General features: G+C 54.0%; 1 protein-coding gene across 3 annotated transcripts; it reads right to left on the bottom strand.

Annotated features, from left to right (window-relative positions):
• Positions 1-22744: 22744 nt before the first annotated feature.
• Positions 22745-54751, bottom strand: NTRK1 (neurotrophic receptor tyrosine kinase 1). 3 transcript variants are annotated; one of them, XM_077923021.1, is made up of 17 exons: positions 54431-54751; positions 40405-40479; positions 39446-39517; positions 38202-38270; positions 37063-37223; positions 36739-36890; positions 36338-36464; positions 35154-35486; positions 34811-34828; positions 34411-34478; positions 33832-33934; positions 31186-31332; positions 30647-30777; positions 30207-30379; positions 27148-27388; positions 25500-25658; positions 22745-24374 (listed from the first exon to the last, which is right to left on the bottom strand). In XM_077923021.1, the coding sequence occupies exons 1-17, from the start codon at positions 54514-54516 to the stop codon at positions 24189-24191; spliced, it is 2301 nt and encodes a 766-aa protein (XP_077779147.1). In that variant the 5' UTR covers positions 54517-54751; the 3' UTR covers positions 22745-24188. The 3 variants fall into 3 exon arrangements, with proteins under 3 accessions (XP_077779147.1, XP_028566168.2, XP_028566170.2); XM_028710335.2 differs by lacking the exon at positions 54431-54751 and adding an exon at positions 47899-48237; XM_028710337.2 differs by lacking the exons at positions 34811-34828; positions 54431-54751 and adding an exon at positions 47899-48236.
• Between the last annotated feature and the right edge of the window lie 15024 nt (positions 54752-69775).

Below are 69775 nucleotides of genomic sequence, written 5' to 3'. Positions count from 1 at the left end.
GTGTGATGAATAATTATAAGAGAATATAATATTGATGAAAATTAACAAAAGAAAATGAAAATGAACAGTGTGCTAGATAGACTAAGTGGTAGATACATGATGGGGTGACGGGAAGTTGCTAGAAACTCAAGAAGAATGTTGTCAGGGGCTCAGGAGCAGAGACACAGGGGAGAGAGGGGATGGAGAGCGAAGGGGAAGAATCTGAGGGCAGCATAGGGGAGTATGAAAGCGGCCCAAGAGATTCCATGAGTCTCTCCAGCGAATCAGAAGATTCCCAGAGGGGGGCGCCGATGGCCAGGGCAAGGGGGTCCCAGGGGGGACACACCAGAAGCAAGGGGCCAGCGGGGACTCCCAAAGCAGCAGCGGGAGAGCAGGACCAGCTCCTCCACCAGAGCGTAGTGAGGGGGAAGAGTCACATGTATCAGGGCCAGCTTCTCCTCCAGCAGGGAGAGAGGATGAGTCCGAGGTGGCCACGCCTCCATCGCAGAGTGGGGGAACGGAGGGAGAGTCAGGTGCAGCTAGCCTCCCCGAAGGGGGAAGCAGTGACAGGAGCAGTGTAACGGTCAGGAGGAAGGTGGCCGGCTGGGCGCGCGCGCCAGGTTCGAATGTACAGGCGCGCGGCACAGCAGAAAACCCGGATGGGGAACCAGGTCCTAAAGCCCGCCGGAGGGAGGGGGAAGACTCAGGGGACTCAGCGTCAGAAGAGTCTAGGAAGGGCAAAACCCCAGCGGACAGGTGGGCCCAGAGGAGAAGAGAGCAGAGGAAGAGGTGGAGCAAGGCTAGAGTCTTAAACTGGTGTCTGGGGGGAGGAGATTCAGACGGAGCTTCGGCGGTCTAGAGTTTGAGACGTAGAGCTGCGCGTCGCGGCTGTGAAAAAGAAACTGAGCTTCAATAAAGACTGTTTTATATAACAACGAACTGGCGTTGGTCCTTTGTGAGCTGGGACCTAGGGCAGCTCTGACAAATGTGATGTGATGTAACAAATATTACCATTTTCATTTCTCTCTTCTGGATAACCCCTTTGTTTGTTACTTCTTTTTAATCTCAATAAAGCATTAAAGAAAAGCTTTGCTGGTACGCCTCCCCCCCCCCCCCCGCCAAAGCCAAACTTCAAAGGCCCCAAGCAAGGCTACCCTGCAGGGCTGCTGGGAGTAATTTTCTGTTTCTCAAAGGGTGAGACACGTGCGCTTCTCTCTTTTCTGGGGACGGGGCTCCTTGCTGACAGGCAGGGGAGAATTGCAAAGAAACTGAAACAAATGCCTAGGGAGGCTTGTGCTGGAAGGAAATGAGGGAGAAAGAGGCGCGGGGGCGGGCGGGAGAGAGAGAACCTTGTTTTTTAAATGCACCAACTGTTTAATTGAGGGACATTTTTTAAAAGAAAGAAAGAAAGTTCTTTAAACACTAAGGAATGGGATGATAAGCTCTGGGGTTTGCGCCTCTATATGGATTCCAAAATACTGTATCCGATTGTTGGAGTTCAGAGGAATCCCTTATCCAGATCTTGTGAAGAAATGAATTTTCTCCACCAGAAGAACGAGTTTCAAAGTTTTACTGCAGAACCGTCTTAAATACTGGTTGCAACAAGACAAATGCTACGAAATACCAAAATAAGACAATGCAAACAGTTATAGCCGAGTCCGCCATGGGGACAATGGACCCTTCGAGGCTTCTTCCCACCCCACCCCACCCCGCCACTCCCACTTCTCCCTTGAAAACCAGGGACTCTGCTGAATGCAGGCACGTCTGAGTCCCTCGCTCCGTCTAACACGGGACCGGCATCCGGAAAGCGACGGGAGCGGAGCCCCTGCTTGGCCACCAGGTGGCGCGCTCAAGCCGCCATAAGCAGAAGGGAAACGCCGCGCCTCCAACTGGGATGGCTTTGGAAGAGAATGGGACCAACCCATGGAGAAGGAGAGATGGCTGTGGTCTGTCTCCACAGTCGGGGTCGAATGCCAGTTGCTGGAAACCACAGGAGAGGAGACTTGGGGCTCTCAGATTTCAGCGGCGCCCCCGCCTGCCTCTGCCGCTTCTCCGCTGTAAAGCATTGCTGTGGCGCCCCCTGCAGGGCGCTCCGTGTGGCCGCGCCGGTCGCGACCCTGAAACCGCCTTTGGGGGAGAGGGCTGCTCTCGTGCTCGGATCCTGCTTGCGGGTTTCCCATAATGGGCATCTGGCCGGCCAGCGTGAGAAGAGAAGGCTGGACCAGATGGGCGCCCCGTGGCCTGATCCGGCAGACTCTTTCGAAGTTCTTATGAGCGCAGCCCCGAGGCTGATCGTGCCTTGTTGACCCTTGGGACGGGAAGCATCCACGGCAAAACTGCCGGGACGAGTGGAGCTCAAGATTACTGGCCGAAGAAGTGCCAACGCCCCTTCCCCAACCACTTGGGGTCCCCAAACTCTCCCCCGCCTGCTGAGCAGAAACACTCACCTCTGCCTTCCTCCAGATATCCCACTTCCAGCCCTGCCAGGTGGGCCACTCACACTCCTTGTTGTCTTCTCCCTTAGCTTTGGGGAGGCAGTCCTAGGACCCACCCCCTCGCCTCCTCTTGCAGTGCAGAGACCGACCTGCTCTCCTATCTCCCTCCCCCACTGGGAAACCACGGACAGCCTGTGGGCTGGAGGGGAGAAGGAGCTGTCTGGCCGGGATGCAGGTCAGAATCTGCCCCCACCCCTTGACTGCAACTGCCACGATCATTTACAATTACCTAGGAGGAAGCGGGGAGCCTGTGGTGGATGAGGGATGTCTTCTTGTACTTGTGGCGCCGGCAGCTGAGCTTTGCAGAGGCTTCTCAAGGCGGGGAGGGCTCGACGAGCGTTTCAGGAGGGCCCCCAACACACACACATGCTTTGAATGCCTTTGCAGACTGCCCCCCAGGCAGGGCCTGATCCACAGGGCGCCCCCAGTGGGTTTGTTGGGGGTGCAGATGGGTGAAGGCTGGGATCTGTGTTTGGAAGGCGCAACAGGACTTTTAAAAGGTGGTGCTAGCATGGAAAGGTGTGCTTGGGCTTTCCAGCAAAGAGAAACGGAGTGGTAAAACACGTACAGCTTGGAGTTGGACTTGGAAGAGAGCAGGATTCGAATCCTACTACTTGGCCATGAAGCTTACAGGGTGTGACCAGTCACTGCCTCTCTTAGCCTCTCCTACCTCCCAGGGGATTAAAAGGGGAGCGGGGAGAGAGACACACACAGATACCACCTTGAGCTCCTTGGACGGAAAGGGGGGGGGATGTTGTTGTTGTTTAGTCGTTTAGTCGTGTCCGACTCTTCGTGACCCCCTGGACCAGAGCACGTCAGGCACTCCTGTCTTCCACCGCCTCCCGCAGTTTGGTCAGGCTCATGTTTGTAGTTTCGAGAACACTATCCAACCATCCCATCCTCTGTCGTCCCCTTCTCCTTGTGCCCTCCATCTTTCCCAACATCAGGGTCTTTTCCAGGGAGTCTTCTCTTCTCATGAGGTGGCCAAAGTACTGGAGCCTCAACTTCACGATCTGTCCTTCCAGTGAGCACTCAGGTCTGATTTCCTTAAGAATGGATGCGTTTGATCTTCTTGCAGTCCATGGGACTCTCCAGAGTCTCCTCCAGCACCATAATTCAAAAGCATCAATTCTTCGGCGATCAGCCTTCTTTATGGTCCAGCTCTCACTTCCATACATCACTACTGGGAAAACCATGGCTTTAACTATACAGACCTTTGTTGGTAAGGTGATGTCTCTACTTTTTAAGATGTTGTCTAGATTTGCCATCGCCTTTCTCCCAAGGAGCAGGCGTCTTTTAATTTCGTGACTGCTGTCACCATCTGCAGTGATCATGGAGCCCAAGAAAGTAAAATCGCTCACTGCCTCCATTTCTTCCCCTTCTATTTGCCAGGAGGTGATGGGACCAGTGGCCATGATCTTTGGGGGGGGGGGGGATAGAAATGCCATAAGTAAATGCAATGAAATGTTTTGGGCCAAGTCATGGATTTTAACTGCCTGTGGTCTCTGTGGCCTCTCTGAGCCATTTTGGCCCCAAACTGGGTGGCCACCACAGATAGGACCCTGCTCCTCCTCCTGCCCCCTGCTTCCATGTTGCTCAAAGTTCACACCTGGGACAGGAGTTGGGGGCCTATTGTTGCAGGAATTGATGTATGGGGGGGTATCTGCCCCTCCAGCAGATATCATGCACATGCAGCCCACTACCAAAATCAGCACAATCACTTTTGTGATTTGTCCCCACACAACACTTCATCACAGTTTCTTCCTATCTATTCAAAGGACCTCTGCTACACAATACCAAATGTGATAATTCGCTGATAAATGTATCTGTGTACTGACTCACTGGGAAAACTTCAGAAATTCCTATAGACATGTGAGCTCAGCTACTCAGCAGCCCCTCTGCCTGAGGGATAATCCCTGGCATCCTGATACCTGAGTGCCAGACAGGTAGCCGTTCCAGAAATAACAAACCCAGATGAAGACAAAAGGGTGTGATTAACTTGGCTGAGAAACAGAGAAATGTAAATATCTCATTTGTTTCACTTGATGGGTGTTTGGTGGAGGGCAAGGAGAACCATGGGGCAGGGTCCAGGATGCTCAGATTACGGCCACCAGACCTCCCCTTTCATGATGTAACCATGATGTATGAGTGATGTAGTTGGGGGGGTGTAACTTGGGGATTAGCAGCTGTCAGAGACTGCCTGCAGGTCCCAGCTCACAGAAGACCAACGCTAGCCAGCAGAACTGTACAAAGTCTTTATTGAAGTTTAGTTCCCATTTTCAAACCCTAGCGTGCGTCTCTACGTCTAGACCCTAGACCAGCGAAGCCTCGTCTGAGTCTCCGCCCCCTGTACACCAGTTTAAGACTCTAGCCTTACTCCACCTTCTACGTTTCTCCTTCCTCCTCTGGGTCCTACTACCCCCCTGGGTGCCTTCCTTCCTGGACGCCTCGGAAGCGGACCCTTCGGACTCCTCCCCCTCTCTTCGGCGGGCTTTGGGACCCGGCTCCCTCTCCGGGCTGCTCATTGCGCCCCCCTCTTGTACATTTGAACTTGGCGCGCGCGCGCTGCCCCTGACCTTCCTTTTGACCGTTTCCTCGCTCTCTGATGCAGGCGTGGCTAACCCTGACTCATGTCCTTCCGCTGACGGAAAGCTGCCTGCTGCCGATGCTTGGGACTCCTCCCCCTTACTGCTCTCCGGTGGGGAAGCTGGTCCCGATTTCCAGCTGCTGCTCTCTGAGTCCCCTCTGGCCCCTCCTTCCTGGGGTGTTCCCTCTGGCAACCCCCTAGCTCTGACCACGGGAGCCCCTTTCTGTGAATCCTCTGATTCGCTGGAGAGACTTAGAGACCTTGGATGGCTATCATCGCTGACCTCTCCCTCGGATTCCTCTCCCTCGGTCTCTAATTCCTCCCTTTCCTGTCCCTCTGCTCCTGAACCCCTGACATCCATCCCCCCCTCGAAGCCCCCCCTTCCCCCCTCCCCTCCTTCCGGTGTGGGTACTGGGTGCTCCGTCGTAGCGGGGGTGCGTGCAGGATACAGTTCGTCCCCCATGTACTCGTCGACCTCGCTCTCCTCTGCCTCCATCTCTCTGTCTCCGTGCTCGAACCCCACGTTTTCCCCCAACACGTCCATGTCCGTCTCGCCCCCTCCCCCTCTTCGGGTGGTCCCAGCCAAGGACCCCGCAGCCACTTCCTGCGCCACTGCTCCTCTGGTTGATCGTCCCACCAATACGAGTGGTCTGAGGCAGACCCCGGTGGCGAACCCACCTGGGAGCTCGGGACTGGTGCCTGTTCCTCGTCCGAGGCGAACCCCTGGAATGTGCTGGCTGAAAGAGTGGGTGTGAAGAGCCAGTCGTCGAAATACTCTGCTGGCATGGGCCTGTGCGGGAAGATGGCATGAAACTCCTCTTTGAGCAGAGGCTCCTCCAAGGCATAGTCCGGTACCCAGCTGTTGGCACTGGCCGGGGTACCCTCTCTGGCTAGGAGATATTCTACTCCCTCTTCCCCCCATCTCGAGTCTAAAATCTCTGTGACCTCGTTGATGTGCCCCCTCCTAGGCGACCCCCCCTTTCTGGGCCCTTCTCTGAGCGGGTCTGGTGCTGTGTCTGGCTCCTGAAATCTATGAGGTGCTTTGTAGGGCGTGAGCACCGATCTATGGAACACCGGATGCATTCTGGAACCTTCCGGAAGAGCCAACCGGAAGGCCACTGGATTGACCTGTGCCTGGACTTGGTAAGGTCCTAGCTGCTTATGCCCTAGCTTCTTCTTCGCTAACGATCTGGTCGGCACTGCTTGCGCTGCTAACCAGACCCAGTCTCCCACCTGTATGTCTTCCCCAACTCTTCTGTGTCTGTCAGCCTGCACCTTGTATGCGTGCTTTGCTAGTTCTAACTGCCTCCTGAGTTGTTCGTGGACTTCCTGCAACTCCGACGCTAAGGCTTCCGCTGCCTGTGGCTCCCCCTCCCCCACTCTCTCTAAACCCGGGAAGGTTCTGGGATGCCTCCCGTTGTTGGCGAAGAACGGCGTCACCCCCGTCGACACGTGCTTCGTATTGTTGTAAGCGAACTCGGCGAGTGGCAGGTAGTCCACCCATGTCGTGGGCTGCTGATTGGCGTAGCATCTCAGGTACTGCTGCATGATGGCGTTGACCCTCTCCGCTTGCCCGTTGGTCTGTGGGTGTCTCGCCGACGCCAAATTGACTTTGACGTTCAGAATGCCCATCAGCTTCTGCCAGAAGTTCGAGATGAACTGTCGCCCCTGGTCGGAGAGAATAGACCGTGGCAGACCGTGGACTTTGAACACGTGGTCTATGAACAGTTTGGCGGTCTGCTCTGCCGTGGCTACCTTCGCACACGGAATGAAGTGCGCCATTTTAGTAAACATGTCCACCACCACTAGCACTGCTGTCTTTCCCCTCGAGCTGGGCAGATCCGTGACGAAGTCCAGGGCCACCCTCTCCCACGGTTCAGACGGTGTCTGCAGCGGTTCCAGCAGTCCCGCCGGCGGTTTGTGAACTGACTTGGCCCTTTGGCAGGTGTCACATCTCGAGACGTAATCCGCTACTTCCCCCCGCATCTTGGGCCACCAAAAGTCTCTGGCTACGAGTTCGACAGTCTTTTCTTTGCCAAAGTGCCCGGCGGTGGGAGCGTCGTGTAGCTGCTGCAGGACCCTTGCGCGGAGGTCGTCTCCCGGCACGTAGAGTGCTCCCTTGTGGAGGAGCAACCCATCGCGTATCTGGAACTCGTCGGCCCTCGCTGTGCCCCTGTGCACCTCCTCCATCTTGGCCTGTGCGAAGGGGTCTTCCCGCAGCGCGCGACGTACGGCGTCCAGGTCCACGGTTGCCGACGCGCATGCCCACGCTTCCGGTGCGAAAATGTGCTTGGCCGCCGACGGTGCCGCCTCCTCAAGGTATTGCGGCTTTCTGGACAATGCATCCGCCATCACGTTGTTGTCGCCTGGGATGTACTCTATCTTGAAGTCGAAGTCCGCGAAGAACTCTGCCCATCTAATGTGTCTCTGGTTGAGGAACCTAGCCGTGCGCCAGTACTCCAGATTCTTGTGGTCCGTGTGGACCTGCACTGTATGTCTGGCTCCGATGAGGAAGTGCCGCCATGCCTTGAATGCTGCATGTATGGCTAGCAACTCCCTGTCCCAGATAGTGTAATTCTGCTCCGACTTGCTGAGCTTCCTCGAGTAGAAGGCGCACGGCCTCCAGTCCCCCTGCTGGTCTTGTTGCAACAGGACAGCTCCCACGGCTCTGTCTGAGGCGTCTGTCTCCACCCTCATGGGTCTGCTGGGATTCACATGCAGCAGCTGCTCTTCGGACGCGAAGAGACGCTTGAGTTTCTGAAAGGACTGCTCCGCTTGCTCCGTCCAGATGAATTTCTTCTTCTTGGAGCTGAGCGTGTCGGTGATGGCCGCTGTCTGCATGGCAAATCCCTTGATGAACTTGCGGTAAAAGTTGGCAAAGCCGACAAACCGCTGGACTTCCTTCCGATTGCGTGGGCTTTTCCAGTCCAAAACTGCGCAAACCTTGGCGCTGTCCATGGCGAGCCCCTTGTCCGACAACTTGTAGCCCAGGAAATCCACCTCCGTCACGTCGAACTGGCACTTCTCCAGCTTGGCGTACAGCCTGTGCTCCTTCAGTCTCTGCAGAACTTCCCTGACATCCCTCTCGTGCGCCTCTCGCGATTCTGAAAAAATCAGGATGTCGTCCAGGAAGCATACGCACTTCTTGTAAAGGAGCCCCGCCAGCACATGATGCATAAAGGCTTGGAAAGTGTGAGAGCCATTTTGTAATCCGAAGGGCATAACTCTGTATTCGTAGGTGCCCAGTGGCGTGAACATGGCCGTCTTCCACTCGTCGCCGTCGCGCATGCGAATCAGGTTGTACGCCCCACGTAGATCCAACTTGGTGAAAACGCGTCCTTTCCGCACCGTCGCGAGCAGGTCGTCTATCTTGGGCATGGGGAAAGCTGAGGGCTTGGTTTTCGAGTTTAAAATTCTAAAGTCCACCACCAGCCTCCGTTGGGGCGTGTCCCGCTTCTTCACAAAGAATACTGGGCTGCCTCCCACCGCTTTTGACTCCCGGATGAACCCACGCTTCAAATTGTGATCTATGAACTCCCTGAGTTCCTGCAGTTCATCCTCAGACATGGAGTACAGTTTCCCAGTTGGCAGCGTCGCCCCCGGCAGGAGGTCAATCTTGCAATCATAGGGTCTGTGAGGAGGTAGCTTGTCCGCCTCCTTCTCGCAGAATACCTCCAAAAACTCCGCATACTTGAGGGGTACTGCTTGCAGCGTGCCCAACTGTAACTGCGGGTCCTCCTCTTCCCCTTCTGGGCTGGGTATAATGCAGTGTTCTGCACAGTAGGAGGATCCAAAAGTCAGTTGGCGCTGGTACCAAGCCAATGCTGGGCTGTGCCTGTGCAGCCAACTCATGCCTAATACTACAGGCGTGTCCGACAGTTGGGTGACATTGAAGCTGATGACCTCCCGGTGATTCCCAATTTGCATCACCATCGGCGGCGTCTGCTGCACCACCTGCCCCCCTAGCAGTTCCCTGCCATCCACCGTGACAACCTTCAGGGGCAGCGTGGCTGGCAGTAACGCTACGTTGTGTTGTTGAATGAACTCCAGTCCTATAAAGTCTGCATTACTGCCAGAGTCAATTGTAATAGGCACTTCTAAGGTGAGTCCATTGGGCAGCTGGAGCGATGCGGTGAGCTGCACCACTGGTTTGGGCGGGAGGGGGTCTGTGGGCTGTAAAATCTCTGGGGACTTCTTCACTGACTCGTCTGGCTGGGCCCCAGTGCCTCCGTTTCCAGCCAGACTTCGTCGTTTCCCTGCTGTGGTTCTCTCTGCTGAGTTGTTTCCAATACTGTCACTGAAGCTGCAGTGTGCTTGTGGATCCTCTGGGGACACTCTTTCGCCATGTGCTCTTCACTCTCACATATATAGCACTTCCTGTTCCTTCTAGGCAGCTTCGGTTTTACTGCTCCCGGTGTTAAGGCTCTGGTAGCTGAGTGAGCCCTAGCACCGCCAATCTCCATCTGTTCGTCGCCCCCTCCCTGTGGAGGCGTGGACTGCGCACGCGCTGCCTCTCTAGGCAAGAGGGAGGGCACTCTCGCTGGTGTGCGTCCCCAACGCCCTTCTTCTTTGCTCCATGGGTGTTCCTCCTGCCTCACCCCAATCGACAGCGCTCTTTCAACCACTTGCTGAGTGGTTGTGGGTCTCTCTCCCCGTGCCATCTCATCCTTGATCTGTGGGCTCAATCCCTCCAAAAAAAGGTCTCTAACTGGCGGAGAATCCTTATCCCAATTCAGCGCGTTGACCAATGCAAAAAACCGGGAATGATACTGCCTTACGCTGGCTTTCCCTTGTCTTAGCCCAAATATGTCTTTCCGGGCAATGTCAATGTCTATGTTAGATAAGAAACAGGAGTCCATTGCTTTAATGAATGCATCTGCGCTTTGGAGCGCTGGATCATTATCCCTCCACAGATTGCGCAGCCATGCTTTCGCGTCCCCATGCAGATGAGACAAAATAAACCCCACTTTCTCCCGCTCATCTCTAAAGTCTCTATCCAGCAGCTGCAGCGCAAACAGCACATCTGCTCGGAAATTGGGGTACTGCTGCAAATTCCCATCAAAATGAGATACAATGCTGCCTCCTCTCTTCCCCAGCCCAATCCCCTCGGATCTGGGTCCCGGTAGCCCCTGCTTCACAAGCCCTTCCAACCTGGCTTGAAGATCTCTGCAGGCAGCTGCCGCTTCTTCCTCTCTCTTCCTGGATGCGATTATTTCAGCGCTGAGTTGTGTCACCGCTTCTTGCAGGGAAGCTATTTTCTGTTCTGTAGTCATCTCGCCTGACTTTTGTGAGCTCGCAAGGCACCAGTCTTCTGCCCTCCCTGCCTCGCTCCCGCAGCGATGCTTGAGGCGAAGAAAACCGATGAAACTGTGAGACGAGGCTTACTGTCAGAGACTGCCTGCAGGTCCCAGCTCACAGAAGACCAACGCTAGCCAGCAGAACTGTACAAAGTCTTTATTGAAGTTTAGTTCCCATTTTCAAACCCTAGCGTGCGTCTCTACGTCTAGACCCTAGACCAGCGAAGCCTCGTCTGAGTCTCCGCCCCCTGTACACCAGTTTAAGACTCTAGCCTTACTCCACCTTCTACGTTTCTCCTTCCTCCTCTGGGTCCTACTACCCCCCCTGGGTGCCTTCCTTCCTGGACGCCTCGGAAGCGGACCCTTCGGACTCCTCCCCCTCTCTTCGGCGGGCTTTGGGACCCGGCTCCCTCTCCGGGCTGCTCATTGCGCCCCCCTCTTGTACATTTGAACTTGGCGCGCACGCGCTGCCCCTGACCTTCCTTTTGACCGTTTCCTCGCTCTCTGATGCAGGCGTGGCTAACCCTGACTCATGTCCTTCCGCTGACGGAAAGCTGCCTGCTGCTGATGCTTGGGACTCCTCCCCCTTACTGCTCTCCGGTGGGGAAGCTGGTCCCGATTTCCAGCTGCTGCTCTCTGAGTCCCCTCTGGCCCCTCCTTCCTGGGGTGTTCCCTCTGGCAACCCCCTAGCTCTGACCACGGGAGCCCCTTTCTGTGAATCCTCTGATTCGCTGGAGAGACTTAGAGACCTCGGATGGCTATCATCGCTGACCTCTCCCTCGGATTCCTCTCCCTCGGTCTCTAATTCCTCCCTTTCCTGTCCCTCTGCTCCTGAACCCCTGACAGCAGCTAATAAAAGTTTGGGGGCTCTTTTGTTCGGGGCTTCCATCTTGTTCCACCTGGTGGCAGGTGGGAGTCCTGTCGCGACAGTCTTCAATCAAGACCAAGCCTACTGGCTGCTGTTTTGCTCTGGGATTCCTGGCTGGTGTCCTTGTTTTCTGTCCAAGGGAGCCCTCAGATTTCTCCGTTTATGAAGCTGTCTCTGCAATGTGGGGTGAAACTCCTCCCCTCCCTGCAGAACCACTTGCGGAACAGAGGCAGCCTCTGGGTCAGAGAAGCCTCCGCCCCGCCCCACACAGCTTGGCTTGCCAAGTGCCAACTGCAACTGAAAGCAAACAATCACCCCTCACAAAGCCATTTTCCAGCCCTCTTGCCAATTAGTGCATTAGCAGTACTATCAACGCCCCCCCCCCCTCATTTGCCATTTCACTTCCTGGAAGAGATGACAGGAACATCCTGTGTGTTTGTGTCTATCCAGGTTTTCCAAGCCAGAAAGATGGAAAAATCTTCAGCAGAGGCTGGCTGGGGGTGGGGGTGTCTCTGGACAGGGGCAGTATCCTGCAATAGCATACTTTGCTGGCCTAGAGGCAGCCTGGAAAGGGTGGCCAGGAAAGGCAGCTCGGGTGGTGGAGGTGGTGGCTCTGAAATGGAAACAGCCATGATCCCCCCCATCCCATGGAATTTCCATCGACTCCTCTGACATGACAATCAATAACTTTCCTCTCCCCCTCCCAGGCCTCCTCATATTGGGAGACATTAATAACTTCAGCTCCTGAGCACATTAGCCTTGTCCACGGGGCATGGCCAGAGTGACCGCCAGTGCATGTTGGAGGGGGAAGAAAAGAGGACACCCCCCCCCGCACAAGAGATGGACAGGAGAGGCTGGAGATGAAGAGGAGCAACCCCAATGCCAAAGCTTGGATGCAAAGGGCTGGGGGGGGGCAGGATCCAACCCAGTAACCTTGATTGTTGCTGCTTTGGTTCATGCCAAGGTAATGTTTGTGCCAAACACACACAAGGCAGCAGTGGGTGGGGGGGGGGAGTTAGGGAGGCACATAGAGGGGTTCAGGCAGGGTCAGGGACAAGAAAGCCCTCAGCAGCCACTAGTCAAGATGAGAGAGTTTCACCTATTTGTTCCCCTGATTCATATATTTAATGGATAAATGAGCAAATTAAGTTAATTTGGATATGCAGAAAATGTTAAAAAATAAATTTAAGGAACTGCAGAAAGAGGGGGAAGGAAGTCAAGTTTGGAAGTGTTAAAATGATTGTAAAATTATTGAAATGGATAAAATTGAAAATCATAAATAAAATAATAATGTCCACAAATCTAGCTGAGAGAGAGAGAGAGAGAGAGAGAGAGAGAGAGAGAGAGTGTTTCACCGAGAACCATAGAATTGTAGAGCTGGAATTGGACCCGAGGGTCATCTAGTCCAACCCCCTCCTGTAGCAGAGGCAGGGGCTTCCAATTGCAAGTTCACAAGTGAGTCATTGGCAACAGGGCTCTGTAAAGCAAGCAAGCAAGCAACAACATCCTGTCCAAATTTCTCCAGTAAAAATCATTCTGGCGGCAGCAGTGGTGGCAGTGAGGGAGAATACGGGCTGGGAAGTCCCCTACGATGCTTCTCCATAATGCCAGTTGCGGGTGTGCTTCTGCTGGGCTCCATCTTGCTTGAGAGGCATCTGGGTGGCCCCTGTGAGAAGGAGACCAGGCGGCTGGAGCTGGGGGCCCCTTGGGCCTGGGCCTGCTGCTCTTCTGATGCTCTTGACAGTCTCAGGAGGACAGAAGTGGAGCTGGGCCATGCTGTCATTTTCAGGCAATGGTGAAAGGAAGTGCCATATCCTGGTGCCGCCCTCAAAGGCAGAGGTGCCAGGGGAGGTTTTCTCTCTTATTTGTATATTTTTTACTAAATTTTCTGTTTTACAATTTAAAATACTCATTTTTATATCCTTAAAATATCAATGACTTCCCTTCTTCTCTTTCCATGGTTCATTTTACATATCATAAATCCCTGCATAAGAAACTATACCATTCAGTATTCCATTATTACATCCATCATAACTTATTTACACTGTTGAATTTATCTTAGTGCTGCCAGCGTTTTCAGCTGTACACAGTTATTTCCCATATATTCAATAAACATTTTCCATTCTTCTCTAAACATATGTTCTTCTTGTTCTCTTATTCTATATGTTAAGTCTGCAAGCTGCACATATTCTGTCAACTTAAGCTGCTACTCTGGTTGGGACTTTGCTCATTGTCCATTTTGGGGCTAAGAAAACACAGGCCGCAGTAGTGGCATACATAAATAACCTTTTTTTGGCACCTGGGAATTTCAGACTGAATTATCCCCAACAGAACGGACTGGTTTTTTGGGGAAAGTAGTTTTAAACATTTCTTTCTATTCATTATGGCTCATTTCCAAATACTCTTTTACCCTTTTACAAGTCCACCACATGTGAAAGAACGTTCCCCCAACCTCTTTGCATCTCCGGCATCCACTGAGCATTTTCACAGGAATGACAGCTCAGAGTCTTTCCCCCTTTCTTTCGTTGTTACATCCGAGCCCCACTGAAATTCTCTGCCCCACTTGAAACGTTTCGTGCTGCTTTGCTTCAGCTTGCATTGACCTCATTCAGGATCTGCCAAGGTAGCTCCTTTGAGCTGAGCCCACCATGGAGGCAGCTGCCAGCCCCTCCACCTGCATTGCAGCCACCTGGGTTGGGGGGACCTGGTCCCTGTTCGTCCTGCTCTCCTCCTTTGAGCTGAGCCCACCATGGAGGCAGCTGCCAGCCCCTCCACCTGCATTGCAGCCACCTGGGTTGGGGGGACCTGGCCCCTGTTCGTCCTGCTCTCCAGGCAGTGCTAAGTGCAGACAGGCAACTTTGGGCTACTTGTCCCCCTGCAGCCTCCCTTCTAAGCACCCCACACAAAAACATCTAAATCAGACTTAGGTTGGCTAGTCCTTCAATCAGGGGACTCTCCTCTACAAAATAAGACCCGTGCCCCCCCCCCCTGCTACTCACATATAGGCAGTCAAGGCCACATACGTTATATAATTGGGGTTCAACTGAGAGCAGACCCAGAGGAAATGTTTGGCTGCCCCATCGGAGGCCGCTCATCATTCCATTCCGGTCTCTGGGCCTCTTGGTACCATCCATGGCTGGGCTTGATGACCTGGGCAAGGCCTGGCACCCCAGGAGGATGGGGGGACCAGACCCACCTCCAGAGACAGACTCCCTATCCCAGGCCAGGAGGAGAGGACAGCCTCCAAAATATGGTTACCAGATGTTTTTCCAATGAATCCGGGACACTTTTTTTAAAAATAATAATTTTTATTGAAAATTTAAACAAGACGTATTATACAAAACATGTCATCCTAAATCCCCCCCCCCCCCCGTTTTTCCTCTGTACCACCGGCAGTGGTGGCGGCTGCTCACTGCTGTGTTGCCTGCCATTTTCCCTCACTGGAAGTCCCCATATGATGTGTTGCGCACAAGATACATCATATGGGGACTTCCAGCGAGGAAAAATGGCGGGCGCCATGGCAGCAAGCAGCTCCTGAAGCCAGCCAGAGCCAACTGCGCTACCAGGCTGACTCCGGGCTGCTGAGGCTGCCGCTGCCACATTTCCCGGGGACTGATTTGCAAATCGGGGGACATCTGGTAACCCTAGGGAAACACTTTAAAATAGCTGAATGTTTCAGATACTTGTTCTTAACTGTTACTACCAATAATTTTATTGTTTAATTCATTTTGTAAACCTCTTTGAGGTTGTTGTTGTTGTTTACAATCAAGCGGTGTATAAATTTTATGAAATAATAAACTAAAAAATAGAGGCTGGATGGCCAGGTGATCTTTGGCTGTGATTCCTGCATTGCAAGGGGTTAAGCTACATGACCCCTGAGGTCCCTTCCAACCCTATGATTCTATGATTCTGGAATTCTGGGACTAACCCTGGAAATTTCTGCCTGCAAGACAGGTGCTCTGCCACTGAGTCACCACCCAGTTCTAGGCTTTCGGATTTTAATAGGGACAAATGTAAGGTTCTACACTTAGGCAGAAATAACCAGCTGCACCAATTTAAGACGGGGAATATCTGGCCAGTAATACATGTGAAAAGGATCTAGGGGTCTTAGTGGACCACAAACTTAACGAGTTCACAGGGTGATGCAGCAGCAAAAAAGATGAATTCTAGGCAGCATCAACAGAAGTCTAGTGTCCAGATCTAGGAAAGTAATAGTACTGCGCCATTCTGACTTGGTCCAGTTCTGGGCACTGCAATTTAAGAAGGATGTTGACAATGTTAAAGAATGCAGGGGTGGCTGCTACAGTCCACTCCTCGCCCAAGGGACTTGTGGTTCTGCACAGTCCCCTTGTCAGTCAAAGCAAAGTAAGAAGCTGCAACCAGTTATATGAAAACAAGGTAGATCAGTACGCCTGGTCTTCATTGTTGGCAACAAGCTTTCTACTTCTAAAACAGCAAAAGACGAAGAAGCCCTGGACAAAGGATGCAGCTTCTTTTAAAAGTACAGTTTCCCCACAAGGATCCACTCCCAAAAGCATATTACAAACATCACAACATGTCACAGAAAGAGATGGTGTTTTACAGAAAGTTGAGTCCTTGATTGGTCACCTGTCAATCAAGATAACTCCCAAGGGGTTGGATGGCTGGCCATCTGCCATGGATGCTTTAGTTTAGATTCCTGCACTGTGGGGGGCTGAACTCGATGACCCTCTGGGTCCCTTCGAACTCTGCAATTCTATGATTCTAAGAAGGCCGAAAAAGGCATTTCTTTCTATTGCGGTTTCTCCAATGCTGCCGCCTTCCTCCCTTGGAGCTGATCTCTGGCTGCTCCTTCCTATCAATATCCATGAGTGTTGATATCTCCCCTGCACACCACTGCCGCCTCTCCCTCTCCCTGTGTGTTCAGGGGGGCTCCGAGAGGGCATCTCCTTTTGATTTCCACTTGATCCCATTTGGCAGAGGCTCACAGCTCCTTTGGCATCTGCAGCCGCCTCTGAGGTTTGAGTGTCATCTATCAACATCGCAAGCGTGAGGAGATGATCTCGGAAACTTGACCCCACCCTAGGCTCATCCATCTCTGACTCTTCTTTGCCGCACAGATTCAGGGGTGGGGGTGGCAGAGATGGGAGTTCCAGAGAAAAAGATTTGTTCCGGCCCTGGCTGCCCGTGGCAGGGAAGCTTCAGAGCTGCTCCCCTGGGCTGAGTCGAGTTTCCTGGGTATTTCAGTCTGGCCTGAAACAGATGCTCACAGCAGAAGGGAGGTGGAGAGAGAGTAGGGCTGACTATGGTAGGGAGCAGGGACTTTGTGGGCAATGAGTGGGTCAGAACCCTGGACCCCAAGAGGCAGATGGGGCTGGGGTGACCACAGCACGCCCCTCCCCTAAAGGCTCCCAGGGATTCAGGGTCTCTCCCCAATTCTGCCCTGCTCCCTGATGCTGCAAGATTCTGATCTCTGACTCTGTGGCTGCAGGGTGGAAGACCCCAAATTCTGCACTTGAAATAAATTGTGCACATTCCTGCCTGACATTTTCCTGGCCAACAGCAGTTTTGGCAGGAGGTCTGACGGAATGACTGTGGAGCATCTCTGGCAGGGAGAGCCCTCAGGCTCTGCTTCTGGGCATCCCGGAAGGGGCACCTGGCAGACCAAGTGAGACAACACTGTCATAGATCTGGAGTCTGTCAGTGAATGGTAGAAATTAATAAATGGTAGTATTTGGCTAATATTTGGGATATGAATGTGTCAGGGAACTGCCATCAGTGTCCGAGGGAGAGAGCAAGCTCCAAAGGGATCCCAGAGAGCGTCCCGGGAGTGGGAGAGGCAGCCCATCTTCTGGGGAAGGGAATCAGCTCAGCTCCAGTGGAGAAGGGGGGCAGATGGGGGAATCAGCGAGGCAGTCCCATGACTCCTTGCCTGGGACCAGCGGGGAGAGGAAGGGTCCTCCACTGCCTACGCCCTCCTTGCGCAGAAGGCTTCCGCGCAGGGAGAGTAGGAGGAGACTGGGCGTCAAAGAGCTTCTTTGCTGGAAGAAGTTTAAGAAACGCCCACCGACGGATTCTGCCAGCGATTGAGACAGCCACAGGTGAGTGGCTGCTCGGACAGGAAAGGTTCACTCAGGCAACCCAGCCAGGTGTTGGGACAAGCTTACGCACGAGCAACCCCTAGAACCATTACAGAATGGGAAATATAAACTGCAGAACTGTGCCAGACAAGAAATTCCAGTGTTAGTTTATGCAAACCTGCCTGGCCAATCTAGTTAGGTGCAGAGCCACTGAGAAACAATGGGGAGCCAGACACTGGGCCACTGAAGGCCATTGGCAATGCAAAATGGTATCCTTCCCCCTGCTCCAAGGAGTGGACAGAGACAGGATATTTGGGAGGTTCCCAAGGTGATGGGGGAGCATGGTGTCCCTCTTAAAAGAGAGGTTTGGAGAAGGTGCGCAGGCACTTGACAAAGGTTATTGGGAAGGAGAAAGGAGGTGCCAGGAGTGGAGGCAGAGGCCATGCTGGCCTGAGGCACAGAGGTGGCATGCAGGTTGCCTTGGACTCTAGTGCTGCGCTGCTGGGAGGAACGAGTCCCTCTTGAGATGCAATGCTGTGAACTCTCTTCCTCCACCTAGACCTGGGTGTATATAAGTGTAAAATAAACCACACATCTTAAAACACTACAGTCTTTGACGTGCCCAAATTCCCAACAGGAACATGACCCTGGGTGAGCACCTGAGACCCCCAGGAATTTTGCTTTTGCAAGATTTGGGATGGTGGGTGACCTTCATAGCAATACCTTCCTTGGGCTGACTCCATTGCAGGTTGCCAAAACCACAAAGCTGTTCTGTGACTCAAGGCTTTAGTCACCTGCCCCCACATTTGGTGCCTCAACCCAAAGGTGGAGCTGCAGGCAAGTTCCTGCCTTAGTTCCTCTGTGCCTCAGTTTCACCAGCTGCAGGGCTTTGACGGCCAGGCTCCAGCCAACCTAGGCCATCCTTTCTCCCAGGACAGGGCTGCCCCTGCCTTTGACACAAGGTCCTCCCAGGTAGGTGCTGCTTGTGGGGCCAGAGATGCTCAGGCCGGCAAGGCTTCTTCACTTTTTGCAGTGCCCACATGACATCACTGGCATCAAAATGTCAGCCTGAATCTCTCCGCTATCTCATTTCATTCAGACTTACCCTTTCTGTAGAAAATCTTATATAAAAAAACAACGGTTGCCAATTACCCATTTGTAACAGCTGGGTTGCCCATGTGGTGATATTATTTAGCCCCCAGTCTTGGAGAGTCACCCTGCTGCTCAAGCCCCTTAACTGAGCTGAGTCTGTTGAAGAGGGTTGCCCTGGCAGGGGGGAGGAAGGAGACCCCTCCTTCCAGCAGGACTAGCCACACACTTCTTCCCCAGTCTTGGCGAGTCACCCTGCTGCTCAAGCCCCTTAACTGAGCTGAGTCTGCTGAAGAGGGTTGCCCTGGCAGGGGGGAGGAAGGAGACCCCTCCTTCCAGCAGGACTAGCCACACACTTCTTTTTGCCCCTTTATCTTGGACTGCTGGAAGCAGCATTGCCACAACTCCTTCATTACCCAGATCAAATCAATCCAGTCCCATTACAGCCTAGTCCCTGGGCTACCATTAGCCCAGCCGGGCGAGAGCATCCCCCATTACCTTGCAGATGTGATTAGGGGGGATCTGATAAGGCGCTTGATTCAATGAAGGTGTGTGGTGGGGGGGTGAAGGGAGGCAGCCTTCTGCTTGCTCTCTGCTGTTGATAACTCGTCCTGTCATCCCAGATGAGCTCTTAAAGAGGGAGCAGGCTCTGAGTCGGCTCTGAAATCATGATTGAAGGACTCAAGCGATGATGAGCCACCAAACCTCTTGCACAAAGAGTTTGCAAGTAATGTGATTAGCTGGGTAGGAGGCAAAGGAGCTTTTATTGAAGAAGACAGCAGGGTGACACTGTGCCTGGCAGAGGAACAGGGAAGGCTCCCTCCCTGGTGGGGTGCTGGGAGCCCCACTTCCAGGCAGAGGCTCAGTGCAGGAGCTTGTGGTGGCTGGGTGGGAGAGGGGCTGTTGCCATCTGGGCTGCTATAAGGGGCCCTCTCCTTTATCAAGGTCTTTTTTGCCCCATCAAAATCCCCTCCTCCCCCCAGTAGCTTCTTGTGGCTGACAGAAAACATGGGGAGCCCCCCAGGATGGGACTGGGCAGGACTCCACAGTCCCAACTTGCCCAGGGTTGTTGTGGGGTCAGGGCAAGTGGCAACACCTTCTGACCTGTGGCCACATGACTGCTGGCAGGGCTTCTGTGCTCATGGGCAACTTGGCTTGCCTTGTTCCATACAAAGCAGAGGTTCTGCTCTGAGAGCCAGTGTGGTGTAGCGGTTGAAGTGTTGGATTAAGAGCTGGGAGAGATCAGGGTTCAAATCCCACCACTTGGCCATGATGAAGCCAGCTGGGTTACCTTGGGGGCTGACCAATGCCCCCAAGGAAAATAGGAACACTTGGAGGGTCTGTCACAGGGTTGTTGTAGAGATTGTGAGGAGGGGAGCCATGTGTGCCACTTTGAGCTGCTTGGAGAAAAAGATGGAATATAAATGCAATGAAATAGACAAACAAATAGATATAGATAGATAGATATAGATGATAGATAGATAGATAGATAGATAGATAGATAGATAGATGATAGATAGATAGATAGATAGATAGATAGATAGATAGATAGATATAGATAGATAGATGATAGATAGATAGATGATAGATGATAGATGATAGATAGATAGATAGATAGATAGATAGATATAGATAGATAGATAGATAGAGATAGAGATAGATGATAGATAGATAGATAGATAGATAGATAGATGATAGATAGATAGATAGATGATAGATAGATAGATATAGATAAATAGATGATAGATGATAGATAGATAGATAGATAGATAGATAGATAGATAGATAGGCCCTTGACCTCTAGCTCTCTCTCTTTCTCTCTCCTTCCTTTCCTCCCCTTCAGTTCAACTACTGCATCACACTGTTTGGAGACCCAGCTGCTCTTGGCTCAGTTTAAGCATGACCTTCCTTCCTGCAGCATCAGGCCAGGCCAGGGGCTGGAGTCCCGTGCTGTGGGATCTGAGCAGGTGGCAAAGTCTGGTACAGCCAGAGCAGGGGGTGGGGGTTGTCTAGGTATTGGCCTCTGTGGGTCCCTGGCCCCTTTGGATCCAGATCTGAATCACAGAATCATAGAACTTTAGAGTTGGAAGGGAACCTGAGGGCCATCTAGTCCAGCCCCCCTGCAATGCAGGAATCAATATGTGCAAATGAAGCCAGTCACAGGCTGGAACCCCCCCCCCCCAAATCTTAATGTGAGCCCCCACTAAGGAGGAAAAGGCCCTTCATTTCTCTGCTTGTCTGTGGCCCCTTCCTTCCCGTTGCAAATGACGCTTGAGGTGGGCAGGGTAGAGGCGCACCAGGATCACACCACAGGGGAAAATAATGAGAGAAGATCTCCATCCACCCTGATTTCTGATTTCCGAATAATATGATGTTTCTTGCAAGATGTGGTTGAGACCCAGAGACCCCATGTCTGCCATTCCCCCCCCCCCTTGGGGTATGGCATTTCCTTGGCCTTTCTGTTCATGCTCTGCACCCCCTTCAGGACCAGTAAGCCAGGGGGTTGGGGGGCGTTTGCAGGCCCCCTCCTGAGCTCTCTCCAGGTGCAACAGGGGAACTGGTTTCCCCATAAATCTCTCTCAGCAGTGCTTTGATCCATCCTGGAGGGTGAACAAGAGAAGAGGGCTCTCTATAGTGGGGTGGAGGAACACTTTGCTTGGCCCGGGAAACCCCTCCGTCTTCAGCCTGCTTGCAGTCATGGGACCCAGCACCCTTCTGGATCTTCCCAGAGCCCTTTGGGTGCTCTTGGATAATATCGGTTTTGATGAGATAGATATATATTTTAAACATTTATTTTAGATCTTATTATGACTTACATAAAGGTAAAGGTAAAGGGACCCCTGACCATTAGGTCCAGTCGTGGCCGACTCTGGGGTTGAGGCGCTCATCTCGCTTTATTGGCTTCCGGGTCATGTGGCCAACAGGACTAAGCCGCTTCTGGTGAACCAGAGCAGTGCACGGAAATGCCATTTACCTTCCCGCCGGAGCGGTACCTATTTATCTACTTGCATTTTGACGTGCTTTCCAACTGCTAGGTTGGCAGGAGCAGGAACCGAGCAACGGGAGCTCACCCCGTCACGGGGATTCGAACTGCCGACCTTCTGATCGGCAAGTCCTAGGCTCTGTGGTTTATTTTATTTTTTTTATAATAATATTTATTAAAATTTCAAACAAAATTACAATAATACAAAAAAACACACAAAAATAAAGAAAGAGAAAATAAAATACACAAAACAGAAAAAATAGAATAACAATTAAAAACAAATCAGTATTTTCATATCTTATCTTTCGTTCACTTGTTTCCCGGACCTCCTCACACCTCCCTTTTTTGCATCCCAAATCAGTTAATTAATTCAGCAAATCCTTTCCCAGTGTGGTGTAGTGGTTAAGAGCGGTAGTCTCGCAATCTGGGGAACCGGGTTCGATTCCTCCACATGCAGCTGCTGGGTGACCTTGGGCCAGTCACACTTCTTTGAAGTCTCTCAGCCCCCACTCACCTCACAGAGTGTTTGTTGTGGGGGAGGAAGGGAAAGGAGAATGTTAGCCGCTTTGAGACTCCTTAAAGGGAGTGAAAGGCGGGATATCAAATCCAAACTCTTCTTCTTTGTTCTTATCTTGATCCTTTTTCTTAGTATATTTTTACTTCAAATTCCCATCTATTAACAATCCATTTTTATTAACCCTTAATAACATTGCTGCTAAAACCACTTAACTTCATTCCAACATCATTCTAACATTCATTAATTTTGCGATATTTCTGTAAATAGTCTTTAAATTTCTTCCAATCTTCTTCCACCGACTCTTCTCCCTGGTCTCGGATTCTGCCAGTCATCTCCGCCAGTTCCATATAGTCCATCACTAGGCTCTGTGGTTTAACCCACAGCGCCACCCGTGTCCTGACTATGACTTACATATGACTTAATTTTGTTATGTACATTTTTATAAATTTTTATTTATTGCTTATGACTACTTTTGATATAATTTCATAACCTTTTTCCTTTTTCCCTCTTGCCACCTGGATAACATAAGTCCTCAACCAAAGCTACTATCTTAGGTTAACCAAAAGGTTATGTAGTGCAAGATTTATCTTTGTAAGGATGCAAGTCTTCTCATATTGCAAGCTGCCTTCAGCATGGATTCGACCAGGGAAAGGTGTCGTGCAAATGAGCGATGTGGAAGAAGATTGTGGAGAGTGCGACTGAAGGGCAAGGAGGAAGGCAAAGCGACACACACACAGCCAAGTGGGCAGCCCCCTCTTAACACCCACATATTGTGCATTGTGCAGACTCCGGCAGCCTGGAGATGCGCAGGCCAGCGGCCGAGGAAGCATAGCGAGCAACTCAGAAGAAAGACACGTCTGGCCCGAGGGATTTGAGTCAGTCAGACAGGAGACTTTATTTCATTATTTAGCACAGTATATTCTCAGCATCTGCTTCAGAATGTGACAGGCAGCCTTCCGAGAGGGAGAGGCTCCCCTGCCCACAGACGAAGGGCCACAGCCTGTGCTGGACTTGCGCAAGCCGGGCTGAGTGGGGAGGGGTCCAGTCGAGGGGAAAGGCCACTAGCACCCTAGCGGGGGCCTCAGCACATGGATGCTGCCCAGGAAACCATGAAGCAGGCTGGGTCCCAAAGTGCCAACCTCCCTGGTGCCAGGTGGGCATGGCTCTCCCAGAAGAGACCCATGGGCCAAATCAAAAGCCCTGGTACGAATCCAGACTGAAATCTGGTTAGCTGGGGAGGGGTTAGGGCAAGCCCCCCCCCCCCATTGACACAAGGAGGCAATTGTCTTGCATTGTGTCTCTGGGGAGTGAAATGGCAGGCCGGGCCTCAGGCTTGCTCCCCAGAGTCGCTCACGCCCTGGATGGATGAGGCCCTGCTCAGCTCTCCGTCTTCTGTCTCCTCCTCTGCCTGCCTCTCTTTAGCGGCTCACCTGCAGGGAGCCCCCCAACTGAGGAAGGAGGCCTGGGACCCCCAAGAGCCCCATTGAGAAGAGTCTGGCTTCAGCCCCAGATGGTTGAGAATTGAGAATCAAGGAAGAGACCAGCAGGCAGGACTTGGCCTTCCTTCCCCCTGGCTTGGTCTCTAACCCCTAACTGGGAAGCCCCTCCTCTGCCCCCCACATCTCAGGAAACACACCCCACTTCATGAAGCTTTTTAAATCCCAGGGGCCCCACTTCCCCCCTCCCCCACAAGCTATTTTTATAATGAAAAACTAACGCTTAGGACAATAAACAAGCTATTTCTTAGCAGCAGCGGCAACAGTTTCTTCCCCCTCCCAACCCCAACATGTTGTGGAATACATACAGCCCCCCCCCCCTTTTGTCATCCTGGTGTGAGTCGAGGGAGGGAAGCGGTTGGGAGGTCCAGTCCCAGGAGACACCAGGCGCTGAGCCATCCTCCTCCTTCTCCCAACACAGAGGGGGAGCTGGCGCCTCCCATGTGCCCATCCTTCAAGCTGGGCATCTTGTTGTCTGTCAGAGCAAAAGCCTGAAAGGGGCATCAGCCTCCGGAGGAAAACGCAGCTCCACCTCTTGGCTTCTGCAGGCATTTTAGGGACCCCCAAAGGAAGAGGCCCTTTTAGTGGATGGGGAACCTGCTGCCTTGCCTTTCGCTCCTCTGCCAGGTATAGAGGTGCTGGGGGGGGGGGAGACACGGGGAGAGCTTTCACCAGCACCATCCAGCAGCCGGCCATGGCAGCGGGGTCTCCAGGGTTCATGGCGTGCAACTCTTGGTGGGCGCTGGGGAGGTGCAGAGAAGCTGGCACCCGCCTGCCCACCTCTCCCTCCTTCACGCTCCTCCCGCCCCGCCCCAGCCTTAGCTGAGGACATCCAGGTAGACAGGGGGCGCCTTGACCAGGGTCTGCAGCTGGCTGTGGATGTCCTTCATGCTCTGCCGCTGCTGCGGCTCTCTCTGCCAGCAGCTCTGCATGATGTCGTAGACCTCCGAGGGGCACGTCCGGGGCCTCTCCAGCTCACGCCCCTGGGTGATGCATTCAATAGCCTGGGGTGGGGGGGGAGAAGGGGGGGAGATGGAGGGTGAAACTCAGGCATTTGCCCCTGAGAGAGACATGACTGCCTTCTCTGCTCTGGCTGGGCTCTGCCTCCATTTCTTCCTGTCCAAAATGAAAGGAACTTCTCAGCTTGCTCAGCCAATGCCCACGGATGGGCAAATTAGGACGCCCCACTGAAGGCCGTTGGAACTTCAACTGGGTGCCCAAGTGAGCCTGTTGGGGTGGGTGGGAGATGGGCTGTTAGCTCTCCTAAAAGGCTTCCAGGTTTACCAATATGCTTGAAATCCTCTGGGCCTGAATTAATCTGTGGGTCTTCCTAGCCTGACCTGTGTGCTGTCTTTTGGCTTCCTCAGATTTCAGAGGCGGCTCACAGGGCTGGCAGGGAGGAGACACACATTCCTCCCTCCCTCTTATGGGAGGGGGTGCAGCTGAAATCACAAAGGCATGATTGCTAGACAGTCACAAACAGGGCAATGGCACTACGGAGTTTCAGAACCTGTATAGAGGGGACTCTATGATGTCATGACTGCAAAGCTGTTGGTGGGGAAAAGACCATGGTTCCCTATTCTGTACACTTTTTCCTAACTGCATTTTGCTCTCCTCCAGACACCAATCTTCCTTTTGAACTGGACTATGGATTCAAGGATTATTGTCTGCCTAATTTTTATCACTGTATCTGTTGAATCCTGGCATTTGATGTGAGTAAACTTTGTATTTTTCTTGCTAAACCACCTGGGAGTGATTTCTTTGTTAAAAGGGAAACATAAAACAGAGAGAAGATAATCCAAGTCTGCCAAAAGCATGCTTGGATATCATAATTGTTCTAGAAAGTTATGCAACCTTGTCCTAATAGCTTCTAGAGGTGCTACATACAGATGGCGATTTTTAACTCTGCTGAAATAGATATTTGCATTTGCACACAAGTGAGGGAGGATAATTACTAAATAAAATATCCTCTCCTACTCATCTAAATCCATCCAACACCTCTGTCCTTGAAAAGCATCTTTGAAAAGATGAGGCTAGCTCTACACACACACACACACACACACACACACACACACACACACACAGAGCTCTCTCTGCCTGCATGACTCTTCCTCCGCCCCACCCTTTACCTCCGTGTTGGAGAGTTGGTACCAGGGCTGCTTCCCATAGGTGAAAATCTCCCAGAGGACCACCCCGAAGCTCCAGATGTCACTCTCTGTTGTGAATTTCCGGTACAGGATGCTCTCTGGGGGCATCCAGCGGATGGGCAGCATTGTCCGGCCCCCAACCTGTGCAGGAGGCAAAATGGGCAGAGGGTCAGCAGGAGGGAGAAAATGAAAGGGGGATGTTGAGGATGAAGAGGAGGAACTGGGACTGTGAGGAAGGCACAAGTGAGCCCCCCACCCCATCCAATCCGTTGTATCTTAGCAGAAGTCTGGAGCAGAAAGCAGGCAGGCCATCATCCGCCAGGTGCAGTCTGTGAGCAATGCCAACTGTCAGCTCTCTTGAAGGGCCAGGCCAAGCCACGGGGCTACCTGAGCAAAGGACAAGATGGCCACCCCCTCCCCTATTCTGCATCCAGAAACTGGCTGGACAGGCAGGTGAGCCTGAGCTCCAGGAATGGTAGCAACGTAGCATCTTCCGCTGTGCCTGAGGCAGCCGTCTAGCTTGTGGGAGATGGGGCAGGGCAGGCTGTGAGGCACACGTAGCCCCCTTCCGCAGAAGGCAATGGCTGGGGTGGGGGGCGTAAGAGGAGCAGCAGCCAAGGAGGGGTTGCCAGAGCCAGCTGCTTGAGGTAGGTAGTTGTCTCACTCTGCTGAGCCGTTGGGCTGGCTACTTCCAGGCAGGCAGCTCTCTCTGGATAGCCAAAGGAGAGAGATCCCCTCCTAGGTCCACCATGGACCTCGCCTGCGGGAAGAGCCTCCCCACTTCCTTGCAAATGGATGGTGGAGAACCCTCCCTCCCTTGCAGCCAGGAGTCCGTACTGGGCCCGGCCTTTGCGGAGAGGTCCGGTCTCAAACACTCAGTCCCGACTTGGGAGAGTTCCTGTAAGTGCACTTAAGGGGAAGCCTTGGCTACTCGGCTTCTCCAGGCATTGGGAAGCCAGGAACTTTCCAGTCTGCTTCCTGCTCAGACTTTCCCCACAACTGCTCTTCTCCCCGCACTCCACCCCGCTTTTAATTAACCATTTAATGGCAGCTCCCCTCCCTGCCTGCCAGGCCTCCCATCTTTCCACCGGCTAAGTGCTCCAAGGTTTTTTCCATTGTAGGCCCCATTAAAAATGAATAGGGGTCCAGGGCAGAAGCTAAAAGGGAAAAAGATAACTGGGAGTGGCCCCTTTGGACTCCCGGCCTGTCAGGGAGGTGAATCCCTTCAGAGCCCTTGAGGGGAAAGTGGTTAGGAGCCCCTGGGAGCCCCGCAGGAGGGGACCAACTTGAGCCAGCCAGGAAGAAAAGCGTGTGTGTGTGTTTCCTGCTGGCGAGCTCTGGCCTTCACTATCTTCGCCAGAGTGGATGAGCCATGACCCCACTGAGGCTGCTGCTGCTGCTGGGGAGACCTCAGGCAGAAAAACAGCCTCTCTGCAGTGGCCTCCTAAGAGAAGAGGGGGTGGAAGGGAGGAATTTGCAGAGTGGGAGCCGAGGATGCAAGTGAGAGGAGGAGGAAGACAAAGCGGCAGGATCTGGAACAGAAGGGCCCCTGCCTGGCAGAGGAGACTCTGGCAAAGGCTGCAGAGGGAGGGTGCCTGGCCCTCAGAGACCGTTTCCCTTCTGCACTTACCCGGTAGTAGTCGGTGCTGTAGATGTCCCTGGACATGCCAAAGTCCCCAATCTTCACCACCAGGTTGTGGCCCACCAGGCAGTTCCGCGTTGCCAGGTCCCGGTGGACAAAGTGCAGGGAGGCCAAGTAGACCATCCCGGAGGCGATCTGAGTGGCCACCTGCAGCATCTGGCCAAGGTTCAGCTGGCCAAAGGACTGTCCGTTCCCGTTGTCCAGGATCTTGGCATCAGGTCCGTGGGACCTGCAGGGAAGGAGGGTCAAATGCCAAGGCAGTGGATCACACCCACACCCACACTGGGTAGAACTTTAGTGGCTGCTTGGACATGGGGCATGCACAGAGTTCATTCCTCAATGCAGATTTGGTTGTACAGCACTAAAAGTGAACCTCAGTTTAGTTTCCTGGCTTGTGGGCTACATGTCTGAAGTGACCAAAGGCCGCCAGGTGAAGTTGCCAGCATTTCCGTTAAGCGCCTTACTCTCCAGCATGTGGCTGCACCTGCTGCCTGTGCAAATGGGCCTTTGGTGACCCTGGAGAGAATGGGAGGTGGGCAAGAGGGTGGCAAATGGGCCCCCCTGTGTGCCAGGAGGGTCACGCTCACCCTGGAGAGGAGGAGACCAGACCAAAAGGGGTCCCTCTCCCAGCTCCTTGTTTCCCAGCCACTAGCCAGCCATGAGCCCCCCCCCCCGGAAGCCCACCAGGGGGCGGGCATGAAGGTGGAGGGCAGGGCTCCCCTAAAGAGGGTTGATCCCCACGCCCCAAGGTGGTCTTGCCCTTTCCTCACTTGACGCTAAGCCTGGCAGACAATGGCAGGTGAAGTGGCTGCGGCGAGAAGCCCAGGTCTCCCGTAAAGCGCAGCCATTAATGCCAAGTCTCATAACCATAAGCGCCCCATCGGTGCGTCTCTGAGCCTGTCCTGGGGATGCTAATCGGGGCCGTTGGCAGCTCCTGTCTATTGGCAATACCTGGGGGGCCAATCGAAAGAGACTCTGCTTATTCCAGCTGATGGCCAATCCCCCTCAATTTGAGCCTCTCAGACAGCTAATCTAATCAATATTGCAAGGGAAGATTGCATTAGCTGGGGGAGGGGGACGTCTAAGCTGCTGCTGCAGTAATGGAGTGGGGGAGGGGGAGCGGGAGGCGGCATTCGGGGAGGTGGGGGTGGCTCTGAGAAGAGGATCAGGCTGGGACATTTCAGTGCAACAACAACCACAAGAAAAGGAAGAGGGAAGGAAAGTCTCTTTTGCAGGGGCGCCTGGGAGGAGAGGCACCTCTGCCCAGTCCAGCTGCACACCAAGCAGGTGCCAGTCTCTGTGCAAGGCGTACCTGAAGCAAAGGTGGCAAAGCTGGACTGTGCGTCCAGCATCCTTGGGGCAGCTGCTGCAAAGCTCAGGCAACTGTCCACATCGCGCAAGCTTCTGGCTCACCAGCTTGGGGGGGGTGTCTGTGGGTTATTTAAGCTCTTGGCTCATCCACGGACACTTGATCCTGGACTGTGAGGGAGCGTGCGCACTTGTGCAAGAGAGAGACACTGGGTTGTTGCTGCTGGGGACGGCCCAAGACATTTTGGCACCTGAGGCAAACCACCGAATGGCATCTCCCTCCATGCCAGGGAAGAAGGAGTGCGGGAATATCTACATCAGGAACAATGGGGCAATAAAGATCCACATTGGGATCTGGTGCCCCTGTGGATCCTGCTGCCCTCATCTCATGGGTGGACCAGCCCTGGTTGCCTCCAGAGTCCTACACTGAGCAAACACATTGAAATCAGTGGCTGCGGATAACTTCAGCCTGTTGATTTCTAGGCCTGCAGTGAGCAGGACTTGGCTGGATACGATCCTGTGTGCTCACATCTAATGCCCATGCCTGGGGTGTATTGCAGCCCAGGCGCCTGGCAGCTTCTCTCCCTCCCTCAGCCTAAGGCTCCTTTTGTGCTGAACCAAGAGAGAGGGGCAGAAAGAGCTGGCATGTCCAGGACACTCTGGCCTGTGTGGGCCGAAGGACTGCTACGGGATGCTGAAAAATGGCCAGGTCTCAAAAAGGGCACCAATATATCACCCTATTACACTTGTGCTTGGCCATTTGCACTGCATTCCAGCCTATTTCTGGGCCCATCTCAAAATGTTGGTGCCTCCATAGACCTGCCTGGTCCATAAGACCATCTGCAGAGACACGTCCCCCATGAGGGGAGGCAGGGGGCTCCTGTAGGGAGTGCCTACTCGGTGGTGGTGCCAGTTATCAGCTGCCCCTGCCCCACCATGAGGGGCCCACATTGTGGTCTTTCTTATGCCGGATGAAAAGCTTTCTCATTTCCCAGTCTTCCTGGTTTTAAAGACACATCCTAGTGGGACGCGGGTGGCGCTGTGGGTAAAAGCCTCAGCGCCTAGGGCTTGCTGATCGAAAGGTCGGCGGTTCGAATCCCCGCGGTGGGGTGCGCTCCCGTTGCTCGGTCCCAGTGCCTGCCAACCTAGCAGTTCGAAAGCACCTTCGGGTGCAAGTAGATAAATAGGGACCGCTTACTAGCGGGAAGGTAAACGGCGTTCCGTGTGCTGCGCTGGCTCGCCAGATGCAGCTAGTCACGCTGGCCACGTGACCCGGAAGTGTCTCCGGACAGCACTGGCCCCCGGCCTCTTGAGTAAGATGGGCGCACAACCCTAGAGTCTGGCAAGACTGGCTCGTACGGGCAGGGGGGCTACCTAGTGGCTTTTAGACATCAGGAGCTAGTGGCTTCATTTCAATGTTGTTTTAACCAGTCTTTAAGTTTGGGCTCATTTTGCCTTCTTACATTTTATGGGTTTGTTTTGTTCCTAAATTGTATGTTGCCAAAAAGAAAGAAAGAAGTATTGCTGATGGGCATTGGAAACTTGTGCTATAAGCAAAATGGCTGGGGAAACCAAGCCAGATGGATGGGGTATAAGTAATAAATTATTCTTATTCTTATTCTTATTCTTATTCTTATAAAATGAAACAAGAACACAGAAGCTGCCACCACGTCCAGCAGGGTCTGGCCCCCTCCCTCTGGCCTTGCCAGCCCAGTGCTCCCCCCCTGCAGGCAGCCAACCTGAGGAAGCGGTTGAGGTCTCCGTGCTTCATGTACTCAAAGACCATGACGAGGGGCTCCCCGTCGGTGCAGACCCCGTAGAACTTGACGATGTGCTCATGCTGCAGGACTGTCAGCAGCTCTGCTTCACGCTGGAAGTCCAGGCGGGCGTTCTCTGTGGCTTCCTTCAGGGTCTGGGGAAGGAAGGTGAGCTGGGTACATTACAGGAGCAGCAGCCAGAGGAGGCTCTGCCGCAAGGGCAGGAAGGGCACAGCGCCGGAGGGAGGGGGGGACTCAACCATCTCGCTCTCGAGGCAGAGATGCACAGGCCTGAACAATTTAGCTGGTGGGAACCCCAGCTTGAAGTTCATGGCAACTGGACAAACACTTTGGAAAACCTGCCCTGAATTTAGGGAGAACTGCCACCCTCGCCTGCCTTGACAGGGGTCCATTCGACTCACCTTGACGGCCACCAGCATCTTCTCCTGAACAGAGCTGAGGTTGTAGCACTCAGCCAGGAAGACTTTGCCAAAGGCTCCCTCTCCCAGCTCCCACTTCAGGACGATGTCCCTGCGCTTGATGTGGTGGACACCTGTGCGGAGGAGAAAGGGAGCTGAGTCCAAAGTGGGAGGCTGAGAGAAACTCTCATGGGGTATGCAGAGCTCCTGAGGATCGCACCTTGGCTAACCCGCCCCATGGCCTGGCTCTCAGATACTGGCCCAGGAGAGGATGACAGAGCAGACAGGGCTGCCTGCCATCTAAAGGGTCGGGGGGGGGCATGAGGATGCCCTGCTATTTGTTCCACCGGCTAAATCCCTTTGCAGTGGGACTTTGGGGGTACATCCGCAGCTCCCGCTGGGCTTACATTGCAGCCCCCTCCCCTATCCTAGACACGCTCCATTGCCACACTGGCCCACCCCTTTCCAGCAAAATCTGCCTATGCATTGAAATACCCACATGAAGGCCCCACCCGTGCAGAAAAATTGCTCCAGGCACTCACAGGCATTGCAGAAGTACTGGGGGTTCTCGATGAAGTTGGTCTTGAGGGCGTCCAGCTTGCTCTCCGCAGAGGAAAGGGGGCTGCTGCCCCAGTTCATGAACTGCAGGGATATGGCCAGGTCATCCTCTTGCGCCAACACAGCTGACCCTGTGAGATGGAAGCCATGAGACTCTGACACAGGCACCTTCCGCCCCAGGGCAGGCCAGATGGGGTGGGGTGTTCAAAACCCCAGCTCTCTGCCTGGAAAAACAATGAGCGTGCCTACCTGGGGAGGAAGGTCTCCTGTGCTGAAAAATGCTATGCGCACACAGAGTTTTATCCCACCATCCCAAGTGCCACAGAAGAAGCAAAATAAAAAAAGCTTTTGGCATGCCCATAAATTCCCTTGTGGAGGATGGGGGGGGGGCTCAATAAATTTTAGAGTAACAAGTGAGGTCAGGCAGGAAGTTGTCTTCCCTGTGGAATCAGTGCTGGGATAGAGCTCACCTTGCCCAGCAAATCCCCCTGGGGGAACCAGTGAGGCCTCTCCCTCTGCCCTCCAGCCCTAGGCCAGGGACCAAGGCACATGGGGGGCGCCTTCACACAGGGCCTCTTGGCCAGGGAAGCTCCCTGCCTCCTGGGCTGCTGGGCAGGTGGGCCTCCTAGATGCTTTTAGCCTGATGGTAGTCAGCTTCTTCTGCAGGCCCACGAAATGCTCAAGGCAAGGCGGCAAAAGGAGCAGGAGCCCCTCCCTTCGCTGCTCTGAGTGGGAGGCATTGGCAAGGGAGCAGTAACCGGAGCGTTTAAGCCTCCAGTAATTACCGTGAGAGGGTCCATAACCAGCAAGCCTTCCCCCCCATGCATCTTCATCAACGTCAGGGCAAGGATGCCTGGCTGCAGGAGCCTGGCAGGAGTGGGGGGAGGTGGGGAGAGAAAGTGACTCGAGATCTATAGGGCTGGTGGCTGGGGAGTTGGCAGGGATGGGGGGGGGGGGCTCCAAAGGCAGAGAAAAGCCTGGAGAGTCAACCTCAGAGTCAGCCAAATGGCATGTGCAAAGAGGCAGCCTCCTCTTCCAGGATAGGCGACCAGATCCACCCCACAGAAAGGAGCAATAGGAAGCCACTGGGCTCCATCCTGCTCTGCATTCTCGACAATGACCCACAGCAAGCAGGGAAGCCAGCAGGGATTGAGCTTGGGACCTACCATGGAGTTCCAGCCTTTCTTCCTAGAAAGACCCTGCAGGCCTCTCTGGCATCTGACTCTCTGTCAGCTCTCCCCACTTGTAAGCTGCCCCCCATGGCCAGTCTTAGAAACTGGGGTAGGAATGCTAGGATCCATGTGACCCGTGGGACCCAGGTTGTGGGCATCAAAACAAAATGTCTAGGTGCCTTTTTTCCTTTTTTTGCTGCCACACTACCAGACCAGGCAGCCCTGCAGCAAAAAATAAAGATGCTGAGGGTGAATCGGGGGGGGGGGGAGGGCACTTTCAGCCAGTGCTCACGTCACCAGCACCCAGAAACTCACACAAACCCCGATGATCTGAATGCAGCCCTCTCCCTCTGGGGGCACTGCGGTGGGGGTGGGGTCACAGTGAAGAGGCTGGTCTTGCAGCCCACCCTCAGTTCAGTAGGCACAGGCCCATCCACCCAGCCTCCGCCATCCACGGCCGGCAGGTAGCCAGTCCAACTGGGCGGGGGCTTTGAGCTCTGCCCCTGCTGCTGCTGCTGTGACATCTGGCTGCACAACAACAAGTGTCTGCTTCTCTGCCCCCCCTCTCCCCACCCCTCCCTGCTGCCATTCCTGCCCCCCTGGGGGTGATCCAGGCAGATCAAACCCATTTACAGCCTGAATCAATTCCAGCAGTGAATTAGCAGCTGATGCCTGCCTGAAGGGGGAGGGAGAGGAAGGCTAATGAAATGGGGGAGGAGATGGAGGGAACCAGCTCAGCCTCCACCACCTTCCATTCCCCAAGCGGGGTGCAGCTCCCTTGCTCCCCGCAGCACAATAATTCAGGTGGCCAAGGAAGGGTGGAGGTAGCCACTGCAGACCGTGTGGTTGGGAAAGGTCTGCAATGAAATCTCAGAGAGGCCAAAGTTGGGGGTGAAGCACAGCTTCTCATGGAAAGTGGGGGGGGGGGGGACATCCAGCCGCCCCGGGACTTGGTTGCTCCTGCTTCCTCCTGTCCTTCCAAAGAGCAGGTGTTGGTATAACAAAGGCCAGGGCTCTGATTAGTATCTATTTAGCCACAGTAGCTCAATGGAACCTCCAGCTTCAGAGATAGTCTATCTTTTGAGCTCCAGTTGCAGGACAATAAGCAGAGGGAGGGAGGGGGCTTCTGTCTCTTCAAGCCTTTCTCATGGGCTTCCCAAAAGCACCAGAGGAAAGCAGGTGCTAGCCCTGTGCTTACACTATGGCTCCCTAGAGCTTCCTCTGGGTCCCTTCCCCACCGTGAGCCCTCCTGACACCCAGCCACAGGAGCCACAGGCAGGCAGGTCACGCAGAGGAAGGAGAACCGCCCCTGTCCTGGTTCCACTGGCACAATGGAAGCCTTTTGTTTGGGTGCTGAGCAAGACCCCTGGTCCCGTTAGCAGCTGGCAAAGGGGGTGGAGAGGAGGGAGGCACCCACACCTCAGAGGCCGAGCAGGAGGAGGGCTGAGGGGGGCTTACGGTTAATTCCGAACTTGGAGTGCTGCCCACACTTGTTGAGGATGATCAGCATGATGGAGAGGAAGAGGCAGGCACAGACTGCCAGGACCACGGCCACCGAGATCTGGAGGAGGAACAAGGGAACCATCAGTACCCCAGAAAAGCCAAAGGGTCCATCCAACCACAGTGGCCAACCAGGTGCAGGAAACCGGGTGCACAAGCAGCCCTCTCCCTGCCAGTGGGTCAGATGTGAGGAGCTGCGAAAAAGCCCTTCAATGGCCGTCTGGCCTCAAGGCCCAAAGGAGCAGGCAGAGCTGACAGCACACCAGAGCCGGGCAATTTCTGTCCTGTGTCCAGGAACTCCTGCCTGTGGCCTCCTTTGTTGTCATTTTGCACATGCCTTCCTTTAACATCAGCTCAAATGTTCTCGGCTGCGCAGGTCCCCACCCGGCCTGCTTGGCTCATATGAAGCCCTGGGTGAGATCCATGTGCCCAACCGGCAAAGCTGGACGGGCCGCTCTGTAGCCATGGCTCCACCCTCACTTATGTAAGCCCAGACCTGTGCCCACTTGCCCCACATAGCTGGTCGCCAGGCCTCACCCCAATGGTGTGCTCCTCAGGAGTCTCCACTGGCCCTCCACGCTCAGTGCTGTTCATGTCACCTTTTCCTGGGGGCAAAAGAAGAAGCAGGAGAGGGAGGTTACGCCGTTCACTCAGACTTCACATGGAGGCCTCCAGGATGCAATCCAGATGGCCCCACATCTGTCAGGGGCCTCCTTGGGGTCTGCCTCTCCTGGCACAGATGTACCCTGACTAAGATGGACGAGACAAGGCACAAAGACAGTTTTGCCACTCCTGAACTCCAAAGCTGCAGCTCAGTGGCTCATTTCTCATGCTGAGGTAGGTGTCTTCCCCCCACCACCATCTAGGGTGTTCTGTGGCCCCCTTCTCCCCCCAGCCCTGTTGCAAAGGGACCTGCACATTCTTCCCAAATACTCACCCACTGGCGATAGGGAAACTAAGGCAGCAGTAAAAAGAAATAAGAGGAGGGAGACCTCAGTTAGCCTCTGGAGGCCACAGTTGCAGATACCCCACCCCTTGGTGACCCACAAGCACAGTTGAGGAGTGAGGGAGCTGGTGTGGCTGAGCCCCATGCCCGCCATGGGTGTTCCTGCCCCATTTCCCCCATCCAAACCAAAAGAGGGATCTTTTCTCCAAAGCCAGTGCAGCAGCCAGGAGCCGACTTCAACTGCACAGCAGGTCCATCCACCTCCTCCTCCTCCTCCTCCTCCTCTGGTTTTAAGGCAAGCTTTGGGGTCACCTCACAGGAGAGAGCCCCGTACCAGGAATGGGATCCTCTGGACGAATGCCCACCCCAGGGGGGTCCATGAAGTGCTGGTAGGTGGTGCAGGAGTCGTTGCCCAGCTCGTTGCGCACCAGCAGTGTGTAGTTGCCATTGGAGACATGCGTGGGGTTGTCGAAGTTCAGGCACCCATGGACCTTTGTGGTGTTCTTCTCAGGGAAGAAGTTGGTGCGCATGAAGTCATTCTCATGCAGGGCTTCGCCGTCCAGCTGCCACCAGATGTGGGGTGTGGGGTTGCCGTTCACAATGAAGGGGATGCACTCCTTGTGGAACTGTCGCAGGACGGAGCCCACCTCAACAATCACGGCAGGAACTGGGGAGACAGCGGGGGGTGGGGAGCCAAAGCCTCTGAGGTGGGAGCAGCCACTGTGCCCATCTCCTCTCCTGGGACCCGGGGGGGGGGGGGGGCTTCCAGTCAGGGGGCTTAATATTGCGTGGGGATTGGAAGCCACAGCAACAGCACATATTGGATTGAATGGGGATGGAGGGGGAGAGAACTTTGGATGCTGGCAACATTTCTGTGTCTGTATGAGCAGGATCCCTCCCACCTGGAAGCCGCTTAAACCCAGATCTAACTGCTGGATGAAGAGTTAAGCTAGAATTATGGGATCAGCCCAGTGACATTTTATGTTTTGTATTTCTGTTTCGTTCTTGATTTTTTTTTTTTTTAAAAAGGATTGTTACACTGTGTGTGTGTGTGCGCGCGCCTCCCAGACCATATCATTTATTTATTTTGACCTCTCATTTGCATGAAGCTCCCTGCAAGAGCCCCATAACATTCTTATGTCTGCTTTCTCCAATTGCAAAGAGCTTTTCATGTAGGGGAACATTTTAAAAAGTCACTCCCCTGCAAGACTTAGCCTGAAACAAGAGAGGCACCTCATTCTGCTGCATGTTTCAAGGTGGCCACACGTACCCTGCCCTAGGAGCCGATTCTCTGTCAGGCCCCTGCAGCCAGAAATAGCCCTTTGAGTTTCAAAGGGGCCCTCAGACCAGCAGGCCCTTCTCCAGGCTGGCTGGATGCACCCGAGAAATGGCCCTAGAGCCACCAGCCCCCTCCCCCGGAAGGGCAGCTGGTGCTGGACACCCACTCAGCCTGGGAGGGAGGCCCCTCCCAGAGGGAAAAGACCAAGAAGGCTGCAGGAGACAGATGAACTCTCTTACACGTCACATTCAGCTGGGCCACATCCTCTGCAAGTCCAGCTTCATTCTCTGCCTGGCAGGTGATATTCTGGAGGTTGAAGTCAGAGGAGACATTCCAGATCTGCAGCTGGAGTTCAGACTCAGACTTCTGCATGGACAGATGAGATGCTCACATTGAACATGTGGCTGAACCAACGAAGTTGGATAGAGAAAGGCTGGTCACACACTACAGCCCCCCCCCAGTACCCGCCCTCCAAGCCCTGCTATAAAGCTTGGAGTGACTGAGGGATAATCAGCTTCCTAGAGGAGGTCAGTCAGTCATGGACTGGACATTGCCTGTTTAGCCCCAATTCCTGTTCTCCTCCCTGGCACATGGTGGCCTCTGGGGACAAGGCCACTTGCCCATCCAGGTTGGTACTTGCCTGGGTGATGCGGGGAGGAAGGTCCATCCAGATGTTCGGCAGCAACCAGCGCACATCTGGCCGTGGCTCTCCAGTGAAGTTGCAGGTCAGGGTGACGCTCTCTCCCTCTCCCAAGGGCTCCTGGTTGTACTCAATCCAGACCCTCGGGAATTCTGCCCCAAGAGAAGGGACAGAGCAGAGGTGGCTGAAGGCAGGCTCTGGCCAGCAACATCCTGCCCCAGGGAGGAAGCTGCCTGGTGGCTCAGATGAGCCCCCAGATGTGGCACAAAACAGGGGCCATGGGGGATGGCAGAGAGGGCCCCACACAGCTCCTTACTCACTCACCACAGCCTGCAATGGTCATGTTAGCCACAGGGATCACCTTCTCGCCCTCTGCCACACAGTGAAGGGACTGGTTGCCCAAGGACTCGGCCTGCCTGCTCTCCTGCCACACCTGCAGCCACCGGAGGCGGCAGGTGCACTGGAGAGGGTTCCCGATCAGCACCCTGTGGGTGGGGGGGGGGAGAAAGGGGGGAGGTCACGGGCAGTTCAGACTCAGGCAGTGGCCCCAAACTCTGAATGACAAGCTCTACCAAACCCTGCAGAAAACTCTGAAGAGGAGGTGTGGCCATCCCAAGAGCATCCGTTTCCTCATTAAAAAACAAAAAGACCCCACCAGTTTCTAGCCCTTTGGGGAGGTTTAAAAACACGTCATGAGTGCCCCCTGGCCCTGTTGCAAGAGCTGTTTTATCCTAGCCAGAAATAGGAGGACAAAAAGTCAGCTTCCTCTCCCCTCTCCTCTTAACATGAAGTGAATCTTCAGAACTGCGTCTTGGGACAGGACAGAACTTGGAGTCATTATTCCAAATTAATGAAGCCAGAAGAAAGCAAGGGCACCACCAGGAGGGAGCTGGCGGATGACTTGGCCTGGGGAGATTCACAGCTGCAGCCCATGCAGAGACATGGATGGGGTGGGAGCAGCAGGAGGGAGGGCACTTCCTTCTGCAGGTGTAGGAATGATAGAATTGTAAATTTGGAAGGAACTGCCATCCCCTGCAAAAAAAGGAGTTTGTCAGGCATTTTACACCAGCTGAAATTCTCCTTTCCACCAAAGGAGTAGGAGTCCACCCAACATTGCATCTTTTCAGCTGGCCACCCAGCCACCACTGACCACAGTGACTCCCAGGGGAGGGTGCCTCAGTTTCTCTCCAGCAACATGATTCAAGTGGCCACAAGGGTGTTTAAGCCCTTGAAACCTTGAGGTCAGGATGCTTGCAAAGCACCAGAGCACAGTCTCTCGCTCCCCTTGTGATGCTTCCTATGAACAAATCAGCAGAGCTGCCCCCTCTTCCCCCTTGAAAAAGACCCCAAAACCTCAGTAGCACCAGCAGGAGGGCACTGCATGTGGGAAAGGGGTTTGGCCCTGAAGCACCACAGCTCTCCCAAATGCCCCGTCCAGAAGGGGCCAATGGGAGGAGACTTACAGCTCCTGGAGATGGAGGTGGTGGAAGAGCCTCCAGGACAGGAAGCGCAGCTGGTTGTAGGCCAGGTTCCTGCACGGGGACAGAGAGAAAGAGAAGCCTCGTTTGCCTTGGGATGGGCCTCTGCCTGTCTCTGCTAGTGTACGACAGGCAGAAGTTAAACAGGTGCAGGGGCTCCTGGCTGAAACTGCCCCAGGTACCGCCACCAGAAGAATTGTTAACTGCAGGCCAGCTCTCTCTCTGCTGCAGTGATTGTGTTGCTGAGAGAACCTGGGAAACAGGCCCAGGCTGAACCTTGGATGCCTGGGAGCAACGCCCCCCTCTCTTTAGAGCCTTGCAGGCTCCCTGCTGGATCAGGCCAAGGGAGCCCATCTAATCCAGCCTCCTGTCCTCACAGTGGCCAGCCAGAAGCCTCCAAGCAGGACCCGATTGCAACACAAATACTCCCCTCTGCGGGTTCCAGCAACTGGGATTCAGAAGCATTTGCTGCCTCTGACTGTGGAGGCAGAGCATGGCCCTTGTGACTAGTAGCCCTAGGGAGCTTTTTCTCCTCTATGAATTTGTCCAGTCCCCTGCTAAAGCCCTCCTGGCTGATGGCCATCATTTCAGCCAGGATCTTAACAAGGAAAGCCCAAAGAGCAGGAAGCCAGTTTCAGCCCCCCTCCCACCCCAGCTGATCTCCCAGGGCCAACAATGCCTGTTCCTCTGAGCCCCATATTGGATCTGAGCAGGAAGCTGGGGGGTGGGGTGGGGGGTGGGCTGCCAGCCGCTGGCCATGAGCTGCATGGGAGCAAATCAATATTCCCGTGTTGTACAGGGACATTAACACTAACTATGATAAACAGTGTCCTCCCAGCCCAAGGCCATAGCAAAGTTCATCTGCCCAGCAGTTTCCTGCTGCCTCCATCCACGTCACCACAATCCCAAAAAAGAACACCTTGCTAAGCAAGTCTCCAGTACTGAGCCTGAAGAACAGGAGCTCCCCTGGCCCCATCCCAACTGACGTTCCAAGCAAGGAAATTGGGAGTGGAAGGGGAATCACAAGGTAGGTGGCTGAAATTCCCAGAAACAACCCCAAGAGTTTGGTGGTGGCTGCTCCTTTGCAGCCTGAGGGGGAAATGGAGGCCCAGGGCAGAGGAGCCCAAGCAGTCCTATCCTCCCCACGAAGAGGCACAGTCTGCCCTGCACTGGGCAATGCAAAGGTGTGGACTTGGGAAGTGCTTGTGGCTGAGGAGCCAGGTACTTACACATGCGTCAGGTTCAGGCTGCCTCTGAAGGTGTCTGGTGCAATGAACTGCAGCTGTGTCCTTGAAATGGTTCTGCAACAAATGAGCAAAGTCAGTCGGAGCGCAGCTGGCCAGGAAGCCGCCACCCCACGAAACCCAAAGTCTCCGTTGCAGTGGCCTGTTTTTGCTGCAGCAACACTTCTGTACCTCCGTGCCTGTCTGGGCCCAGGAAGGCAGTGCCACCTCAGGAGAGGCAATGGCCAAATGTCCCTGGCCTCAGCAGGATGGAGCACAGGATGGAGGCAGGCCAGTCGCAGGCGGGTGGAGTGGAGAGTGCTCCTGACAGTGGGGCTCCTGAAGCCATAGTAGGGTCCTTGCCATGTATGTCAGGGGGGCTGGCAAGAGGGCAGATGGTGCTGTGTGGGGGTGGGGGTGGTGAGGCTCTTCCATGGGGCTCTCTGCCCTCAACTTAGAAAATGACACTGGAGGAATTTTCATCCTCAGCAATGGGAGGAAATTTCCCAAGACAGGTAGGAATATGGGGCAGAGTGAGGCTGTTCACTCTCTCCTCTCTGCAACCCGGCTCTGACATCATTCCCAAGAAACAGTGAAGCGCCACTGAAGCCCACCTGTGATTCAGAGAGACCTCATGGACCCTCAGGCTTAGGTACCTGCCCTGAATCTGGGGCACCTGCGCCAGGGCTCCTCCTGTTTGCTCAGCATTGGGGGGGGGGGGGGAGGCATTTCCTTCCCCTTCCTCCAAAGCTGCCTGAAATGGGGGAGGTGCAGAAGGAGGTGGGGTGGAAGCAGACCAGGAGCTGAAAGGGAAGCAAAAGCAAAGCTACACACTCTCTGCTGTGGCAGAAACGCCTCACTCTCTCTGCCCAAAGGAGAACCCTCCCCAACCACACACTTCCAGCCGCCTCCTCGGCCTCCTCACAGACCCCCCAACCGGAGCACCAAGCAGCCAAGGGACTCACAGGTTCTTCAGCTCTCGAGGATTCTTCATGTCATCCTGAGTCAAGTTTGTCAGACCAATCTGGTTCTCAATGACTCTGTGAAGGAGAGGAGCCTGTCAAGCCATATTCACGCTGTGTCATGATTAAATGCTTGCCTAATAAAAAGTCTGAATAAACATTCTTTCTACGGCACCCCGTGGGGCTCAGGAGCCCAGTTATGTCACCCCTTGCCTGCTCCCCCCTTGCACCAGAGCTGCTGAAACAGCTTATCCAGTGAAGGCCTGTGTACACATTCAGGCTTGTCGCCCCCCCCCCCAAAAAAAAAAGGTCTGTCACTGTGAAGTTGTCAAATTTTAGTTTATGGATTATTTTTATTTTATTTTTACTTGAAAGAAAACTAAAAAACCATTTATGTCCTAATAAGGCCATTTTACTAAGAAGAGGGGAAAGCAACCAGCAAGAAATTGAGCCTGAAGGGAAACATAGGAAGCCATTACCTTGTACAGTGGTACCTCGGGTTACAGACGCTTCAGGTTACAGACGCTTCAGGTTACAGACTCTGCTAACCCAGAAATAGTACCTTGGGTTAAGAACTTTGCTTCAGGATGAGAACAGAAATCGTGCTCTGGCGGCACAGCGGCAGCAGGAGGCCCCATTAGCTAAAGTGGTGCTTCAGGTTAAGAACAGTTTCAGGTTAAGAACGGACCTCCAGAACGAATTAAGTACTTAACCGGAGGTACCACTGTACTGAGATAGACTGAACTGGTCCATCTAACACAGCATTGCCTACACCGACTGGCAGCAGCTCTTCAGGAGTTGCTGATTCTGCTCAGAGTAAACCAATTGTAATACGGTAAATGGACAGTAGTAACTGGTGCATCCATTTCAGAGGGTCTACTCTGAGAAGAACTTTGTTGGCTACAACCTCATTTTTTGAGAAGCTGGGAAATGGTTGTGGGGCTTTCTGCTCTGGCCACTGAGCTGTGTGGATCTCCCTTCCCTGGCACTGCCTCTTCTCTCCCCCCCCCCCCCCCAGCACCCCTGCAGCCTTGCCAGCTTCTCCTTGAGCTCCCTCTGCAAGCGCAAGGCAGCCCCCCTCCGCTGCTGAACAGGCAAAGGCTGCATGAAGTGAAGGGAGGAGAGAAGAAGAGGCTTCAATTTCAAGACTGGCTGGCGGGGGGGGGGGGGCAGACACGGACCCCTTGGCTCTGTTGTGACAGACAGGCTGGGAACCGCAACAGAGCAGAGGATGCCCCTTGAGGGATTTCACTCACACCCAGGGCAACCTCCACTGCAGTCTCTCCAGAAAACCTCCCACGAGTATTGGGGGTATCAAAAGAAGCCCAGTGGGGCTTTGGCAATGCCCTGGGATGGACAGGCCTGCTGCAACAGAAGCCCACAGGATGTGGCCTGACAGTTTCCCTCGCACATTGCTGAATTGCACCCAGAATCTTACAAGCAAAGTGGATAGAGATCTGCTATGTTTGCTTATTCAGATACGTCTGTTCCACAGAGCTGCCCTTTCATCTCTCCCTGTTAGTGTGATGATCATTATTCCCATTTGGGGGTGGGAGGAGCAGTCCAAACTTTCTCCCTTGCACCTTTTCTGATCAGGCTGTGAGGCGTGAAGGCTGCTCTCTGCAAGACCCTTTCCACCTGGCCAAGGGGACGGGGCCCAGACTCACCCAGCTCTACTCAAGAGGCCCCTGGGAGACTGGAGGGACATCACTATGCCTGACAACAAATCCTAATTATTGGATTCTTTTGCCCTATCTTTTTGTGCTTGCTTAACAGCTGTGTCATGCTCATAATATTTTATTCTCTTGTTAATTATGCTGTTTTAAATGTGCATTTTATATTTGAAATGTTTCAGATTTTGTTTTTGTTTTGTGTTAAATATGTATTCTGTAGTTGACTTCCTTTGTAATGTTTTATTTTGAAATCTTTGAGATGGTATTTTAGTCTCCTGTTAATTGTGTTGCTTTGATTGTGTAATTTATATTTTACTTTCTTCAGAAATGTTTGATTCTGCATTGTTTTGTTGATGTTTAATATGCTGTAAACCGCTTTGAGATTTTCTTAAATGATGAAATAATAATAATAATAATAATAATAATAATAATAATAATAATACAGTAATAGTAACAACAACAACAAAAGCTGATTCACTGGTGACCCACCCAAAAGTGGTCCCAGTGGCTGCTTGGATGCAGTTTAGGCCACAACACACTCTTTGAGCTTCCTTGGATAGAAAGTGGTTTCTAGTCTAACTTATTCAAGCATATTAGAGAACTTGGAGTTGCTTAAGGAATAGGGGGCAGCAGAAAAATCCCAGAGCACCCTTCACAGCACCTTCAAGTGGGGAGGGATTTCTAAGAGAAAAGGCAAACTATTTCTAAGCCTCTTTAAATCATGTTCTGCTTCTGGTGCCACATGTGACTAATGGTCACTGGCATGACTAGTCGTCTCCCGCCTGTGAATGGGAGTGGCATCGCCCACATTTGCCCAACCTGCAGCTGGCGTCTGTCCCCCATAGATCTTCCAGGAATGTTTCTCCCAGCCACAGCCAGTGGGGGATAATTGATGGACCCTTGGAGAGAAGATTGTAATGGCCCATCAGCTGCCCTCCATTTATAGCACAGAAGATGGAGAAGAGCTATTAGCAAAGTCTCCGACAAGGAGGCCTCAGGGGCTGCAGCATCAGGGCAGGGGGACCTCCACACCCCTGAACAGCCAAGTCAGATGCAGATCACACACTCCCTTCCTCGCTCCTGCAAAGAAGTCTTTGTGTTGCTGCACCTAGAAAGGAGTTGGGCTGGCTGGCCACAGCCCTACAAGAGGCTGAATTTTCTAGCGTTCTTCAGGTGTGCATGTAGGTGAGCTCCCCATATGTCCATTAGGGTGGTATGCAAAATTTGCCAATTTAAGGGTGAACAGAATACCTGCACAAGTCAAACTGGACAGCTGGTATGGTTACAACCTCCAGTTCTAAAATCAGCATGATAATGATTAACTTTTCTCAGTTGGCTTTCCCTAGAAAGCACAAATATTAATGCACACAGATTTTCATTCTGCTGAAATCATACATTAAACAGTTTTCAGCTCTTTCATTATAAAGAATAAAATCTAACCTAAGGGAAAACATGACAAAAGCTATTGAGGTGTCGTCTTTTAAAATCCTTGAGGGTGTTCCAATAAGAGCAGTTTCCAAGTAAAGCTTTGAATTTGTTTGACTATAACGCACGCCAAAGCTACAGTTCTCTGCACATTTACCCAGAGTGCTTTCCATTGAAATAATTTTACTTTTCTGAGTAGAAGGAACCCCACAGGGATCGCGCGGGTCCCGGGGGCGGTGCACTCCCCCCACACTCCTCTTCCTCCGCCAGTGTCTCCTCCTGGATCCTTTGCTGTCACTTGGTGGTGTGGAGTGCCTTCCATCAGCTTCGGCTGGTGGTCCAGCTGTCCCTAACATCTGTTGTCTTATGCTCTGGTAACCTCTAGGTTAGATTATTCTGCAGTGTATTACACATAAGGCTACCACTTAAGATAGTTCAGAAGCTTCGAGTGCAGAATTCAGCAACTAGGTTGCTCATCTGGTCAAGATCCCTTCTCTTGATATGAATCTACTCAGACCCTGAGCTCATCATCTGAGGCCCCTCTTCATGTGCTACCTCTGCAACGTGAGAATGGGCCTTTTCTGCAATGGCTCCCCATTTTGTGGAATGTTCTTCCCATGGAGGCTTGCCTGGAACCTTCATTACATATCTTTAGGTGCCAGGTGAAAATGTTTAACCATATAAATTCTTCTTCTTCCCCCCAGGGCTTGGACTGATTAACATTCTGTGGCCTTTTAAATGTTTTTGTGGGAGGGAGAGGGGTTATTGGTTTGTTTTTGTTTATGTTTTATTATGTATTTTGTGTTCTCATTTAGTATTTTTATGTTGTGGACTGCCCTATCATCTTTGGATGAAGGGCAGTATACACATTTTTAATAATAATAATAATAATAATAGAAAAAGGCAGGGGTGGGGGCCCTATTCTTCTCACCCTCCACTCCATACCTTCCCTTTGACAAAGAGAGCACAAATACTTGGGGAGTGAGGGTTCAGAGTTTCTAAGATAGTTCAAAAAAATTGGTGTGTTGGGTAGCCTGAAAGCTCTGTGGTCAGCTTGGGCAAAAACTGAGAATTCACTTTTGGGGAAAATACGACATTTTTATGCTGCCTGATAAATTGACATTCTCAGGGGAGGACACTTATAAGTAAAAACAATTAAAATCCAAACAACATTTTAAAGCGAGAGGTAGAAAATCTACAGCAACACATCCAAACCATTTAGTGCATCCATCAAATTAAAAATGGGATCACATCTCCTGAGTTATTTGAAAGACCTGGGTGAACAGAAAGGCCTTCGTCTGGTACAAAAAGGACTAACGAAATAGATACAATTAAAAGGTGGAATGAAGTTTGTAATAAACAGGAATTGTGATTTCTTATTTCTGTGCTATTCTGCCCCCACAAAGGTGTTGGGCCTGTCTTACAAAGGTCCTTCTAGCTGCCAATTCATCTGCCTCCTCTTTGTCCCAGGCAAAATCAGAGTCAAACTGTCTCTGGACTCAGAGGATGCATTGAGGGGTCATCTCTGATATCCCTCTGGAATTTATGGGATGCATTTGAAATGTGTACTAAGTCTTTGGCTGTTGCCACATCTTGTATGAGGGACTTCCATAGGTTCTTATGGGTGTGTGAAGAATTTATTCTACCTAGTGCAATTGTCAAACAAGGTGAAGGCACCTGTTAATTAGTCTTTTCTCTAAACTGCAGCACCCCCACCCCAGCCTTCCTCTGTGCGGAAAGTGCTCCAGCCCAGAGATTGTTTCGGTTGTGCCTTTCCAGCTTGCTTTGTGTTCTCTCCTTCTGGAGCCATGACTAGGCATGGGATAACCAGAATCACTGCACCACAGATAGATAGCATGGTGTTTGTTCTGCCTGTTGGACTGTCAGCGCCATCCTTAACTATTCCCATTGCCGACACTGCCTCTTTCACAACCCCATTAAACTGAGCAGCCCCCCCCCCCTGCACTCTTGGACTAACTGAGACACCGTTAGGCTACCATCTTGGCCATGCCAGCATTAAAACAGTTCACAGAGGGAGAGGGATGGATGCCAAGCTGGGATGAAGGCGAGAGGAAGGGGACTCCTCTAGCATCCTTTCCTGGGTGGTTTTTCCAGGAAACAGTCTCTCTCTCTCTCTCTCTCTCTCTCTCTCTCTCTCTCTCTCTCTCTCTCTCCAGGCAGGGCTGACGCACTTTCCCATCCCCGCAGCAAAGGGCGAGGTGGGGGCAACACTCCTCAGGGGAGTCAGAGTTGCCCGCAAACACATCGTGAGCAGCCAGGCTACTTCCTGGACCTGAGCTGGCATCAGCCAGGGAGTCTCTAGGAAAAGGATCGGCAGCCTTGAGGCCCAGACGGGCTCCCAGTAGGACGACTGGGACCAGGAGGAGCAAAAGAGCAGCGCATTTCATTGAGCAATATTACTTATCACACTGTGAAGTAATATTGGCTAGGGAAGCTAATGTGTTTGGGCGGTAGTGGATCCTGGATGTTGTCTGCAGATGTTGCACAGCTAAACTACAGATTAAGCTACAGATGTTGCACAGCTAAAGCCACTAGGCATGCCTCCCCCTCCCCAGCAGCCGTTGCCATGTCCTGCTGCTTCCTACCCTTTACCTTCCTACCGCTCGGCCAGCCTATCATTGCCCTTTGCTCAGGAGCCCCAGAGTATTTGGAGACTGCGGCTTCTCCCGCCGCCTCTGTCCGTCCCTCGGCCGCTGGCCGGCCGCCCTCCCCCAGTGAAGAAGCCAGGCTGGCCCTGCCTGCCTCTGTCCGGCTCGCCCCTCGCTGGGCTTAACCGCAGGTCCCTCTTGGGGCCGGTTTATGACGGACAGAAGCGCAGCAGTCCCCGTCCAAGTCCCATTGTAAGGAAGTGGCTTGGAAAGGCTCGCTGACATCCTCCGACTGCAGGGCTGCCGGTCCACCTCTGAGCCGCTCTGGAAGCACTCCTGGCCGAAGGAGACGCAGCCATAGTCCGAGGGCCGCAGCGAGCAGGTCGAAGTTGCTCCTCGCTTGGCCAGAATAATAGATTCGTAGAATCGCAAAGTTAGAAGGGACCCCGAGGGTCATCTAGTCCAACCTCCTGCAATGCAGGAATCTCAGCTAAAGCATCCATGACAGATGGCCTTTCGACCTCTGTTTAAAAACTTCTAACACCTTCGAGGGAGTCCACTGTCGAACAACTCTTCCCATCAGAAAGTTCGTCCTGATGTTTAGTCGGAATCTCCTTCCTGTAACTTGAATCCATTGGTTCGGGTCTTAGCCTCCGGAGCAGGGAAAAACAAGACAGGAGAAGAGGCACCTCGGCAGAGAGGGCAGCACCAGGCAGGCATGCACGCACGCAGTAGCCTCTCTCTGCCCCTAGTACTCTGCTCACTGTCCCACTTGCCCCAATTCAGCTTTCTCAGTTTCTGTCTGCGTATTGCGAGCCTCTCCTGAGTTTTGCTACCATGTCGGAATGAGCATCCCGTGCCTTTAAGCGTGGGCATTGCACACGCAGGGGTTTCTTCGGGAGGGGGGGAAACTGGAGCTGTGATGTCGTGGGCCGCCCCTCCCCCCATTATCCCATACAAGGACGTGCCTGTTGTATAGGAGAAGAAAGGTGCGTGTGTGCTTGGAGGGAGGGAGACGCCTGCGAAGACGGTAGGAGAGGAGAGAGCGCACCTGTTTGCGCAAAGGGACAGATCACTTTAAGTCGCCCCCCCCCCCCAATCCCAATTCCAAGTAGGCTGCATTCGCTTTTTCCAACAGGAGTTGCGATTTTGGTCCAATAATAAAAAGCTTAAACCTATTCTTTGATGTTAAGATAATGCTATTCAGAAGATGTAATAGAAAATTACTGTTCCATGCCGGTTCTATTTCCATTCAAGGAAGTGCTCAGTGGAGGCGCCTACCCAAGGTGAGCGCCTTCCTAAATAGTGCTGTTCTCAGGTGGCATTTTGGTTCTGGGTTCTCCACCCCTTAAAGATTTCACATGGGGGGGGTCATCATTGGGGAGAGGCTTATTCAAACTCATCTTGTGCTGTAAGAGCATGCAGTGGGTCAAGATGTGCATACACTTGCCCCCCAAATCTATTGTATAGACGTTTATTTAGGGTGGGTGTGTACATCTCTGATTTTTTAAAAATAAGGCACAACTTAGATACTAGATTCGCATTCTCTCACTTTTAGGAAGATCCCTTAAACCTCTACCGGCTCCCTGTGATCCTAGAGATGTTTTCCCCCAGCTTGCTTTGCAAGAAATGTGTCAGTCAGAGGTCCAAATTCTCTGGAGGCAAAGGCACCCCAACTTCGGCTGCGCCCTTCTACTAGGAACTCATGGAGGAGTTAGGCAGGAGTTGCAGAACCCCATCCCGTTCCCATCATACCTGCCCACAGGCAGCCGCCCCCGGGCAACACTCACATTTCTGTGAAGTTCTCCAAGCCCCGCAGCTGCGCCAAGTTCTGGATGGTGTTGGGCTCCTGGCAGAACAAGGTGTTCATGTAGCACCTGCACTGCTCCAGGCAGGGCGAGGCGGCGCTCCGAGGCAGGAGCAACCCGGCCAGGCAGAGGAGCATCCCTGCACAGCCCCAGAGCATCCTTCGCCCACGGAGAGGCATCCTCGGCTGTCGGCTCAGAAAGTCCCGCGGCTCCCCATCCGCTACCACCCAAACAAGCAGCCTCGTCCGGCCCGGTTCTGCTCTCTCGCTGAGCCTCTTCCTTTCTTGTAAGTCATGGACCATATGCACGCACTCTCTCACAGACACACAATTGCTCATTTCCCAACCTCAGAGGGCGGAGTTTGCTCCAAGTCCTCCTCCAACAACACAGAACCCCTCCCTCTCCAAGCGAGTGACCGCCTGTCTCAGTGGACACAGCAGCGAGAGCAATGGCCACGTGGATGTGCCTCTTCTCACCCTGGAGCACAGAGGAAGGGAGAGGAGCTCCTGTGGCCCCAGCAGCCTCCTTCCAGGGTGCCCTTCTCGCCGGTGGTCGCGGTTGGCCCTAGTGCCCGGTGGGAGCTTGGAAGGAGCGCGCGCGAGAGAGAGCAAGACCATCACCGCCTGCGGGAAAGCTGCTGGAACTCAAGCCGCCTTTGAACCAGCACAGACGTGACTCCTCGCATGCTCAGAGACTATTTCTTTTTTGTTACCGGAAACTCAAGTTGTAAAGAGTGGAATGGACACCAAGCTCACCCCGCTCGCCCCACTATGCATGAGTATCACTTTCGGCCGCCCCGGCTTAACAATGTCTTCATGTGAGAAGCGGCACCGGGCTGCTGGAAGCAGTTCTGCAGACCCTTGCGCTCGTGGCCAGGTGGTGTCAGGAAGGAAACTGTGGAGACTCAGGGACACCGCGAGAGGAGCTGAAATGCAGGACCTAAAGGGATGGAAGTAGGAGCAGCAGTGTCGGCAGAAAAGGGGGTTTGGGGCGGGGGTGGTGGTAGGAGAGACAAACTGGTTGGGGAAAACAGGTGCCTTCAGGTGGGGGAATCTTTAGGGATGCAGAAAAACTTGGAGGCTGAGCTGCAGAGCGGCGAGGAGTTGGGTGAGGAAGGTTCCCTCTCATGTTGGGGTGTGGTTCCTGTGTGTATGGCTCTGGAGGGTGCAGACTCCTCCCTCTCCTTAAAGGTTATGGGCCTTAGGACATCTGTTCCTTGCCAGTTTCAGCGCCTTCTGTGCCCCCTCCCTTGCCCTCAGGGCTGCCAAGAGATTAGCAAATCGATTGATTAACTGCCCAGCATCTAACTGATTAATCAATAAACCAACCAACACAATTTAAATGCATTTACATGCTGCAACACCTCAACTTTATAATGATGCTGCGAGAAAGGAGCGGTTTGGTAACCAACGCTTTCCCTTCTTAAAAAATTCTAACAAAAAACTTTCATTTCTCTCCTCGCCTCCCACTATTTGAATAGAAGCCCGGTACGTTCCTGCTATTATCTGAACCGAGTCCCTGGCGGGGATAGAGGAGGCTATGGAGGAAAATAGATGGCTAAGCGGAAGAGGCAACGGAGCCTGCTGGCTACTGCAAACCACGGGTGCCAACTTGAAAAAATATGGAGGGGGGAGGCATTGGCGTGGCCAGGATTTATGTGGGCGGGGGGGGGGCTGAATCATCTGCGACGCAGTTGGTCAGTTAGTTAAGCATTTTTTCTTTTCTTGATTTAGGGGGGCAGCTGCCCCCTGCCCTCCCTTGGCTACTCATAGGAACAGGTAAGTCCCGTCCCACCTCACAAGACATGGCGCGCGTGCACCATTTGAACAGCAATGAATGACCATCAACATTTTAGGGCGGACGGCCCCCGCAAATATTTTACTGGGGGGTGAAGGGACCTCGGCCCCGGGAATTGGCTCCTACTCTGCAGACCGTCCCTCCCACCACCCTGATGAAAGTGTCCCTGAGCACGTGTAGAGTAAATTTCCATTCCATAAATGAAAGGAGACGCCACTCTGTGGAGATTTGTTGATTTTATTTATTCAATCACTGTACTGTATACCCCGCTTGATTGTAGAAAACCTCAAAGCAGATTGTAAAAAGAATAAAGCAGTAATATTATTAGTAAAAACCATTAAAAAAAAACTAAAAGCCAGCGACGAACAACAAACACCCCAGCAATCTGAATAGCAGCAGGTGCCGAAAGGAGCGCAGGGAAAGCGCCTGCTGAAAACATTTTGTTTAGACGAGCCTGTCCAGATATTCAGATTGCTGGTATGTTTTTTTGCTCGCCGCTGGTTTTTAGAGCGCTTGGAGGGAGATCCAGAGGAGATCTATTTCTTACAAATGCGGAGTGAGTATTGCACGGCACCTGTAACAGCGCCGGTTCCGCATGAGGTACGGGACTTCCAGATCGAGGGTTGCATTTTGCTTCCGATACTCACTGGAGCCCCAGAACCGTCTTCTAGAGTGGCTGGGAGAGGGCAAGCAGATTAAACCTCGGGTTAATGCCCCCCCCCCACGTCCTTCCTCATCTCATTCCTGACTTCAGCTAAGCTTCCTGCCCACCTGCCCGCTCGCCTCCCCCTTTGTCGGGATTTGCCAAGACACAGCAAAGCGGGGAGACCTCGAAGGGCTGCTGAGAACATTACGGGGCCCCAGGGAGCCTTCGGCTTCTAATAAGGAAGGTCTTTATTTACTGATGGCTCCTCTGAAAGTGGGAACAGATGGGATCCTGGAATAGGGGGGACACATGCGCCCACCACCACCTCCTGGGAATAAAGGGGCGCATTAGACCGACCAGCAGCATCCCTTCGAGCAGGACCTCAAAACGCCTGCAAGTTTATTGCTTCACACAGGGAGCGAAGACTCGCATTTGAACCACCACCAGCAGGAATTATGATCTGAAATCCCTCCAGTAAATACACAGAAGACAGGGAGGGAGGGAGGCCAGTGTAAACCTTTTCCTTCCAGCCTTAACATCACCATCAGCCTTCGAGGTTAGAGCATCAGGATCGCACCAGAGTCAGTCGGATCACTGGGGCAGTTGCGTGTCGCTCGCCACCGGCTGCAACGAGGCCTATTCAGTAGAGTCTGATAACATTCGCAAAGCCTTCCCCACGTACCACTCCGTACATAGCAACAGGCATGGGGGTGGGGTGGAGAGAAGATTGGGGAACTGCCTTTCCCCAGCAGCAACAGAGACCTCTGCTTGAACGCTGAGAAACAACAAATGCAGCAAGAAACTAAAGCAATTCTTCGAGTCTCTGGATCGTGCGCAAAACACTTATTGCATGAATGAAAAATGTGTTTGGGCTCCTTTAATATCTTTGGAAAGCTGCATTTTAGTGCCTCTCCTTAATTTCGACACATTCTGATATCAGAAAGTCCCTTATTGGGGGATGAGCTTTGAAGCCTTCTTGAACTGGCCAGCAGAGGGCGATATGGAATTTCGTTGTCATAGACTGTGAGGCGGGGACGGAGGGGCGAGGAGGGAAGGGAAGAGTGAAAGGCGCACAGGGAATAATTCCGGCTTGCTACTTTACAGCAGATGGCTCTGAAAGCACTTTGCAGCAAGCACTTCACCTTCATTAAAACAAAACGGGGGCAAATTAAAAACGAATCCGCGGAAGTGCATTTGGAGCCCCCGGGAAAACAGTTCCACGTGTCATCGTGTTCCTAGTGTTCGTTGTCCTCCTCAGCTGAGAGAAATCTCTCTTACTCTGGAGGCAGAGGAAGGACAGTGGCGTAGCGTGGGGGGTGCAGGGGGGGCCGGCCGCACCGGGCGCAACATCTGGGGTTAGGGCAAATCCACAGGTTAGGGGGCGCAAATCCATGGGTTAGGGGGCGCAAATCCACGGGTTAGGGGGCACAAATTACTTGCCTTGCCCCGGGTGCTGACAACCCACGCTACGCCACTGAGGAAGGAAACGCGCATTTGGTGCAAAAAGAGACAAAACGTATGGGGAAAGCCTCAGCCTCAATCGAAGTCCATTTTTGCAGCATCAGGAACTTGCAGCCAGGCCTCACCTCTGAAGATCCGTATGCAACATCTGTGATGAAACATGACAGGTGGGTTTTCTCTAATGAAAAGGTGAATGCCAGTCCTGTGTTGCAGTGCCGGATTTACATATAAGGTAAACTAGCTATAGCTTAAGGCCCTACTCTCTTGGAGGCCCAAAAAAAGTTTAAAGGGGGGAAAAACCCCCAGATGTTCATTTCCAAAATATAAGATAAAAAACAAATAAAATAAAACCTACATACAACAAGAATGTTTTGTGTTGTGTATGGACCTATTAAATTTCCATATAGCATATATTCAATACAAAAAACAGCGACAATTTGTTGTTGACAAGGACAGCTGGACATATAAAGGGCCCCATTACCTTCAGTAGCTTAGGGTCCCATCAAACCTCAATCCGACCCTGCCTCTGTGCATGTGTGTACACACATTTCAGAATGGCATCATCATCAAGGTGGTTTGGGGATGCCACCTTGGATTTTCTGACATAGTGTCATAGAACCAGTGCTTTTTTTCTGGGGGGACACGGGGAGATGCTGTGGCTGTAGACTGAACTTTAAATGGTGCAAGATCCTAGCATATCTCAGAAGTTGCCTAGGAAGCTGTATTGTCTACACTGGCTGGCAGCAACCCCCCAGGATTCCAGACCCGGCATCTTCCCAGCTCTACTTGGAGATGCTGCCAGACACAACCTGGGACCTTCTGCATGCCTTCCGTGACAAAGATCACACCCCTAATAACAATTCGATCCAATACCAAAAAGTCATAATAAAAACATAACTTTAAAACAAACAACATACCAAGTAAAACAATATTCATTAATACTGAATACTCAATAATCCATTAGAATAGTAAAATTAAATATCTGCACATAATAATCGAACAGTTTACACTTAACAATTACAGTAAAGAATGACTAAGCTATAATCAATAAAAAAGACAGCAAGTCACAATGCATAAAATACCACCAAACATACAAGCATGTCATGCTCTAGTAATTTCTCCATTTGCAGGATTCCTTTGGGAAGTACCTAAACAGAGCACCAGTCATGGATCAGCAGAAGAGGTAGCAGCAAGCAGCAAGCTGGAAAGTAGTCAGAGAAGACATGGACTTAGATCCCAGGTCCTGGTGGTGGAGCAATGAGGAACGGTTAATAATAATTTAAGCGACTTAGTGCCTGAAGTGAACAGAAATATCTGGTTGGCGTGAAGCTTTACGGTGTTGTTGTCATGTCTGGGACATCATGTATACTGTCGTTTTGTATTTTTATTTCCCTCTGCACTGCCCGGTCCTCAGTGAGCCTGACTCTTGCCTTTAATATATAACTGTAATTTATTTATCTCACAACTAACCTGCAGCTGTTATAAAATGTTATAAATTGATATACATTACATCTCCTCATACTGTAAAACCCTAACCCGTTTAGGGCTTTAAAAGTCAGAACCAACACTTTGAATTGTTTTACTTCCTTTGCCATATAGCACAGGGTTATTTACATCTGTCTTGTTTGAGACCTCAATGTCTATTTTTCTCTTCTCTCACCCATCTCACCAAAAGCAGCAGGGGATCAGAGATCTGAACTAAGAAATCAGGGGTGTAGCACGTTGTAGCAGTGTACCTATGGCCCTGGTTTTGCGGTGGCACTGGCGTGGGGCGCCTGGGTCGTGCCCAGGGCCATAAGTAGGGGGTGGTGAGGAAGGGCCCCGTTAAGGGCTTAGGCGAGGGGCCCCCGCAAAATCTGTTCCGTGCGGCACCAGAGGCCGCCCCCTCGATCGGGAGAACTTGCGCGCGTGGCGGGCGCCTCTTCTTGCTGTTTGAGCAGACAGCGAAGGAATGAGTGGGTAGGAGGGGGCGCGTGAGGGAGGGAGAGAAGCAAGGAAGGAAGGTGGGTGTCCTCTCGGGGTGCAGCTACCGGAGCCGGGGAAAGGGCGTCGGTAAGGGAGGCCAGGCACCACCCGAGCGCGTTCCAGAGCACGCTCCAGACCCTGTTGGAAGGATACGGAGGAGCAGCCTCTCTCGAAGTCCAAAGCGGGAGCCCCAGAGTGGAAAGATATAATTTTTGAAATCAGAATTATCAGAGTGCCTCTGGGCATGTGTAGATTGTTCCTCCCGAAGCAGAAAGAGGTCCGTCTCCCGCTTTAGGAGAAGGGCGAACGGTTCCGTCTAGGCCTAGGGTAAAGGTGGCGGTGAGAGAATGTGTGTGTAGAGGCGGAGCTAGCTGTTCCTGCAGCCGGAGCGGCGCACATGTTGTGCACGAGGGGCGCGGAGGGGAGGGCGGGCACTGCCCGCGGCGATGTCACACCTCCCCATGACGGGGCGCGAAAACCCCACCTTACCCCACTTCCTCCGACATTGTGTGTGTGGCTCCCCACCACCTGGTAGCCTAGGGACCTCGTCTTCCTCGAAAGAAAGAGGAGAGACGGAAAGAAGAGGCAACTTGTCCGTGGCTAGGGGGCGGAATCTGGAAGGTTCTGCCAGGGGTTGAAGATTACCTGGCTGCGGCTCTGGGTACGCACCAAGTGCCGCGTCCACTGGCCGGGCTTCCGGCTGCGGGGCGGGCAGGTGGGTGAGGCAGCATGGCCCTGCTTGGCTCCGGTGCGGGATAGGGTCGCTCTCGCCCTGTTGGCGGCGAGGGTTGGGGTGCTGCAGCAGGATCCTTCACCCTCTGTACTCCGAGTCCCGCCCTCTGGTTCTCACGTCTGCTCGTCTCCTCGCGCGTCAGGGAGACTGGAAGGACTGAGACACAGCTGTGCTGGGCAGCCCACAGGTATGGAGGGTGCTCTTAACTTCAGAATAATAGGCAAGGTGAGGGTGGGGAGAGAATAAAGTGTTTCTGCGGGAGGAGCATAAAGCAAGGGGAAAGCGAAACTGATTTGGACCTATGGAGAATGGTGAACGGAAAGCCCAGGCCAATCTCAGATTGTTTGTGCGCTTCAATGGCGGCCTCTGGAGGCTGTAACAGGCAAGATTCCTGGCAAATCCCTTATTTCAGGCGCTAATGGTTCCTCGTGGCCCTTCTGAGAAGTCGAGAGCCCTCGGGTTCTGTCTTGGGCCGACTGTTCAATGTTTGCAAAAGCATTGGGTTAGGGTTAGGGTTAGGGTTAGGGTTAGGGTTAGTGTCAGGGCCGCCTCAGGTCCCAGCTCACAAGAGACCAACGCCAAGTCCACTTTATTTACAAAAGTCTTTATTGAAGTACATTGTTTGTTCCACAGCCAAGGCGCGCAGCCCCACGTCTGTTACGCTTAGACCGCTGAAGTCCCCTCTGAATCAGTCCCGCCTCTACACCAGTTTAAGAGGCTTGTGCTGGTCCACCTCTTCCTGTCCTTCCTTTTCCGCAGGGTCTTTCTGCCCCCCTGGGTTCCTCCCCTCCTGGATTCCCCTGACGCCGAGTCCCCAGACGCCTGCTCCCCCCTCCTCCGTGCTTTGGGACCAGGCTCCTCCTCCGGGCTCTCCGCATTTCCGCGCGCCTCCACATTTGAACTTGGCACGCGTTCGCTACCTCTGACCTTCCTCTTGACAGTTACACTACTCTCTGTACTACTCTCCGCCCCTTCCGGCAGGACGTCTTGCCCCGATCCCCTTCCCCCCTCTGCTTCCTGTTCTGCTTCGTCTGTCACACTGGGAACTCCACCCTCTTCACTCCGTTCCGGCGGGGAAGCCGGCCCCGATCTCCAACTCCCACTCGGGGTTCCCCTGCTGCTCCCCTGCTCCTGACGAGTCCCCCCTGTGACTCCCCTTGGCCTGACCAGGGGCGCCCCCTTTTGGGAATCCTCCGATTCACTTGAAAGACTCATGGAAACCCTCAAGTCATTGTCATCCTCCTCCTCCTCGTTCCGGGATTCTTCCCCCTCGCTCTCAGTCTCCTCCCTCATCTGTGCCTCTCTCCCTGAACCCCTGACATCCATCCCCCCCTCGAAGCCCCCCCTTCCCCCCTCCCGCCCGTCGGGCGCAGCTTTTGGGAGCCGCGTCTCTGCGGGGGTAGATGCTGGATACAGTTCGTCTACTTCGATTTCCTCTGCTTCCAGCTCAGTGTATGTGTGCTCGAACTCGGGTTCTTCTCCCAAAGTGTTCTCGGTCTCCTCTCCCATTGTTACTTCGTCCGGTGCTGTTGGCCAAGGCCCCTCCCTCCACCTCCTGTGCCAGTCCTCCTCTGGTTGCTCGTCCCACCAATAAGAGGGTTCCGTCTCCACCCCCGAACACGATCCCCTGGGAGGGCTCGATTCTGGCGTTCCCTCCTCCGCAGAAGAAAACCCCCGGAAAGTGCTGGCTGAAAGTGTGGGCGTAAAAAGCCAGTCGTCAAAGTACTCGGCTGGCATGGGCCTGTGTGGGAAAAGGGCATGGAACTCGTCCTTGAGAAGAGGCTCGTCCAAAGCGTAGTCCGGCACCCAACTGTTGGCGCTGGCTGGGGTACCCTCTCTGGCGAGAAAATATTCTACTCCCTCTTCCCCCCATCTTGAGTCCAGAATCTCTGTGACCTCGTTGAGTGGTTCGGCCCTAGGTGACCTCCCCCTCTTGGGTGACTCTCTGCGTGGGTCTGGTGCCGTCCCTGACTCCTGAAATCTGTGTGGGGCCTTGTAGGGGGTGAGCACCGACCTATGAAAGACCGGGTGCATTCTGGAACCTTCGGGGAGGGCCAGTCGAAACGCTACGGGATTGATCCTGGCCTCAACTTGGTATGGCCCTAGCTGCCTGTGTCCTAGCTTCTTCTTAGCTAACGACTTGGCCGGCACCGCTTGGGCCGCTAACCATACCCAGTCCCCCACCTGGATGTCTTCTCCCGCCCTCCTGTGTTTGTCCGCCTGCACTTTATAGGCTTGTTTAGCTAGTTCCAAATGTCTCCGCAGCTCCTCGTGCACCTCTTGCAGTTCTGCTGCGAAATGGTCGGCCCCCTGCGGCGCCCCCTCCCCCGTCGTTACGAACCCCGGGAAGGTTCTGGGATGTCGTCCATTGTTAGCGAAGAACGGCGTCACCCCCGTCGACGCGTGCTTCGTGTTGTTGTAGGCAAACTCAGCCATCGGCAGGTAATCCACCCAAGCTGCGGGTCGCTGATTGGCGTAACATCTCAGGTACTGCTGCATGATAGCGTTGACCCTCTCTGCTTGGCCGTTGGTCTGTGGATGTCTCACCGACGATAGGTTGATCTTGACGTGCAGGATACCTAGGAGCTTCTGCCAGAAACTGGAAACAAACTGGCGCCCCCTGTCGGACAGGATGGACCGTGGCAGCCCATGCACTCTGAACACGTGGTCGATGAAGAGTTTGGCGGTCTGTTCCGCTCTCGCCACCTTCGCGCAAGGAATGAAGTGCACCATCTTGGTGAACAGGTCCACAACCACCAGTACCGCCGTCTTGCCTCGGGAGCTGGGCAGATCAGTAACAAAGTCCAGCGCTACCCGCTCCCACGGTTGCAGTGGCGTCTCCAGCGGTTCCAGTAGTCCGGCTGGCTTCTGGTGCACTGGCTTGGACCTCTGACAGGTGTCACATCTGGCGACGTAATCCGCGACCTCTCCTCGCATTTGGGGCCACCAAAAGTCCCTGGCTACCAGTTCCGCTGTCTTCTCCTTGCCGAAATGGCCCGCGCTGGGTGCGTCGTGCAACTGGTGCAGAACCTTTGCGCGGAGATCGTCCCCTGGCACGTAGAGGGCACCTTTGCGAGTTAACAGCCCGTCGCGTATCTGGAACTCATCGTCTCTCGTTGTACCTCTGCGCAGCTCTTCCATCTTGGATTGTGCAAACTGATCCGTCTGCAGCGCGCGTCGCACCGCGTCCAGGTCGACGGCGACTGAAGCGCACGCCCACGCCTGCGGTGCGAAAATGTGCTTGGCTGCTACTGTTGCTGCTTCCTCGAGATATTGCGGTTTCCTTGAGAGCGCATCGGCTATGACATTGGAGTCTCCCGGGATGTACTCTATTCGGAAGTCGAAATCCGCGAAGAATTCCGCCTAGCGCATGTGCCTCTGGCTCTGGAGCTTCGCCGTGCGCCAATACTCTAAGTTCTTGTGGTCCGTGCGGACCTGCACGGTGTGCTTGGCTCCTATGAGGAAGTGCCGCCACGCTTTGAAAGCCGCGTGAATGGCCAACAACTCCCTGTCCCAGATGGTGTAGTTTTGTTCTGCCTTGCTGAGCTTCCGGGAGTAGAAAGCACAGGGCTTCCAGTTTCCTTGCGGATCTTCCTGCAAAAGGACGGCCCCTACCGCTCTGTCTGATGCGTCAGTCTCGACCCGCATGGGCCTGCCGGGATTCACGTGCAGCAGCTGTTCCTCGGAGGCGAAGAGGCTTTTAAGCTTCTGAAAAGAGCGCTCCGCCTGGTCCGTCCAAGTGAACTTCTTCTTCTTGGAACTGAGAGTGTCCGTGATTGCTGCTGTCTCCTTCGCGAAACCTCTGATGAACTTGCGGTAAAAGTTGGCGAAACCGACGAACCTCTGGACTTCCTTCCGATTGCGCGGGCTCTTCCAGTCCAACACCGCGCGGACCTTGACGCTGTCCATGGCCAGCCCCTTGTCGGACAGCTTGTAGCCCAGGAAATCCACCTCCGTCACATCGAACTAGCACTTCTCCAACTTGGCGTAGAGTCTGTGTTCTCGTAGTCTCTGCAGGACCTCCTTTACGTCTCTCTCGTGAGCCTCCGGCGATTCCGAGAAGATCAGGATGTCGTCGAGGAAGCACACACACTTCTTGTAGAGGAGTCCCGCTAGCACGTGATGCATAAAGGCCTGGAAGCAGTGGGATCCATTTTGGAGACCAAAAGGCATAACTCTGTATTCATACGTGCCCAGAGGCGTGAACATGGCCGTCTTCCACTCATCGCCCTCACGCATGCGTATGAGATTGTACGCTCCGTGCAGATCCAACTTGGTGAAGATCCTCCCCTTCCGCACGGTCGCTAGGAGGTCGTCAATTTTGGGCATGGGAAAGGCCTTGGGCTTTGTCATCGAGTTTATGGCTCGATAGTCCACAATGAGTCTCTTCTGGGGCGTGTCCTTCTTCTTCACAAAAAACACAGGACTGCCCCCCACCGCTTTGGATTCCCGAATGAATCCGCGCTTCAAATTGTGCTCTATGAACTCCCTGAGTTCTTGCATCTCATCTTCAGACATGGAATACAGCTTTGCAGTCGGCAGCTTCGCCCCCGGCAACAGGTCAATCGCACAGTCGTAAGGCCTGTGGGGTGGCAGCTGGTCAGCTTCCTTCTCGCAGAAAACCTCCAAAAATCCCTCGTACTTGCGGGGGACTGCCTGCACCATGCCGAGTTGCAGTGGCTGCCCAGCTTCCTCCTCTTGGCTGGACTGGATGCAATGTTGAGCACAGTACGATGAGCAAAAGGTGAGCTGTCGCTGGTACCACGCCACTGCTGGACTGTGTCTCTCTAGCCAGCTCATGCCTAATACTATAGGCGTGTCTGATAGGCGGGTGACGTTGAAGCTAATGACTTCTCGATGATTTCCAATCTGCATCACCATGGGAGGCGTCTGTTGCACAACTTGCCCTCCTAGCAATTTCCTGCCATCGACCGTGACTACGTTCAGGGGCGTCGTAGCTGGCAGAAGCGCTATGCGATGCTGCTTGACGAACTGCACCCCCACAAAGTCCACGTTGCTCCCAGAGTCGATTGTAATGGGGACTTCCAGGGTGGTTCCATTCGGCAACTGGAGTGTTGCAGTGAGCTGCACCGCTGGCTTGGGTGGTAAGGGGTCTGTGTGCTGCAAAATCGCTGGGGATTGCTCTACAGACTCGCCTGGCTGAGCCCCAGCATCGCTGTCTCCAGCCAGGCACTGTCGTTTCCCTGAAACTGCTCTTCGTGAAGTACGTCTGCTGCGACCGTTGCTAACGCTGCAGTGTGCTTCTGGGGCCTCTGGGGACACTCTTTAGCCATGTGCTGTGCACTGTCACAGATGTAACATTTCCTGTTGCCTCTAGGAGCCTTCGCCTTGACTGCACCGGACGTTGGGGCTCTGGCTGCTGTCTGAGCTCTAGCACCGCCAAGCTCCATTGGTTCCTCCCCCTGCCGCATCAGAGGCGAAGGATGCACCTGGCCGAACTCCCTGGGGATAAGAGGAGGTGCCCTCGCTGGCGCACGCACCTGGCGACCTTCCTCACTGTGCCAAGGACGTTCTTCGTGTCTTACTCCAATCGCAAGAGCCCTTTGTACTACTTCTGCTAGGGTTTGAGGTCTGTCACCCCTGGCCAATTCATCTTTTATGGAGCCGTGGAGTCCCTCCCAGAACAAATCTCTCACTGGTTTGGAGTCTTTCTCCCAGCCCAATACAGTCAGCAATGCAAAAAAGCGCGAATGGTACTGACGCACAGTGGCTTTGCCTTGTCTGAGTCCGTGCATCTCTCGGCGCGCAACATCAACATCCACGGTGGACTGGAAACAAGCTTCCATAGCTTGGATAAATTCATCAGAATCGCGGCGGGCAGGACCATCTTCACGCCACAAATTGTGCAGCCACGCTCTAGCGTCTCCATGCAAATGAGACACAATAAAACCCACTGTCAGAGTTGCTTCAAGATCCTAGCTCACAGAGGATCACGCTAGCCAACGGTCATTAAGTAAAAGTCTTTATTGAGTTACAGTTTCCATTCTCAAGCTGCTGCGTGCAACTCTACGTCTAGTAGCTAGATCGGCGAAGCTCCGTCTGAATCTCCGCCCCTTGTACACCAACTTAATATCCTAGCCCTGCTCCACCTTTTCCGCCTGACTGTTCTTCTCTGGGTCCCTCTGCCCCCCTGGGTCTCTTCCTTCCGGGATTCTTCTGACGCTGACCCCCCGGACCCTCCTGTCTCCTTGCGCCGGGCTTTAGGACCCGGCTCCCTTTCCGGGCTGCCTACTGCGCCGCCTTCCTGTGCATTTGAACTTGGCGCGCGCGCCCAACCTTCCACCTTCCGTCTAACCGTCTCTTCGCTCCCAGATGGAGGTGTGGCCACCCCTGACTCGTGCCCTCCCTCCTGTTGTGAGCTGCCAGCGCTTGCCCCCTGGCTCCCTTCCTCTTCCCTGTTCTCTGGCGGTGACGCTGGTCCCGATCTCCAACTGCTCTCCTCTGAGTCCCCTCTGGCTCTATCTTCCTGGGGTGCCCCCCTAAACTCCCCCCTTGCCTTGGCCACTGGTGCTCCTTTCTGTGAATCCTCCGATTCACTGGAAAGACTCGGAGATCTCGGGTCGTCGTCATCACTCATCTTTTCTTCTGCCTCCTCCCCTTCGCTCTCTGTTTCCTCCCTTGCCCTTGCCTCTGCTCCTGAACCCCTGACATCCATCCCCCCCTCGAAGCCCCCCACTCCCCCTTCCCCTCCTTCCGGTGCTGGAGCTGGGTGCTGCTGTGTCAAGGGGACGAATGTCGGGTACCGTTCGCTTCCCGTAGCGGGCCTCCATCCGAAGTCTTCCGGTTCTTCCTCCCTGCTCTCGTCGACGACGGTCACCTCTGCTTCCATCTCTGTGCCGCCGTGCTCGAAACCTGGGTCGTCCCCGAAAACGTCCATGTCCGTCTCTCCCTCACTTCCTCCTGGCGGCGTTGCTCGTCCTGGACCTTCTTGCCACTTCCTGCGCCACTGCTCCTCTGGTCTGTCGTCCCACCAATACGAGGGTTCTGAGGCAGATCCCGAGGGTGACCCCTCCGGGGAACGGACGTCTCGTGTCGGGTCCTCGTCCGAGTCGAACCCCCGGAACGTGCTGGCCGAAAGCGTGGGCGTGAAAAGCCAGTCGTCGAAAAAGTCTGCTGGCATCGGTCTATGTGGGAAGAGGGCATGAAACTCGTCTTTGAGCAGAGGTTCGTCCAAGGCGTAGCCCGGCACCCAGCTGTTCGCACTGGCCGGGGTGCCCTCCTTGGCGAGAAAGTATTCTACCCCTTCTTCCCCCCATCTGGAATCCAAAATTTCTGTGACTTCGTTGATGCGCTCCTTCTGTGCCACTCCTGCGTGCCCTGTTCTGTCTCTGACCGGACTCGGCGCCGTTCCGGGTTCCTGAAACCTGTGCGGTGCCTTGTAGGGAGTGAGCACCGATCTGTGGAACACCGGATGCATTCTGGAACCCTCCGGAAGCGCCAGCCTGAAGGCCACCGGGTTGACCTGCTCTTCGACTTGATAGGGCCCCAGTTGCTTATGCCCTAGTTTCTTCTTGGCCAACGACCTGGCCGGCACTGCGTGGGCTGCTAACCAGACCCAGTCTCCCACGTGGAGCTCTTCGCCAACCCTTCTGCGTTTGTCCGCTTGTACCTTGTATGCGTGTGTCAGGGTTGCTTCAAGATCCTAGCTCACAGAGGATCACGCTAGCCAACGGTCATTAAGTAAAAGTCTTTATTGAGTTACAGTTTCCATTCTCAAGCTGCTGCGTGCAACCCTACGTCTAGTAGCTAGATCGGCGAAGCTCCGTCTGAATCTCCGCCCCTCGTACACCAACTTAATATCCTAGCCCTGCTCCACCTTTTCCGCCTGACTGTTCTTCTCTGGGTCCCTCTGCCCCCCTGGGTCTCTTCCTTCCGGGATTCTTCGGACGCTGACCCCCCGGACTCTCCTGTCTCCTTGCGCCGGGCTTTAGGACCCGGCTCTCTTTCCGGGCTGCCTACTGCGCCTCCTTCCTGTGCATTTGAACTTGGCGCGCGCGCCCAACCTTCCACCTTCCGTCTAACCGTTTCTTCGCTCCCAGATGGAGGTGTGGCCACCCCTGACTCGTGCCCTCCCTCCTGCTGTGAGCTGCCAGCGCTTGCCCCCTGGCTCCTTTCCTCTTCCCTGTTCTCTGGCGGTGACGCTGGACCCGATCTCCAACTGCTCTCCTCTGATTCCCCTCTGGCTCTATCTCCCTGGGGTGCCCCCCTAAACTCCCCCCTTGCCTTGGCCACTGGTGCTCCTTTCTGTGAATCCTCCGACTCACTGGAGAGACTCGGAGATCTCGGGTCGTCGTCATCGCTCATCCTTTCTTCTGCCTCCTCCCCTTCGCTCTCTGTTTCCTTCCTTGCCCTTGCCTCTGCTCCTGAACCCCTGACATCCATCCCCCCCTCGAAGCCCCCCACTCCCCCTTCCCCTCCTTCCGGTGCTGGAGCTGGGTGCTGCTGCGTCAAGGAGACGAATGTCGGGTACCGTTCGGTTCCCGTAGCGGGCCTCCCTCCGAAGTCTTCCGGTTCTTCCTCCCTTCTCTCGTCGACGACGGTCACCTCTGCTTCCATCTCTGTGCCGCCGTGCTCGAAACCTGGATCGTCCCCGAAAATGTCCATGTCCGTCTCTCCCTCGCTTCCTCCAGGCGGCGTTGCTCGGCCTGGACCTTCTTGCCACTTCCTGCGCCACTGTTCCTCTGGTTTGTCGTCCCACCAATACGAGGGTTCTGAGGCAGATCCCGAGGGCGACCCCTCCGGGGAACGGACGTCTCGTATCGGGTCCTCGTCCGAGTCGAACCCCCGGAACGTGCTGCCCGAAAGCGTGGGTGTGAAAAGCCAGTCGTCGAAAAAGTCTGCTGGCATCGGTCTATGTGGGAAGAGGGCATGAAACTCGTCTTTGAGCAGAGGTTCGTCCAAGGCGTAGTCCGGCACCCAACTGTTCGCACTGGCCGGGGTGCCCTCCCTGGCGAGAAAGTATTCTACCCCTTCTTCCCCCCATCTGGAATCCAAAATCTCTGTGACTTCGTTGATGCGCTCCTTCTGTGCCACTGCTGCGTGCCCTGGTCTGTCTCTGGCCGGACTCTGCGCCGTTCCGGGTTCCTGAAACCTGTGCGGTGCCTTGTAGGGAGTGAGCACCGATCTGTGGAATACCGGATGCATTCTGGAACCCTCCGGAAGCGCCAGCCTGAAGGCCACCGGGTTGACCTGCTCTTCGACTTGATAGGGCCCCAGTTGCTTATGCCCTAGTTTCTTCTTGGCCAACGACCTGGCCGGCACTGCGTGGGCTGCTAACCAGACCCAGTCCCCCACGTGTAGCTCTTCGCCAACCCTTCTGCGTTTGTCCGCTTGTACCTTGTATGCGTGCTTGGCCAGTTCCAGGTGGCGCCTCAGCTGATCGTGGACTTCCTGCAGTTCCGACGCGAACGCATCTGCCGTCTGCGGCTCCCCTTCCCCCAGCCTTTCCAGTCCCGGGAAGGTTCTGGGGTGCCTCCCGTTGTTGGCGAAGAACGGTGTGACCCCCGTGGACACGTGCTTCGTATTGTTGTAAGCGAACTCGGCGAGCGGCAGGTAATCCACCCATGTCGCAGGCTGTTGATTTGCATAACACCTCAAGTACTGCTGCATGATGGCATTGACCCGCTCTGCTTGCCCGTTGGTTTGCGGGTGTCTCGCCGACGCCAGGTTGATCTTGACGTTCAGGAAGCCCATCAGCCGCTGCCAGAAATTTGAGATGAACTGCCGCCCCCGGTCGGACAGAATAGACCGTGGCAGACCGTGAACCTTGAACACGTGGTCTATGAACAGTTTGGCGGTTTGTTCCGCCGTGGCCACCTTCGCACACGGAATGAAATGTGCCATCTTGGAGAACAAGTCCACCACCACCAGCACTGCCGTCTTGCCCCTCGAGCTGGGCAGATCCGTGACAAAGTCCAGGGCCACCCTCTCCCAAGGTTCGGCCGGAGTTTGCAGCGGTTCCAACAGTCCGGCCGGCGGTCTAAGCACTGGCTTCGCCCTCTGGCAGGTGTCACACCTCGCCACGTAGTCCGCGACCTCCCTTCTCATTCCAGGCCACCAGAAATCCCTGGCTACTAGTTCCACCGTCTTCTCCTTGCCGAAGTGCCCTGCAGTGGGCGCGTCGTGCATCTGCTGCAGCACCTTGGCGCGAAGTTCGTCTCCCGGCACGTAGATGGCCCCTTTACGGATGAGCAATCCATCTCTTAGCTGGAAACCGTCGGCCGCTGCTTTGCCCCTTTGCACCTCTGAGATCTTTGCTTGCGCGAAGGAGTCCCCCTGCAACGCTCGTCGCACCGCCTCCAGATCCACGGTTGCCGCGGCGCACGCCCACACTGTTGGTGCGAAGATGTGCATGGCGGCCGCTGGCGTTGCTTCCTCCAGATACTGTGGCTTGCGGGAGAGAGCGTCCGCCATGATGTTGGTGTCCCCCGGGACATACTCTATTCGGAAGTCGAAGTTCGCAAAGAACTCAGCCCAACGTATCTGCCTTTGGTTCAGGAACTGTGCCGTGCGCCAGTGCTCTAGGTTCTTGTGGTCCGTGCAAACCTGCACCGTGTGCTTGGCGCCGATCAGAAAGTGCCTCCACGCCTTGAACGCTGCATGAATGGCCAGCAACTCCCTGTCCCATATGGTGTAGTTCTGCTCGGACTTGCTGAGCTTCCTGGAGTAAAACGCTCCCGGTCGCCACACCCCCTGCGGGTCTTTCTGCAGCAGGACCGCCCCCACGGCTCTGTCCGAGGCGTCAGTCTCCACCCTCATCGGCTTGCTGGGGTTGACATGAAGCAGCTGCTCTTCCGACGCGAAGAGACGCTTGAGTGCCTGAAAGGACTGTTCCGCCTGCTCTGTCCAAATGAACTTCTTTTTCTTGGAGCTAAGCGTGTCAGTGATGGCCGCCGTCTGCATAGCAAAGCCCTTGATAAACTTGCGATAGAAGTTCGCAAAGCCGACAAACCGTTGGACCTCCTTCCGGTTGCGCGGGCTCTTCCAATCCAACACCGCTCGAACCTTGGCGCTGTCCATGGCGAGCCCCTTGTCAGACAGCTTGTAGCCCAGAAAATCCACCTCCGTCACGTCAAATTGGCACTTCTCCAGCTTGGCGTAGAGCCTATGGTGCTTCAGCCTGTTCAGTACTTCCTTGACGTGTTTGTCATGCTCCTGTTGCGACTCCGAAAAGATCAGGATGTCATCTAAGAAACAGACGCACGTCTTGTAGAGAAGTCCCGCCAACACGTGATGCATGAATGCTTGAAAAACGTGGGAGCCATTTTGCAATCCAAAAGGCATAACTCTATATTCGTAGGTCCCCAGTGGCGTGAACATGGCTGTTTTCCACTCGTCTCCCTCCCGCATGCGAATGAGGTTGTACGCACCTCGCAGATCCAATTTGGTGAACACTCTGCCCTTCCGCACCTTTGCGAGGAGGTCGTCAATTCGGGGCATGGGGAAGTCCGACGGCTTAGTCACACTGTTCAAGGTCCTGTAATCCACTACGAGCCTCTTTTGGGGCGTATCCCGCTTCTTAACGAAGAACACCGGGCTGCCTCCCACCGCCTTGGACTCTCGGATGAAACCGCGCTCCAAATTATGATCTATGAACTCCTTGAGTTCTTGCAGCTCGTCCTCTGACATGGAATACAGTTTCCCCTTAGGCAGCGCCGCCCCTGGCAGCAGGTCAATCTTGCAGTCATATGGCCTGTGAGGGGGTAGCCTGTCTGCCTCCTTCTCGCAGAAAACTTCCAAAAATTCTGCGTACTTGTGGGGAATCGCTTGCAGCGTGCCTAGCAGTAGCTGTGACTCCTCTTCCTCTCCTTCCTGCCTGGGCACGATGCAGTGTTCAGCACAAAAGGAAGAGCCGAAGGTCAGCTGCCTCTGGTACCAAGCCAGCGTTGGGCTGTGTTTGTCCAGCCAACTCATGCCCAACACAATGGGCGTGTCCGACAATTGAGTGACGTTGAAGCTGATGACTTCTTGGTGATTCCCAAGTCGCATCACCATCGGTGGCGTCTGCTGCACCACTTGCCCTCCTAGCAGCTCCCTGCCATCCACCGTGACCACCTGCAGGGGCAGTGTGGCCGGCAGCAACTGTATAGCATGCTGGTTGACAAAGTCCTGCCCCATAAAGTCCGCATTGCTGCCTGAGTCAATGGTGATTGGCACGTCCATGGTGATGCCATTGGGCAGCTGGAGCGACGCGGTGAGCCTCACCACTGGTTTGGGCGGGAGGGGGTTCACGGGCTGTAAAATCTCTGGGGACTGCATCATTAATACGTCTGGCTGGGCCCCAGTGCCTCTTCCTCCAGCCAGACAGCGTCGTTTCCCTGCTGTGGTTCTCCTTGCTGCGTTGCTGCAGTCGCCATTGCTGAGGCTGCAGTGAGCTTGTGGAGCCTCTGGGGACACTCTTTCGCCATATGCCCTGGTTCCTCACAGACGTAACACTTCCTGTTCCCTCTAGGAGGCTTCGCTTTCCCTGCTGCTGGTGCTAGGGCTCTGGTTGCTGACTGAGCCCTGGCACCTCCAACCTCCATCGGTTCAGCTCCTCCCCCTGGCGGAGGCGTGGATTGCGTACGTGCTGCTTCTCTGGGAAAGAAGGAGGAGCCCCTGGCTGGTTCGCGCCCTCCACGCCCTTCGTCCCTGCTCCACGGACGTCCTTCCAGCCGTACCCCCACTGCCAGCGCCCTCTGCACGACCTCCTGGGTGGTCCGGGGTCTCTCCCCCCTCGCAATCTCATCTTTTACAGAGCTGTTTAGTCCCTCCCAGAAAAGGTCTCTTACAGGGGTCGCATCTCTGTCCCATTCTAGGGCACTGGCCAAGGCGAAAAAGCGGGCATGGTACTGCCGTACGCTGGCCCTTCCCTGCTTCAGTCCATGAATCTGTTGCCGAGCAAGATCCACGTCAATGCTTGATAAAAAACACGCATCCATCGCTTTAATAAAGGCATTCGCATTTTGGAGCGCCGGATCGTTGTCCCTCCATAAATTGCGCAGCCATGCTCTGGCATCCCCATGCAAATAAGACATGATGAACCCCACTTTCTCTTGCTCATCTCTAAAATCTTTACTCAGCAGTTGCAGTGCACACAGTACGTCTGCTTTAAAATTGGGATACTGTTGCAGGTTCCCATCGAAGTGAGAGACCAGACCGCCTGTGCGTCTCCCCAACCCAATCCCCTCTGGTTTGGGTGTCTGTTGCCCTTGCTTCGTAAGCACTTCCAACCTGACCTGGAGATCCCTGTAGGCGGCAGCTGCGTCCTCCTCTCTCTTCCTGGATGCGAGAGCCTCGGCATTCAGCTGTGACACTGCTTCTCTGAGTTCCGCTATCTGCTGTTCAGCCGTCATGTCGGCTGCCGTTCGTGAGCTCACTCGTAGGCACCTGCTTCTCTCCTCTCCTCGAGGCTGTAGATGCCCACAATATGTCAGACGGAGCTTACTGTCAGGGTTGCTTCAAGATCCTAGCTCACAGAGGATCACGCTAGCCAACGGTCATTAAGTAAAAGTCTTTATTGAGTTACAGTTTCCATTCTCAAGCTGCTGCGTGCAACCCTACGTCTAGTAGCTAGATCGGCGAAGCTCCGTCTGAATCTCCGCCCCTCGTACACCAACTTAATATCCTAGCCCTGCTCCACCTTTTCCGCCTGACTGTTCTTCTCTGGGTCCCTCTGCCCCCCTGGGTCTCTTCCTTCCGGGATTCTTCGGACGCTGACCCCCCGGACTCTCCTGTCTCCTTGCGCCGGGCTTTAGGACCCGGCTCTCTTTCCGGGCTGCCTACTGCGCCTCCTTCCTGTGCATTTGAACTTGGCGCGCGCGCCCAACCTTCCACCTTCCGTCTAACCGTTTCTTCGCTCCCAGATGGAGGTGTGGCCACCCCTGACTCGTGCCCTCCCTCCTGCTGTGAGCTGCCAGCGCTTGCCCCCTGGCTCCTTTCCTCTTCCCTGTTCTCTGGCGGTGACGCTGGACCCGATCTCCAACTGCTCTCCTCTGATTCCCCTCTGGCTCTATCTCCCTGGGGTGCCCCCCTAAACTCCCCCCTTGCCTTGGCCACTGGTGCTCCTTTCTGTGAATCCTCCGACTCACTGGAGAGACTCGGAGATCTCGGGTCGTCGTCATCGCTCATCCTTTCTTCTGCCTCCTCCCCTTCGCTCTCTGTTTCCTTCCTTGCCCTTGCCTCTGCTCCTGAACCCCTGACAGCGTGCTTGGCCAGCTCCAGGTGGCGCCTCAGCTGATCGTGGACTTCCTGCAGCTCCGACGCGAACGCATCTGCCGTCTGCGGCTCCCCCTCCCCCAGCCTTTCCAGTCCCGGGAAGGTTCTGGGGTGCCTCCCGTTGTTGGCGAAGAACGGCGTGACCCCCGTGGACACGTGCTTCGTGTTGTTGTAGGCGAACTCGGCGAGCGGCAGGTAATCCACCCACGTCGCAGGCTGTTGATTTGCATAACACCTCAAGTACTGCTGCATGATGGCATTGACCCGCTCCGCTTGCCCGTTGGTCTGCGGGTGTCTCGCCGACGCCAGGTTGATCTTGACGTTCAGGAAGCCCATCAGCCTCTGCCAGAAATTCGAGATGAACTGCCGCCCCCGGTCGGACAGAATAGACCGTGGCAGACCGTGAACCTTGAACACGTGGTCTATGAACAGTTTGGCGGTTTGCTCCGCCGTGGCCACCTTCGCACACAGAATGAAATGTGCCATCTTGGAGAACAAGTCCACCACCACCAGCACTGCCGTCTTGCCCCTCGAGCTAGGCAGATCCGTGACAAAGTCCAGGGCCACTCTCTCCCAAGGTTCGACCGGAGTTTGCAGCGGTTCCAACAGTCCGGCCGGCGGTCTAAGCACTGGCTTCGCCCTCTGGCAGGTGTCACACCTCGCCACGTAGTCCGCGACCTCCCCTCTCATTCCAGGCCACCAGAAATCCCTGGCGACTAATTCCACCGTCTTCTCCTTGCCGAAGTGCCCTGCAGTGGGCGCGTCGTGCAGCTGCTGCAGCACCTTGGCGCGAAGTTCGTCTCCCGGCACGTAGATGGCCCCTTTACGGATGAGCAATCCATCTCTTAGCTGGAAACCGTCGGCCGCTGCCTTGCCCCTTTGCACCTCTGCCATCTTTGCTTGCGCGAAGGAGTCCCCCTGCAACGCTCGTCGCACCGCCTCCAGATCCACGGTTGCCGCGGCGCACGCCCACACTGTTGGTGCGAAGATGTGCATGGCGGACGCTGGCGTTGCGTCCTCCAGATACTGTGGCTTGCGAG

Source organism: Podarcis muralis, unplaced genomic scaffold (genome assembly GCF_964188315.1).
Source record: "Podarcis muralis unplaced genomic scaffold, rPodMur119.hap1.1 HAP1_SCAFFOLD_72, whole genome shotgun sequence".
Taxonomy (NCBI): domain Eukaryota; kingdom Metazoa; phylum Chordata; class Lepidosauria; order Squamata; family Lacertidae; genus Podarcis; species Podarcis muralis.
Note: the sequence above shows the minus strand (reverse complement) of the source record. Positions and strands in the feature narration are given on the sequence as shown.

Bases quoted from the DNA above. Each gene is read 5' to 3' on its own strand.
- NTRK1 (XM_028710335.2), bottom strand. From the start codon at position 48,218: ATGGTCCATGACTTACAAGAAAGGAAGAGGCTCAGCGAGAGAGCAGAA. The intron at 37,224-38,201 runs GTAAGTCTCCTC...CCCCACCCACAG, and splicing joins CACCTCCATCTCCAGGAGCT to GGTGCTGATCGGGAACCCTC. The intron at 27,389-30,206 runs GTTGGCTGCCTG...CCTTCCCTGCAG, and splicing joins GACCTCAACCGCTTCCTCAG to GTCCCACGGACCTGATGCCA.